The sequence below is a fragment of the Mangifera indica genome, chromosome 10, assembly GCF_011075055.1.
Source record: "Mangifera indica cultivar Alphonso chromosome 10, CATAS_Mindica_2.1, whole genome shotgun sequence".
Classification (NCBI taxonomy): domain Eukaryota; kingdom Viridiplantae; phylum Streptophyta; class Magnoliopsida; order Sapindales; family Anacardiaceae; genus Mangifera; species Mangifera indica.
The window spans coordinates 9,033,687-9,105,775 of NC_058146.1; the positions used below are offsets into that span (position 1 = coordinate 9,033,687).

Sequence of the window (72,089 nt, forward strand, 5' to 3'; positions counted from 1 at the left end):
ATGTCTAAGAATTGATTTTTTTTATGATTATGTAGTTGAGACAATACAAAAGTCTAATGATTCTGTTGAGCAATAAAATTCTTGTTTGGAAAAAGACTATGTGCAAGTACCAAAAACAAGTTCAAGACAATCAAAAAGGGAAGGAATTTCAATTTGGTCAAATCAAAATGTGTCGTTTGAACAACTTCAGAAGTCAGTAATATCATCATTGCCTTCAATTAAAAAGCCTTTGGCACATCTAAGGTATGCTTTTCTAAGTGATAATTCTACTCTTCCTATGATAATTTCTACATAGTTAAATAACGAAGAATAGAAAAATGTTTTGCATGTTTTAAGGAAGCATATTAGAGCTCTAGGATGGTCTATAGTTGATATTACAGGAATTAGTCCTTCCTTATGCATGCATAAAATTTTAATGGAAGATAATTATAAGCCCTCTATTCAACATCAACAAAGATTAAATCCTCACATGAAATAAGTAGTTAGGGCTAAAATAATTTAGTGGTTAGATGTTGGAATCATATATCCTATCTCTGATAGCAATTAGGTTAGTTTGATTCATGTGGTTACTAAGAAAGGTGGAATGATAGTGATTACTAATGAGAAAAATGAATTAATTCCAACAAGTACAGTAATGGGTTGGCATGTGCGTATTGATTATAGAAAATTGAACAATGTCACTTGAAATCACTTTTCATTACCTTTTATTGATCAAATGCTTAACAGACTTGCAAGTTACCCTTTTTATTGCTTTTTAGATGGATATTAAGGCTACAATCAAATTCCCATTTCACCAGAAGACCAAGAAAAAACCACATTTACCTGTCCATATGCTAGTTTTGCATTTAGAAAAATGTCATTTGGTTTGTGCAATGCACCAACAACTTTTCAAAGGTGTATGATGTCTATTTTTATTAACATAGCAGAAAATTTATTAAAGTATTTATGGATGACTTCTCTGTTTTTGGTTCTTCTTTTGATATATGTCTTGCTAATCTTTCTCGAGTTTTGCGGGGATGTGAAGAATCCAACTTAGTGATAAGGAGTTTTTTGGAACATGCTAGTTTTTACCAAAGATTTGTCAAAGACTTCTCTAAAATCACTTAGCCTCTTTGTAATTTTTACCTAAAGATGCACTTTTTGAATTTATTGACGAGTGTTTGTGTGCTTTTAACATATTGAAGAATAACTCATCTTAGTACCTATTTATGGCAATTCCTGATTGGTCTTTACCATTTAAGCTTATGTGCAATGCAAGTGATTATGTTTTTTGAGAGTTTTGGGATAAAAAAGGAGAAAAGGTTGCATGTCATCAATTATGCTAGTAGAATTTTGAATAATGCACAACTTAATTACGCCACTTCTGAGAAATTAACTTTTAGATATTGTTTTTGTCATTGACAAATTTAGATCATATCTTGTTGGTTCTAAGACAATAGTTTATACATGTCATTCAACTATTAAGTAGTTGTTAACTTAAAAAAGGCTAAACCAAGATCAGTTCACTGGATTTTGTTTTGCAGGAATTTGATCTTGAAATTTGTGATAAAAAAGAAGCTGAAAAACCTGTTGCAAACCATCTTTCTCGATTGAAGTGTGATGTAACAAAAGAACCAGACCAACCTATCAATGAATTATTCTCTAATGAACACTGTTTGCACTTCTAACTTCCAATATTCCTTGGTTTGCTGATATTGTGAATTATTTAGCATACAATATTGTTCTTTATGATTTCACATATCAAAAAAAGAAGAAATTCTTTTATGATGTTAAAAATTATTTTTGGGAGGACCTTTGTTTGTATAAATTTTGTTCTGATCAAATCATTAGGAGATGTGTGCCTGAAAATGAAATAGAAAGTGTGTTAGTTCATTGTCATTCTTTAGAATGTGGAGGACATTTGATTCTACTAAAGCAACTGCAAAAGTTCTTCAATGTGGTTTTCATTGGCCACATTATTTAAGGATGTTTATCCATTTGTTGTTTCATGTGACCATTGTCAAAGCTCTAAGAATATTTCACATAGGAAATAATTGCCCTTAAATAATATTTTAGAAGTTGAGTTGTTTGATGTATGGGGAATAGATTTTATGTGACCTTTTCCACCCTCATTTTCTAATCAATATATTCTTTTAGCTGTGGATTATGTGTCTAAATGGGTGGAAACAGTAGCCCTTCCTGATAACAATGCTAAGAGTGTTCGCAATTTTCTTAAAAAGTACATTTTACTCATTTTGGCACTTTTAGAGCAATCATAAGTAATGAAGGTAAGAATTTCTATAATCGAGACCTCGATACATTATCAACTAAATATGGTGTAACTCATCATGTACTGACACGATATTATCCCCAAACTAGTGGACAGGTTGAGGTTTCAAATAGAGTAACAAAACGCACTTTAGAAAAAACAGTGAGTACCACTAGGAAGGATTGGTCAAAAAAACAAGATGATGCATTGTGGGCATATAGAACAACCTTTAAAACACCTATTAGAATGTCTTTGTTTTGTCTAATATATGGGAAGGCTTGTGATTTACCTGTGGAATTAGAACATAAAGCATGTTGGGCAACTAAATATTTCAATTTTGATATGCAGGCTGTGGGAGAAAAGAGATTGCTGCACTTAAATGAGATGGAGGAATTTCGCTTGAATGCATATAAGAATGCACTTATTTACAAAGAAAGAACCAAAAAGTGGCATGACCAACATATTGTTTATCATAATTTTCAGGAGATAAAGTACTTCTATATAATTCTTGCCTTAAATTATTTCCAAGTATGTTGCAATCAAGATGGTTTGGGCCTTTCCTTGTAACGAATGTTGTTCCTTCTGGTGCAGTTGAGTTGCAAGATGGTGATCGAAAATTTAAAGTAAATGAGCAATGATTGAAATTATTTGCTTTCATTGTTATGTGTGTTTGTTAGCTGTGTTGGTCGTGATTCGATTGAAATATTTTAGTTTGAGTCTATTAAGTTTTATTTTAAGCATTTCAGTTTTTCTCTGAAAAAAAAGAAACTTGTTTGTTGTGAGGATGGGTTGAACATTGTCAAATGTGTATAGTTAAGATCTTTATATTAATCAAGGTTTGTTGATGGTTCTATGAAAATTTATTTGCATTTGGTCAATATCTACTTATATATAAATTTTTAGGAGAAACCATTCTTCTTAGTAAGTTTAGTTAAAGTTTTTTTTTGGGACCCTAGTACTTGTTATGAAAATTTATTTGCATTTGGTCAACATCTACTTATATATAAATTTTTAGGAGAAACCATTCTTCTTAGTAAGTTTAGTTAAAGTTTTTTTTTGGGACTTTGAGTATTGCTTGAAACTATTGTAAACAGAGCAAAGAAGGGTCAGCTAGCTTATACGGTTCCCTAGTAAACTTTCAGTTGAGTGAGCCTTTTGGATAATCAATCAGTTAAAATAATAAGTATTAAATATAAAGAGGGACACAATGACGAACTTCGTCGTAAAGTTAAACTTGTTCAAAAAAAAATTTTATGTTATCTTGAATCTACTCCACTATTTTAAGTTGCTAGTAATTGGTGATAGACATGAAAATCTTTATATATTATGTCTTTATAATTGCCTATTTCCATGTAAATTGGTGACTTTAAAACAAGAGTATGCAAAGCACTTTAAATTTATGATGTGTTGAATAACTGGGTGCTGGCATCACAAATGTTTGCATTCGTACCAAAAGGCACATGTGAATTGAGGAAAGAAAAACTAAATAATAATAATAAAAAAATGCATAATAAATATAACCACCCTTCAAGTTACTTTTGTTTGTGGTAACGGACAGAAAACATGTGAACAAGGAAAACATGAAAATCTTTATTTTGTCTATTTGTATATTGACTAGATGTTTGACCTTTCACACACATGCACTCACAGAACCAAAAGTGAAGTGAAATTAATATTTTGATAGAAATTTTGCACAGTTGTCATGTTTCTCAATTTCCCATAAAGAATTTGTATTGCTTGAAGACAAGCCAAACTTTAAGTTTGGGGGTTTTTGATGTAGGCAATTTTTATAAATAATTTTGATATCTTTTTACTTAAATTATTTTGTTTAACTTATATTTATTGTAATTATGTTAGGTGAATCAAAAAAAGCAAAAATGTATAGATAATGTGCAACTTGGGAAATAAATGTATGAAGTGGAGAAAAACAAGGATTGAAGGACAAAGTTTATCTTTATTTAGATAGAAGTCAACTATAACAGTTTGGTGAGAAGGAAAATTAGGATTGAATTGCTACAATTAAGAACTGTATTATGCACTTGAATAGGGGGAATTTCATCATTTCACATAAATGTCATAATTGCCTCCTAATTCAAGTTTAACTCTTGTGAAGTATACATAGATGAATATTGAAGAGAGAGTAAGTGAAGAAAATTTGAACATAAAGTGATTTTTGGAGAAAGGATAAAGGTTGGAGTGAAGATTTATTCAAGAATTTTTTCTTTTCTCTTTTCACTTATGAACTAGTCTATTTGACACTTAATCATTTTTAAATTCAGTATGAACTAAATTTATTTTTCTAGGGTATTTTAATGTAGCTTGTTACTTTAAATATTTGAGATTATTTCAATTGATTTTACAATTAGACCTAGGCATTAAAATCCATAAGAAAACAGTTTGGAAAGGAAGCCATATATTTTAACTTGTGTATATCAAATTCAATAACCATAAAGCATAATGAATTAATCAAAGTTTAATATTGATGTTGGAAAATTAAATAATATATTTTGATTAATATATTTGATATGACTTGGGAAAGAATATTAATGAAATTAGAGATGTTTAACCATAATGTAAATAATTAAAGTGTGATTGTCAATGAAATAATCTAAATAGAATTAGTACAAGTGAAATCAAAATACTCTAGGCTATATTCATATTGGTCTAATTTTTTGCTATAATGTTTTTTTAAATTATTGTTCATTGGATCAAATTTAATTCTCAACTTGTTTAGATTCTATAAAAAAAAATAAAAGTTAGATACTTGTTAGTTTAAATAATAATAGGGGTAAGACAATTTTGATACTTACTAAATAATCCTCGTGGGAATGATTTTTAACTCACTACTATGTTACTTGAGCCATTTCATACACTGCAAATTTTGCCATAACATTACATCTGTTAGGTGCATTTCAGGTAGGTGCACATATGCCCACATCTGTTCAAGATTATAAGTTGGCACCATAAACATTTTTCACAGTAAGGATTATCACATTTTTCTATTGAAAGGATCAAATAAGGAATTAGTTTGGTATGTTTAATAGGAAATAGTTCGATGTCTGCATTTGTTGTTATTTGGATAGAAATTCAATAAAGGACTTACCTATTGTTAAGAAAATAAATAGAATAAAATTGTTTACCAGAGTGTCTATTGAAATAAACATTTCTATTAACTCAAATGGAGCACGAGAGCTTGATTAGTCCTCAAAGCACTTACTAATTACTAATATAAAAGAGAAAATTTTGATGAAGTTTTTTGATTGATGGATGGTTTTACAAGTGAAGTAACATGCCTATTTATACTTTGCATTGGTGGTTTACATACAATTAAGAAATGGGTTTTACTTATGTGTTAGGTTCATTAATTGGCTAAGGTTTTGGCCACTTCTTCTTTTGTCACATGGCTCTACTAACTCGAAGATTAGTGGCCCTACATCTCTCAATTTGCATCATATTGGTCTTTCCTCCTTGAAGAAATTCTGATAACTCTAATCAAATGTCTAAAAAATTCAAACTTGTCTCGCGATAGCACTTTGGTGAAAATGTCTGTCAATTGGTCTTCTATTCTACAGTATTAAAGTGTTATCTCTTTATTGGCTTCAACTTTCTTTAGAAAGTGATACTTGATTGTTATGTGTTTTGTACGATTATGAAAGACATGATTCTTGGCCATTGCGATTGTTGATTTACTATCACATAAAATCTCTATTACTTGTTATTGACCTTCTATCATCTCTTTGAGTATACTTCAGAGCCAAATTGCTTAATTCACTAAATTTGCAGTGGCTACATATTCTACTTCTGCAGATGATTGTGCTACTCTTGTTTGTTTGATGCCTATGAGAATATTTCCATGCCCAGTGTAAATGCATACCCCACCCCAAAAGTACTCTTCATGCCATATACAGATCTTACGTAATCACTATCAGTGTATCTAGTTAGCTTCAAGTTATTCATATGATTGAACCAAATACCATAGTCTTTTGTGCCCTACAAGTATCACAAAATTCTCTTTGTAGCTCCGTAGTGAATTTGATTGGGATTCTATATGAATCTTGATAGCAGACTTATAACAAACATGATATATAGTTAAGTGGCAATCAAGTAGAGTAGGTACCCAATAAGAATTCTGTAATGTGAAACATCTGCTTTCTCATAACCATTTTCTTTTATGAAATTTTCATTAATAACTAGCAGAGCTACTATTGGCTTGCACTTATTCATCTTTAATCTTCTAAGCAGATTCATAATATACTTCTTCTGTGAGATGAATATCTTAGACTTTTTTTAGATAATTTCAATGCTAAGGAAATAATGCATCGAGTTCAAATTTGTCATCTTGAATGGTCGCACCATATTTTCTTTAAACTCTTTCATCATCTTCTTATTATTGCTTGTACAAATAAGATCATCTACATAAAGAGAGATGATGACATTATTGTCATCATGAGACTTGATGTAGAAATTCAATACTCCTCTTAAATAATTGATTAGTGAAGCATTTATCAATCCTGCTATACCAGGCTCTCGGAGCTTGCTTCAAGCCATGTAATGTTTTCTTCAATTTAAGTACTTTATCTTCCTTTCCTAAAACCACAAACCCTTGAGGTTGCTTTACATAGATTTCTTCTTCAAGGTATCTATTGAAAAAAGTTGACTTCACATCAAACTGATAAATCTTCCATTTCTTTAGTGCAGTAAGAGTGATAAAAGTTTGGATGGTGTCTAATCGTGCAATAAGAGCAAATGTCTCATTGTAGTTGACTTTGAATTGTTGCGCATAGACTTTTATAATTAGTCTGGCTTTATGCTTCTCAATTATGCTGTTATAATTGAACTTTGTCTTGTATGCCTATTTCACTCTAATGGTCTTCTTATCTTTAGGACACCAACTTCCACCTATTATTTTTCTTATTCATCTTAATATCTTGTTGTATTGCCTTCAACCATGTTTCCTGCTTTGAGGTTATCTAAAAATTCATCCTAAAAAATCATTAAGGATGAAGATCAAATCGTCAAAAAATGCATGTTAGCAATTGGTAATGCCTACAAAAAAAGAAATCGTCCTTAATAACTACTCATTGTAGACAAAATAGTATTTCATCATAAAAAAATACATATTTTGAGACAAAATATTTTATCCATAAATAAAGTGATTTCATACCAAAAAACTCTATTTCGTCATCACATTTACAGATTAAATTTTTAATCCTTGATAATGTGGTGAATACGGGACAAACTTTTTCGTCTTTAATTGTATAATTAATTAGAGACAAAATTGTTTCATCCTTGATTATATATTGAATTGGGAATAATTTTTTTATCCTTGATTGTGTAATAAATTAGGGACAAAATTTTTCGTTCTTGATTATATAATAAATTGGAGACAAACTTTTTTTCGTTGATTGTGTGGTAAATTGGGGACTTTTTTTTTTGTCCTTGATTGTATGAATTGAAGACAAAATTTTTGTCATTGATTATTTAGTGAATTAAAGAAAACTTTTTATGTCTGATTGTGTTGTAAATGGATTACAAAAAAATTTGTTTTTGATTATGTGATAATTAGGAAAACAAATTTTCGTGCTTGTTTATATGGTAAATTTAAGATGGAAATTTCAATCGTAAATTAAAATTAACGATTATATTAATCTTTGAAATCTAACAATTCATATAAAACATATTTTTATCAAATTTTCTTCTTTTATGGAAATCAATAACACTATTTACTTTCAGCTTGTAAATTAAAGAGAAGGCTAGCTTGAACCTTTTACAAAAATAAATTAAGCTTCACTCAATTTTAGCCTTAAGAATGAATTTGTCCATTCTTGATTGAAAATAAGAAAAGTTGTCGAAATCATTAACAAAACAAGAATAGTGACTCTTTTATTCATGAATTGTAACATCCTAAAGAGCTAATGTTGTATCAATAACTGTTTTAAATTCAGACCTTGCTTGCCATCTAAAATATGATAGATCATCGAAAGTATGATCCACAACACATAACTAGATCATCTAAAATAAGATAGATCCCAATACATAACTAGATCATCCAAAAATCACACATCAATTGTTATTCAAGTTTACAAATAAATCTACCATCTGTATTTGTTGCAAGGTAATAGTAATCAAAATTTCAGGTTCATATCTTGTACCTCTTCATCACCAAGGGTTACCCTGATCCACAGCACATTTACCCTTCGATGTCTTCGGAGAAGCTGCAAAATTATATGTTAGTTATAACAACATAAAGAGAACACCAGATAAAAGAGGGCAAAATTTGTCAGGGGATAAAAATAAGATTTCTTATTGAACTACAGAAAGACATCACAATACTACATCAGGAAACAACAGCAATGACAATAATAATGCCTTCATGTCATAAATACTACATCAGGAAACAACAGTAATAATAGTAATAATGCCCTTCATGTTCATGTCACAGGACAATCAAATGAATAGAAGAAGTAAACAAGTTTATTTAACAAAATTTACTACTTCAAGCAGCATCAACCTTAACTTGTTCCGACCTTCCAGTACTAGATATTCCTTGCAGACTTACAGGTACATGGTGCCAATAGGTTCCTTTCTTAATGGCTACTTGACAGAAGATATGTTCATGGTGCAATCTAAGGGGTTTGAAGATAAAGGCTAGCTAACTATATATTTGTCTATAGTGTTTAAAATAATAAAACCAAAATCAAACATTAAAAAGACACAAATCACTCATGATTTTTACCTTGAAGGAGCGGATGGATGATTTCCAACAGCTAACAGCAATTGTAACATTTTTTTTTGTTGTTCTAAGCAAATTTTTAATTGGTCTTTACTATAATGTAAAGTCAAGCTAGCATTAGATCACCAAGCACTATATCACCAGCTGAACAAAAGAGACTAATATAGTACATTGGAAAATCACTAAAAAATAGAGAATTATGTTTTGAGAAATTAAATAACTGTGAAGTTAACTAAAAAGTAGAAATCTCACACAGCTGCAACTGAAGCAGAATTATTGACTGTTGTAATGCTAAATCAATTATTTAGTGGAAAGAAACTTGAAATATGTTTAAGAAATCCACTAACAATAAAGTCAGCCAAAAATAAATAAGCACCAACATGTGTTGGTAGACCATAAGGTAGTCGAGTACCTTATGGACTTGAAATATGTACTTTAAGGTTGCTACTAATAAGAAATAATCATAATTATAAATTCAACAATAAGTTAAAGTAACTGAGATTCGAAAAATCAATGATATGAATTTCAGTTTCGATTAAAACATGCACATCTCATTCTACATCAACCAATAGTAGAAAAGTAAAAGAAAGAAAGGTATAGCAAACAAAGACCAAGGTTAGCAAGAAGCAAAAACAAGAGACCAAAGCAGCCACTAAGTAGTTACTTTCCCTAGCCATATACCAACATTATCGACCTCTCAATGAATAATTTAATGAGAAACTCCTAAGACTCAACATATAGCACTTAAAAAAACTGTAGCAATTCAATGGTAAAATTAATTGTTGTTCAACTTTTCCAATGTATTTACTAATTTTGAGTGACATCTTCCACATAGAAACCTAACATACTCAAAAACTCATCGATCTTTACAACCTCATAAACTGTTATACTATCTGTAGAGGTTGTCCTAGGCAATCGATAAGTTTTTTAACACACATGACTCCACAAATTCAGTACTCTCAGACTTACTATGATTCATTTCGATTATTATTGTTTTGTTTTTGTAAAAGCTACGAGTGGTTAAACTCTTTATGTAAGCACTAAGAGAGATTCTTCAATCCCTATGAACTTGTAGTGTTTTATTTTATTGTTAATATATTTTCATTGATGTTTGATTTAATGAGCATATTATGTCTTACATTGAGTCAAGGGCCTAAATTCACGTATTTTTGTTGGTTCACATAGACTACTATTGAGAGGTATGCAGAATTTTTTCACTCATTCATTAAAAATGGATACTTTAGAGATAGATTAAGTCCTTGTGGAACAATTGGTTGTCATGAAACTTAAAGGGTTCATATTAATCGAATACCACAAGAGTAGGTGTCTATTTAATACTTACACATTTAATCAACCTCGAGAGAGGAACTAGAGTAAAATAAGATAACCAATACATCACGAACAAAGAGAGCACATATGGTTTAAACTACAAGCTTATGTGGGATTGTCGGTGAAATCTTAACCCTTAGATATTGTTGTTATATAAGTTCAATCAACAGTAAGTAGGTTGCATTAATAGAATAGATTTGTAATAGTTAATTTAGTTGCATTAGTTTGGATTCCCTAGCTAATTTAGTTTACAAAATGAATTAGTAGTTGACTCCTAATCCCTGCAGAATCAATATTTATTATATTATTTGAAGACTCGTGCATTTGCAAGTTTGAAGCAACAATGGGCTAAGAAAATTTTAAGCAGTTATTGAAACAAGAAAATCTTTACATGCATATTGAAGTATTTGATTAATTTTTAATTTTTTTTATATTTTTAATAGTAATATCTAAACGGGTTATTTTCTTTGTCTAGTCAATCAGTCTATAATGCGTACCTAATCTTGCTGATGGATTATGTTGTTGGTTGCTTAATTTTCATATGGAACTCTACTTCAACTTTGCCTCAATCTTGTTGTCTAGAAAACGTCACACCAAATATCATAAATATATGTTTGAAATTTAACAGATGTTATCGCATGAGAAATGGGAAAGACTTTTATTGAATCAACAAATGATTACAACTTATTGTTATTGCAACAACAAAATTGAATGGAATTGATTAAACGACTAACTACGAAAACACTAAACCAATGACTACCTTTGACAATATAGGTATTAGTTACCCCTGGCATAAAGTCCCTAATACCTTGAACTCTCTTTATTTTTCTCTATTTTTTCCTACCTGCGAGCTCTTCTTTTAAACTACTGCTCGACTCCTTATGTTCCCCTTATTTGAAAAAATCAACTTCATCTCCTCGTTTGCTTTTGGCTTTGAATAAATCAACTTGATACTTGTTTGAATAAATTAGCTTAAGCTCCTTATCTGCTTCAGACTTGAATGAATCAACTTGATCCCATTTTATCCCAAGCTTGAAAGCTTCCAAATTATTGTTTGTGACTAATTCTTATGAATGTCTAATGTCATCCCTCCTCCATTGATAAACTCTGATAGAGACCTTATCAATAACCCTCACCCCCATAAGGGCCTTCTCTTTGTCCTCAAGGTGAAAAGTTGGGAAGCATTATCAAATGGTGTCAAAAAGTCCCTTATGGCAAATCTGTTAAATAGCTTGTGGTTACATGTGCAGTTCAACATCCTCTGTTGGATGAGGTGGGAGAGGTTGGCTAATTACCCTAGGACAAATAACCTTTTTTAACTACGATGCATGCATGAAAGATAGGTTGGATACAAGAATAGAAATGAAAAGTGAACCTATGGCAACTCCACTAATTTTCTAGGTAATCTCATACGACCTATAATATTTTGGAGTAAGCTTCTTTAGGACTAATTTAGTAGATTAGTTTATTACGTGTCCTATTTAGAATTATTCAACAAATTTGTTTTTCATTCTATTCCTAGTCTTACGAATTGTCCTTGTCCTTAGGAATAAATAACTGAGATAAGATAACATTTTATTTGTTCCTATTTTCCAATGTCCCAAGTCTATATAAAGGCTAGTCAGTGAATTATCATTATATTTCAATATTCATTTAATAAAGGTGAAATTAGAGTTGCTTTATTTGCAAAAAGATTATCCAGAACTTTCCCTCTTGTCTTACAATATTTTGGTATTAGAGCTAAGTTTGGAAGGCAAAAGAGAAAAAAAAACAAAAACCTATTGCAAAAAGAAGAGACAAGGTAAGCAAACAGAGAAAAAAATGTCGATTGCAAAACAAAAGAGCAAGAGTTTGACAAGTCAGATGGCATTCAATAATAATACTAGTTAGAACATTCCCATTTTTAATGGCACCAATTATCAATTTTGGGCTACAAAGATGCGAACTCTTTTTAAGTCAAGATCTATAGGACTTTATCGAGAATGGATTCGAAGAACCTACAAAGACTAATCAAGCCCTAAGACTATCAGTGGCACAACGAAATAAGTTGAAGGAAGAGCAAAAGAAAGATGCCAAGGCTCTACACATCATTCAACAAGGTGTAACAAATGCTCTGTTTCCAAAAGTCATGGGAGCAAATACTTCAAAAGAGGCATGGGACTTGCTCAAAGAACAATATAAAAAGGTCAAGTAATATGACAATAAGATTGCAGACACTACAAGGAGAATTTGAGACTTTATGGATGCAACCCACTAAGTCAATTCAAGAGTTTTCAATAAAAATAGATTCTCTTGTCAATCAAATCCGATCTTTTGGTGAGGAATTACCAGATCAAAAAATTGTTGAGAAGGTGTTAAGGAGCCTTCCCCTAAAATTTGATCATGTTGTGGCAGCTATCGAAGAATCCAAGGATTTGTCAGAATATACATTAGTTGAACTAATCAGTTCCCTTGAGTCTCATGAATCCCATTTGAATAAATCAATCGGGATGTCTTTGAAGCAAGCTTTTCAAATGAAGATGGATGCAAAGAAATTTGTAGATAGTGTGAGAAGAGTTGGAAATAGTAGCAAACATGGATGTGGGCATGGTTAATCATATCATGGAAGAAGTCGAGGTCAATTAAATGGTCAAGTGAGAAATCAAGCATGTTCTCATTGTGGGAAAACTAATCATACTAAGAAAGATTACTGGTATAAAAACAATGATAAAAATGTTGTCAAATGTTATAATTGCAATAGGTACAATCATATTGCAAGAAAGTGTGAGGCAAAACAATGAGCAAATTTTCATAATGAGGATAAAGAGGAAGATGATTATGTTAACAATCTATTTGTTGCTTGTTTGATTACTAATATTTGTCTGCCTTCTGAAGTTTGGTATTTGGATAGTGGTTGCAGTAACCACATGACTAGTAACAAAAATTATTTTGTGGAGATTGATGATTCATGGAATTCATAGTTCACTTTGGGCAACAATAATCAAGTACAGGTGTGTGGTATAGGCACAATTTCTATCGAATGCAAAATTGTGGGAAAATTATTCATAATGTTATGTATGTGCTTGGCCTAGCTTAGAATCTTTTAAGTTTGGGTCAATTATTGAAGAATGGTTATTATGCCACATTTGACAATGGAGAATACTTGATCTTTGACAAGAGAAGCAATAAGTTGGTGTATTCAGTAAAGATGTCAGAGAACAAAACATTTCCTATCAATTTTTCACGTCTTGATTTTAATGTCTTTAAAGTTTCATGTGATAATGCAGTATTGTGGCATAGAAAATATACACATCTCAGTTTTGATGGCTTGAATACACTACATAACAAGAGTATAGTGTTAGCCTACCATTAATGCAGTTCAACGACAACAAATATAAGTCTTGCATTTTCGGAAAACAACATCGTGATAAGTTTCAAAAAAGAAAGTCTTGGAGAGCTAGCCGATCGTTAATGCTTATTCATGCAAATATTTATGGTCCTATGCAAACACCATCCTTGAATAAAAGTAAGGATTTTCTCATCTTTGTTGATGATTTTTTAAGGATGACTTAGGTGTAATTTTTGAAGGAGAAATTAGAAGCGTTTGATTATTTTAAAGAGTTCAAGGTAGTCGTAAAGAAGGAATCTAGAAGCTCAATCATAAAATTAAGAACTGATCGTGGGGGTGAATTTACTTCCCATGAATTTCAATTATTTTGTAAAAATACTGGCATACAAAAGGGAATTAATGGCTAGCTACACACCTTAACAAAATGGTGTAGCGGAGCGGAAAAATAAAACCATTATTGAAGCAACCAAGAGTATGTTATGAGATAAGAATCTTCCAAACAAATTTTAGGTGGAGGCAGTAGCTACAGTCGTGTATACACTTAACCGATCACCAATACAAGCTCTTGAAGAAAAAACTCCTTATGAAGCCTGGTGTAGTAGGTGACCAGATGTAAGACACTTGAAAATTTTTGGATCCATAGCTTATGCCTTTGTTCCAACAAAATTAAGAAGGAAGCTAGATGAGAAAAGTGTTGAATGCATTTTTATCAACAACTGTAAAGAAACAAAAGGCTACAGGCTTTTCAATCCTATCACTAAAAGATTAATTATTAGTCGAGATGTTATTTTCAATGAAGGTGAAACTTGGGTTTGGAAAGATAACGCTCTATAGACCAACAAAGAAATTCCAAATATTGATCTAGAATCCGTAAATACTTTTTCTGATGTTCCTTTCACTATAGAATCTTCTACATATTCTTCTTCAAGGAGGGTAAAAAACTTATCAGACATTTATGCTTCTGCAGAATGTGCTTCTTTTGCTACAGAACCTATTTGCTTTGAAGATGCAGTCATTAGTAAAGAATGGGTCAAAGCAATAGAAGAAGAGCTAATAGCCATTAAAAAGAATCAGACTTGGACTTTGGTAGATTTGCTAAAAGCAAAAATTACAATTGGCCTCAAATAGATCTATAAGTCAAAGTTTAATCTAGAAGGTACCTTAAAAAGGAATAAAGCTCGATTGGTTGTGAAGGGTTATTTTAAAGTTCCAGGTATAGATTTTTCAGAAACATTTACTCCTATTACACATTTAGATACAGTGAGGTTGATTTTAGCTATAACTGCTCATCATAATTGGCCTATCTTACAATTAGATGTTAAGTAAACCTTTCTTAATGGAGATTTAATTGAAGAAGTATATGTAGAACAACCTAAGGGGTTTGAAGTTAAAGGAGCTGAACATAAAGCACTTTACAGGCTTAAACAAGCACTACGAGCTTGGTATGGCAGAATCAATTCTTATTTTGCTAACAATAATTTTCAGAAAAGTGTTAATGAACCTACTTTATATGTTAAAAGTTAAGGAAATGATTTCTTGATAGTATCCTTATATGTGGAAAAAGTAATTTACACTAGAAATTCCTTTGAGATAATGGAAGCCTTTAAGGATTCAATGATAAAAACTTTTGAAATGTCTGATTTAGGATCACTCCATTATTTTTTGAGCTTAGAAGTTGTGAAAGATGCAAGCGGAATATCTCTTCATAAAAAAAAAATATGTTATGGATCTTTTAAAGAAATTTGGAATGTCAAATTGCAAAGCTACCAATACTCCACTTAATGTGAATGATAAATTGACTTTGAATAATGGAGTTGAAAAAACAAATGAAAAGTATTTTAGAACTATGGTGGGAGGTTTGATGTATCTCACAAATACACCGCTAGATCTAATGTTCGCTGTAAGCCTCATCTCTCATTTTATGCATAGTCTAAGTAGACATCACCTTGGAATAGCTAAAAGAATTTTGAGGTATGTCCAGGGTACAGTCAACTATGGCATCAGGTATGAGCGAAGTACAAGCAATGATCTTTTAGCTTTCACAAATAGTGATTGGCTGGTTGTTTAGACGATAGAAAAAGTACAATAGGGTATATTTTTTGTCTGGGAACTAAAGTAGTTTCATGGATGTCAAAGAAGCAACAAATGACAGCCTTATCTAGCATAGAGGCTGAGTATATAGCTGCTACAACCATAGCTTGTCATGTAGTCTAGATAAGAAGGATATTACAAGATTTGAAACATAAATAAGTCCAACCAACAACAATTTTTTATGACAATAGATTCACTATTGATATCACAAAAAATCTAGTTCACCAAAGAAGAAGCAAACACATTGAAACCCAATATCATTTCATCAAAGAACTAGTTACCAAAGGAAAGATTAATTTGCATCATTGCAAAATTGAAGATCAATCTGCTGACATGTTAACGAAAGCTTTAACTGAAAGTAAAATCCAGAAGTTATGAAACATGATTGGATTAGTTTTCTTGCTTGAATTAAAGGGGGGAATGTTGACTAATTCAGCAGATTAGTTTATTGCGTGTCTTATTTAGAATTATTCAACAAATTTGTTTTTCATTTTGTTCTTAGTCTTATGAGTTGTCCTTATCCTTAGGAATAAATAGTTGAGATAAGATAACATTTTATTTATTCCTATTTTCCAGTGTCACAAGTCTATATAAAGGCTTGTCAGTGAACTATCATTGTGTTCTAGTATTCATTTAATAAAGGTGAAATTAGAGTTGCTTTCTTTGCAAAAAAGTTGTCCAGAACTTTCCCTCTTGTCTTACACTTCTCATTAATTTGTAAAGCTAAGGACCATAATCAATAGGGCTATAACATAAGAAAAACCCAATCCTCAATTTCAATACCACCTCTTGAGGGCGTGTGTTTACTTATTCTTTAAGCCAAATTCATGCTTTAACCAAATGATCTTTTTGCTCATCTAAACTAATGTTTTTATCCTAAATATGAATATTAACTTCTTCAACATTAGATGTCACATCATTAAGTCATAACAATATAAGGGGTCTCATCCATATAAGACTCAAAATAGTTTCTAGTATTGTACCAAAATTCAACCTTTAGTAGCAATGTGACCTACTGTTTTAGTTGATTTCCTAAAATGCATATTAAATAAGTCTTGAGGCTCCTATTGACCACTTCATTTCGTCTATCGATTTGTGGATAGTAACTAAATCTAAAAGTGGTACCTAAAAAAAGAAACAATTTTGACTGAAACATGCTTAAAAAGACCTTATCTTGATCTACTACTATTGTTCAAGGGAACGGATGTAGCTTAAGTACTTCCCATACAAACAAATAACTACCTATTTTGCGATTTATAGATGGTATAGAGGTAAAAAGTAACTATACTTTGTGAAACTATCCACCACGACTACAATAATATGATAATTGTTTGATTTAAGGATCCTTTTGATCAAATCCATTGTAATATCCTCCTAATAGAAAAAGTTTACATTAACTTTACTAGACTAAAAACATTGTATTTATTTTGTTGACATACTTCACAAAAATCTACAAAATTATGGACATCATTCTTTCTAACCATACCACCACAACACCCCCACAGCCCTAATATACTATCCTTGATATCTATTTGTATGTTCAAAAAAAACTTGAGTGACATTCGCTTGGTGAACAATGAAATTCTTGAAGTAATCATGAAACAAACATGGAGGATTTAGGAATGACCAACTATCGTTTGTAATATAAGGTTTCTTCTTTCAATTGATAACTAGGATACAATTCTAAATCCTTAATCAAGTTTTATATTATCCTTTGTAATTTTCCATTAGCCTTAATCTCCTCTAGAAAATATCGGTGTAAGTTTGTTAGGTGAAGGATAAAAATAAGAACTCGTTTTGTTGATAAAACATCTGTAGCCTTATTTTCCAGTCCTAGCCAATATTAAATTTCAAAGTCATATCCGAGCAACATGATTACCTATTTCTAATGCATTTCTCTTAAAATGTTTGTTCCATTAGATACTCTAGACTCTTATGATCCATCATATTAACAAAATGGCATCCAAACAAATAATGTTGCTATTTCTAAACTGTAATTACTATTACCATAAGCTCTTGTTCATTAGCCAATTTCAAATAGTTACAACAAAAGGTCACAACTAATAAATGTTATGAGTCACCCCTTTTGTATCAGTACTGCTTTTGACCAAATCCCTGATGCATTTGTTTTGACTACAAATTCCTTCCCAAAGTCAAGCATTACAAGTGCCAACATCGCAGTCATAGTTTTCCTAAATTCTTCAAATACCCATTAGGCCTCACAGGTCTACTCAAACTTATTATTCTTTAGAAACTAGGTCAATGGTTCAGCTATTCTTCCATACCTTTTAACAAATGGCCAGTAATAACATGTAAGCCCTAAAATTCTCTTAACTCTTTAACATCCTTAGGTTTTGGCCATCATACCATGATCTTAATTTTAGAAGGGTCAGTTGCAACCCTTTCAATTAAGATAATATAACCTAAATACTATACCTTATCACATACAAACGAACATTCCTTCCTTTTTACCATTAATTGATATTCCTTCAAGATTTGTAATGTCATGAGAAGGTTGGATAAATAGGCTGCCATATTCAAACTATAAACCAATATGTCATCAAAGAAGGCCAAAATAAATTTTCTCAAATAAGGTAGAGATATGTCATTCATCAATGCTTGGAAGGTTTTTGGTATATTTGACAATCCAAATGACATTACTAGGATTTTGTAATGACTATTATGGGTTCTAAGTACGATTTTTTTAATATCTTTTTTTTCAAAACATTAATCTTATGGTACTCAGTTTTCAAATCTAACTTTGAAAAATTGTTGCTCCTCATGCCTTTAGAGTTCATCAACTCTTTTTGTATTCAACCCATAGGCTTTTTACCAAGTTGATAGTGACTAGATTCAATCGAACTCTTGACCTAACAACCATTTGAACACAGACCAAGATTGAAGTCTAGCACAACATCAAAGCCCCATAATTAGTAAATATCGGCATATGACTTTTTTTAATATGGTTACTGATACAATTTGATCATTTTGTCATACAATATCTCTTCGAAGTTGAGATATAAACTAAGTGTCTCCCTTAAGACTCCTCGAATTACATAGATTGACTTCTACCAATGAGTAGATGGTATTGAATTGAGCATCAACACAATATAATCCCATTATGGCCATATATTTAATTGGTCATTGATATCCATTAGTAGACCTTAATTGAGATATTAACTCTTGTGCTTGGGAGTGATAAATCCTTTATTGATCTACCATAACCTTCGTATAGATCTTGATATAGTTAATCACTATCTTTCTAGTAATCTTCTGACTGGATTGTTAGGTTTTCAAGGAACCTGTAACCAACAGTGTAATAGAATTAAAAATTTAAAAACATAAAATCCAGAAAAACCTTAACTAGGATACCCGTTTTTGACATATAGTCATGAACATACAAAACACACATAGGGTGTTTTAGTTTATTCCTATGTTGGTGGCTCTTAAAAAAGCATCACATAAACTAAGAACGAATGTTATCTAACTCTTAAGAGGTTGTGTTTTGGTATTCATGCGAAACATGAACACAAAAAAAGCAATCTAGAGATAAGGTTATTAGGTTTTTTTGTTGGAATTTGTGTTCACCAGAAGAGGAAGAGAAAACAAAAAGGAATGACTAGGATTTCTTTTCGGTATGTATTTTGTTATTTTTGTTTAATTCTAACTCACGCTTTTATATATGTAGGTGTCTGAGTGCAATAAAGATTTTATCTAAACCTTGTACTTTTAACACACACATACACGATTGGCATGTAAACATGCTAACTGATATGTTCCTCAACTTGTACAGATGGCATACAAGTGTACCACTTGTCAAGTTCAAGTTATGTATAGATGCCAAGCTTATTTTAATTTGCATGGTGCCAACTCCAATTTTGACTTAATCAAAACATGGTCAACTGGTTCGCTTTTTCCCTAAGCATTAGGATTATCATCAAATAATCTTCGCCTCTGGGTTTAAATCAAATCTTATCTATGTGTGACCCATAAAATCTTTTTCCAACCAACAATGTTTGAATTCATATCAAATTCAGATTCAGACCAAGATTGGCCTCTAGTAAAGCACCATGGCCACTTGGACTACACAGTGTTAGTTGACATCACTTAAACTTTTATAACATCATAATTACATGAAATTCAATCCTTTCATAAACCAATATCTCTCAAGGTTAAGACGTAGAAAAATGTCCATCTTAGTAGTTCTTCGATATGAACTGTGATACATCAATGACTAATATAGATTAGGCTATAATCTTATCTTACAGTGGCCATAGATTCAAGCTGTCATGGATTTCATTCAGTACTCTCATGTGAGATATCTTCTCTTATACTTAAAAGTGGCAAATCCTTTGTCAACCAACCATAGTTTCCATGTATCTCACACTTTGGTCTATTACTATCTTTATAGTTACTCATATTACGACGACACATTGGATAGTGTCAAACCATATTGATCTTTACACGAGATAATCTGATGATGTCAAGTTAAAGGATCACATACACTTGTGGTGTTTAGAGGATTTATTTCATTGACACTAGATCAACCATCCATTTGATATTTTCTAGTCAAGTTAGTCTAGTGAACATATCTACAACATACACATATGTGTTACACCAAGTTGTCTACAATAACTTTAACATGTGAAAATTGTTATCACTTTATATGGGGTTGCTTAGTACTATGATAATTCCATCATTATTACACATGTCTTTATTCATTGTGATGTCAGGATTATGAACGTGTCTAGAATGACCACTAAATGTATGCGTAGGGCTCCTACAATTAGTCATCTAGTCCATTCATCATAATTCTACCGTTCTAGCGACATGTTATTCATACAATTATATAAATAGACAACATATGAATTGAATTAAAATAAATTCATTATTAATTATTAATATAAAATTACATTTACAAATGTCAAATTCAATTGGCTCTAGGGCACCTACCCTAACAATCTATCACTTTCACTATCATCAATTGGTTATATATCTAATACCAAGCTCGACCACATACCTATCATACTTCTACTGCGATAAACGTTTTGTCAGTGAGTTAGCCAAATTGTCATCTATATTAATCCTTGTTATCTGTTTGTCACCTTTTTATACAATCTCTTAAAGTAGGTGGTATCGCTTAAGTATGTACTTGGATATCTAAAGAGACTACGACTTTTTTGTTGAGCAATCACTTCATTATTGTTGTAATAAAACTCAATTAACTCGACTATGTTAGAAACTACTTTATGTTTTTATTATGAACTTTTTTATCCATACAGTCTCTTTTGTCACTTCATGAAGAGTAATATACTAAAATTTTATTATAAAATTAGCCAATATACTATGCTTAGAGTTTTCCAGCTAACTGTACTATCATTCAAACAAAACATAAACTTTGATTGAGATTTGTAATCATCTCGATTAGTTTGAAAACTGATATCACTGTAGCCTCTTACAGTAAGTTTAGATCACCCTCTGTAAACCAAGAATGCATCATTAGTCCTTCTCAGATACTTCAGGATGTTTTTCATAGTCATCTAGTGTTTTTTACTTAGATTAGATTGATATTTACTACAAATTCTTAAGGTGTATGAGACATTAATCTTCATACATAACATGATGTAAATAATTGATCCTATAACTGAAATATATGGGATCTTACTCATCTTATCTCTCTCAGATTATGTACATGGACATATCTTTTTTGAAAGATATACACTATAGGACGTAGGCATAAATCCTTTCTTAGATTCTTCTATAATGAATCTAGTCAATACTTTGTCTATGTACATGTTTTGACTTAGGCCAACAATTTACATTCTTTATCTTAGTAAATTTTAATCCTAAGAATATAAGTTATTTCTTTTAAGTCTTTCATGGATAAACACTTGGATAACCAAGTCTTTACCAATTGTAAGTTCGGTAAGTCATTTCCAATAATTAAGATGTCATCGACATATAATATTAGAAATGCAATCACATTTCTACCGACCTTCTTGTACACACAAGGTTCATCTTTATTTTTGATGAATTTGAACTCACAAACAACTTCATCAAAACAAATATTCTAGTTTTTTACAACTTGCTTAAATCCATAAATGGACCTTTCTAGCTTACATACTTTATTTGCTCGTCCAAAAAAAACAAAACCATCGAATTATGTTATATAAACATCCTCCACAAGGTTACCATTCAGGAAAACAGTCTTGACATCCATTTAAAAAATTTCTTAGTCATAATATGCAACTATAGCAAGGATAATCTTAATAGACTTAAACATAGCAACCTGAAAAAAAGTTTTATCATAGTTAATGCCATTTTTTTTAATGAAACCTTGGTAACTAGTTGCGCTTTATAGGTATGCATGTTACCTTTCATGTCAGTTTTTCTTTTAAAAACCCATTTATACCTTACGAGTTTTACTTCTTAAGGTGTGCCCACTAGAGTTTATACTTGGTTCTAGTATATGAAGTGTATTTTAAATTCATGGCATCTAACAATTTATCAGAATCTGGGCTTGAAACAACTTCATTGTAGGTTTTTGGCTCATCATCATTAATGACTAGTACTTCACCATTTTTAATCAAAAGAAAACCAAATCTCTCTGGCTTGTGTTGTACTTGTGTAAACCTATGTAGCTTTTGTGTGTATTGAGGTGATTATATTTAAAGTAGAGTAACTTCCTTATCATGATGAACCATTTGTAATAGCACATGATTTTGTCTAACATTTGTGGTATGTGGTGGTATAAGAACTTCATTAAGCTCCACCCTCCTCCTACTAGTTCTCTTAAAAAAAAATTCTTTCTTAAGAAACACACTAGTATAAGCAACAAAGATCATTTCCTCCTTTAAGTGTTAGAAACAGTAGCCCTTAATGACTTTTGGTACCCTATAAAGACACATATTTTAGACTTAGTACTCAACTTGTTCAAAGTTAATTTCTTAACATAAGCTTCACAGTCTTAAATCCTCAAGTAAACTAGATTAGGTTTTCATCCAATCCACAACTCGTATAGAGTTTTATCCATAGATTTAGATGGGACATGGTTCAGTGTAAAGGTAACAATATCTAGGGCATAACCCTAGAAAGACATGGTTAAATCAATAAAACTTATCATAGACCTAACCATTTCTATCAAGGTTTTATTCCTCCATTTAAATACACTATTACACTATGGAGTACTAGGAGGAGTGAGTTGAGATATTATCCCATATTCCTTCAAGTATTTTTTGAATTTAGCACTCAAATATTCACTTTCTCGATCACTTTAGAGGATTTTAAGTTGTTTCCTAAGTCGTTTTTCTACTTTGTTCTTGAATTCTTTGAATTTATCAAAACATTCAGATTTGTATTCCATAAAAAGGCATATAGTCATATCTTCTAAAATCATCAATAAATGTAACGAAGTAAGTTTTCCTATATCTACTATGCACTATCATGGGGCCACACATATCACTGTGAATAATCTCTAACAGTTCAATCACCTTTTCACTATGTCCAATGAAGGGTGTTTTGGCTATTTTACCTAATAGGCATGATTTACATTCATCATATTACTAGAAGTCAAATGATTGCAAGACCCCTTGTTCAAGAAGTTTTTATATACGTTTTAGTCTTATGTAGTGTAGCTTATAATGTCGCGGATATATGATATTCAGATCATTCGATTTTAATTTTTGTTATTTTGTGCATTGAGAATTTTGTTATCCAATTTTAAAGTATATAAACTATTATGCAATTCAGTTATTTCATAGAGAATATTATTTAAACTAATAATTATAATATCACTAACAACAAAAAGTAAATATCTTTTTTTGTCTAAAACAGACATAGAAACTAAGTTTCTAGAAACAAAAGGAACATAATAACAATGTTTTAATTCTAAAATTAGCTTACTAAGAAACCTAAGATAATAAACACCTATAGCTAATGTAGCAATACGTGCTATATTTTCAACATGTAGGTAAACTTCTCCTTTGGCGAGTAATCTACTTTGTCGTAGTTCTTGCATATCAAAACAAATATTAGAACCACATCTTATGTTTATAAACATAAGATGTATAAGGAGAATAGTTTATCTCAATGACAAACATACCTAAAGTATAGGCTTCAACTGTCTTTTTCTTTTTGTTCTCTAGAAAGGCCTTGCAATGTCTCCTCTAGTGACTTACTTTACCAAAATAAAAGTAAACAACTTTTCCTTTCCCCACACCACCTGTAAGCTGAGTACTAGGTTGCTTATTTGCTTTGGGTTTCAATTTAGCCTTAACCTTTGACTTTTGATGGTTAGGCTTCAACCACAAGTAAATCAATTGAAGTTATCTTTCGTACCTCTTATTCAACCTATCTGAGCATATACAACAACTCTTCAAGAGCTTTCTTTTTTTTGTTTAAGTTAAAATTCATGATGAAATTAGCCCACAATTTAGGAAGTGATTTTAACACCAAGTTAATGGCAAACTCATTGTCCATGATAAAACCTAAGCTTTCCAAATGCTCGATGTAACCAATTATCTTAAGTACATAAAAGCCAAGTTGTCCTCTCTCAAAGAGTTTGCAATCAAATCACGTACTTGACACCTAATATCGTTTAGCCCTCACACGAGTGGCATATAACTCTCAAAGTGTGCAAGTATAGCTTATGCATTCATTTCCTCATGTTGTTTTTTAAACTCAAGTGATATGGAAATTAGTATGAGGTATTGAACTTCCATAGAGTTATTAACATACTTATTAAAAGTATTCTTTTGCTTTTAGGTGGCATCAGGACCAAGCTCAAAAGGCAACGACCCCTCAAGGATATACAACCTCTTCTCTTGACAAAGAATAATCTGAAGATTTATGCATTAATTATCAAATTTGCTTTTAGTGAATCTATTTATTTTTTGAAAATTGATTAATATGTCAGGTTTAACATGGTGATTATGTGATCCACAATTTATAGATAAAGAATTAGTAATTTTAATCAATTAATTCATTTTAGTTTTAAATTTTATAATTAAAATGTTTCCACTATTTTCCTTAAGCCAATAGCTTTCACTATTATACTTGACAAGTTCCAGTGAACTCCCTAGTGGACAGAGACCTCATTGCATTAATTCACCTCTTTGCTTTGATGAACAAGTTTGAATTAATTGAATAGATAAATTTCAAATTAATCACCAAAAACCCACGATCTTATGCCAGGTTTTACCCCAACAAATCATGTGACCTCAAATGTGAGTCTCAATATTAGTAAGGTGGATACTACATATCTCTTTGTATCCACAAATGCATTCCCTACTTATGCATCTAATATACTTTACCTTCTCTTTGGTGAACAAACAAAGTACATTAGTTAAGTTAGACTTATCATGATCATCACCTAATTTTCCACCTAATAGAAGTGTAACCTTTGCTTTGCTAGATAAAGTTCCAATGAACAAGGGCTTAATTATGGCGTCATGTTGGAAGATGTCAATTTAATCTTAGACTTAATATTTAAGTTAAAGATTTTATTATTTAGTCTCATCAAAATTTAAGTCATATGTTAGGTGATACTTGTAAAATAAAACCTACACATACATTTTACAATGTAAAATAAAAGCATGTTAACACATAGTCATAACTAATGTCAAATATTTTGAGCCAAAAGGGGTTTAACTAATCAACCTAGGTGAATCTTCATCTTCAAGTTTTCGCTCTCTTTCGTCTCTAGTCTTCAATTATTACATGATTTATTTTCTACTTACAAAATTCTAAGAAAATAAAAACAACCTAAGCCAAAAGAAGAATGGGGAAAACACTAGGGTGTGTAAACCATATTTTAGAGAATTACAACCCAAAGAAAAATGAAATAAAAATTAAACATCTATAAAAGTTCTTTAGCTATGTACTAGGCACCATGCATACATACATTCAGACAAATATATATCAATTAAACCTTGAAATGTTAAATTAATTTTTTGGTCCTTGAAGTTTTACAAAATTGCTATTCAACCTTCAAAGTTCAAGAAAATTTTATTTTAGTCTATATTCAACAAAATAAGACAATTGAAAATTTTAATTTTGTCGGGTATGCAAGCATGTTATCCAAAATTTAGCACGGTTGAAGTTATGGCATGGGTAGGATAGAGTAAGACCAAGGTGGTAAACACCTTACACAAAGAGGCACGATTGGAGCAAAATTGGTCTAGCCATGCATCTTATGCACACATGGCAAAATGCCATGATGAGTAACGGCTAGACCAAAATATAATCCAACCATGACACCTAATAGTATCATACACCATAAGACAGGCATGGGTAGACCAACCTTTCTTAGTCAAGCAGTACGCCACTTATGGTGCTTTAATTGGTCCACCTAGCATCTCTATGCACGGTTATGGACTATGTCGTGCATGGATGGTTTTCCACCCTAATTTTCTAGGTTTTCTAATACTAGTCACCGAGGTAAGGAAATACACATAAACTATACTCACACCAGTCGTAACCCTTAATTCATGTAGTCAATAGGATTCAAAGGTGATTTTGTGCAATTACACTAAACATATAACTTTCAACCAAAATTTAACTTACAAATTTCAACAAAACTCAAACAAAAATCAGATACCATCACTTAACAATCTAACATAGTTTATGTTGTAATGATACTCAATAAATCATGCAACAATATGATTGCAAATCATCTTTACCAATTTTAGTCTTGATTAATCCAACTACATGCAATCAACACATAAATTAATCAAAACATTTAGCAACTATATATATTTTCATGAAAATATGTTAAATAGTGACTCTGATACCATTATTGGGTTTTCAGGGCATCAGTAACTAGTAGTACAATAGAATTAAAAATTTTAACACATAGAATCCTGAAAACCCTATCTAGGATAACTATTTTAGACATATAACCATGAATATACAAAACAAACATATGACGTTTTAGTTTTATGTCTGTGTTGATAACTACTTTAAAAACTTCATATGGTTGAGAACCAATGTTATTTAACCTTTAAGAGGTAGTGTCGTCGTGTCCATATAGAGCACAAACATGTAAGAAGCAATATGGGGAGAAGGTCATTAGGGCTTCTTTGCTAGATTTTATATTCATGAAAAAAGGTAGTGAAAACAAAAACAATGGCTAGGGTAGGTTTCTCCTCGGTATGTGTTGTTTTATTTTAGTTTAATTCTAACTCAAAGTTTTTATTTATGTAAGTGTTCAAGTGCATCAAAAAGTTTATCCAAACCCAACACCATTAACATATATGCACAGTTGACATGTAAACACACCAACTGACATATTCCTCAACTTGTACAAATGGCACACAAGTGTGCCACTTATCAAGTTCAAGTCATTTACGAGTGGCACTAAAAGTGTGCCACTTAACATAAGTTTTGGCTTTGCACGATTGGAAAAAATATTGTCCAGTCATGTTAAGCTTATTTTAATTTGCATGGTCAATCGACCATTTCTCCTTCCCTAAACACTAAGATTATCATCAAATAATCTCCACCTCTAGGGTCAAATCAACCCTTATATGCATGTGGACCATAAGCTCTTTATCAAACTAATAGTGTTTGAATTCAAATTCAGTCTAAGATTGGCCTCTAGCAAAGTATCATGGCCACCCAAACAACATAGTGTTGGTAAACATTTCTTAAGCTTTTCCAACATTAAAGTTATGTGTAATTTGATCCTTTCATAAATTAATATCTCTCGAAGCGAAGACATAGAAAAGTGTTTGTCTTAGTAGTTCCTTAGTATAAACTGATACACATCAATGACTAAATGGATTAGGTTACAGCCTTATCCTATTGTGGCTATAGATTCAAGTTGTTATGAATGTCATTCAGTATTCTCATGTGAGATATCTTTTCTTGTACTTAGGAGTGATGAATCCTTTATCAACCAACCATAACCTTCATATATCTCATGATATGGTCGATTACTACCCTTATAGTTTTCCCTATTACGATAGTTTATTAGATAACATCAAACCATATCGATCCTACAGTCTAGTAAACTCAAGTTGAAGGGTCACATACAGTCGTGGTGTTTATAGGATTTATTCCATAAATACTGGAGTAACCATCCATTTGGATATCCTCTGGTTAGGTCAGTCTAATAAACAAGTCTACAATTTACACCATATGTTGCACTAAGCTTTGACACGTGAGAACTGTCACTAGTTTTGATAAGGTCGTTCAATACTATGATAATCTCATTATCGTTACATGTGCCTTTGTTCATTATAATGTTAGGATTATGGAAGTTTCTAGAATGGCTACTGAAAGTGTACATGAGGCTCCTACAATCAATCATCCAAACCTCTTGTCACAGTTCTACTATTCTAAGAGTATGTTATCCATACAATCATATAAATAGATAACATATGAATTGAATAACAATAAATCTTTTATTAATTATTAATATAAAATTACATTTACAAATGTCAAATTTGATTAACTCTAAAACACCTACCCTAACACGAATTATGTTAGACTGGTGTCAAACCATACTTGAGATCAAACTGACCAGATTAGAGGATATCTAAATGGATGGTTGTTATAGTATCTATGGAATAAATCCTCTTAACATCATGGGTGCATTTGATCCTTTAACTTGAGGTCATTAGATTATCTTATGTAAAGATCGATATAGTGTTATCTAATGTGCTACCATAATAGGGGTAACTATAAAAATAGTAATCAATTGATATAGTAAAGACTATGGTTGATTGATAATGGAATTGTCACTCTCAAGCACAGGAAAAGATATCTCACATAAAAATATTGAATGATATCTATGACAATTTGAATCTATGGCCACAGTAGGATAAGGTCATAGCCTAATCCGTGTTAATGATTTATGTGCATTAGTTTATACCGAGGAACTATTAAGGTAGACACTTTTCTATATCCCAGCCTCGAGAGATATTGATTGATAAAAGGATTGAATTACATGTAACGTGATGTTATAAAAGCTTAAGAGATGTGTATTGACATTCTATCGTCTAAATGGTCATAATGTTTTGCTAGAGATCAATCTTAGTCTAAGTCTAAATTCGATATGAATTTAGACATTACTGGTTCAAATGAGAGCTGATAAGTCGTACACATATAAAGGCTCAATTTGAACCTAGAGGTAAGAATTATTTTATGGTAATTTTGGTGTTTAATGTAAAAGAGAATTAGTTGACCAAGTCAAACTTGGTATACATAATGTCAGCTGGCACCATGCAAATTAAAAGAAGCTTGGCACGATTAGACAATATTTTGTCCATCCGTGCAAAGCCAAAGCTTATGCCAAGTGGCATACTTTTGGTGCCACTTGTACATGACTTGAACTTGATAGGTATGGTACAAGTTGAGGAATAAGTTTACTAGCATGTTTACATGCCATCCTTGCATGTGTGTGTTGAAGGTGTTGGGTATAGATAAAATCCTTATTATGCTCAGACACTTGCACATATAAAAGCATGAGTTAGAATTAAACTAAAATAACACAACACATACTGAAGAGAAACCTTAGCCACTTGTTTTTGTTTTCTCTCCCTTTTCTCATGAGCATAAAATCCAACAAAGAAGCCTAACAGCCTTTTCCTTGGATTGCTTCTTACGTGTTCATGCTCTGCTTAGATACTAAGGAGCCGCATCTCAAAGGTTGGATAATGTTTGTTTTTACTCTATGTGAAGTCGTAAAGGAGCCATCAATGCAAGTATAAAACTAAAACACCCTATGTGTGTTTTATATATTCATGGTTATATGTCAAAAACAGGTATCCTGGTTAGGGTTTTCAAGAATCTATGGTTTTAAAATTTTTAATTCTGTTATGTTACCAGTTTTTGACACTCTAAAAAACCAACACCAACATCAGGTGCTGCTCATGCACGGTCATACACACAAGCATTCCTAGCGTGTTTCTTTGTCGAGTTACTGTGAAACAGTATCAAGATAAGGTAAGTTGGCATGCAAACCATACTCATGCTAGTAGTGACCTTTAAAACATACAATAACATGCATTGAAGGCAGTTTCATGCAATAACGTGAAACCCATTTAACCTTTAACCAAAATTCTTATAACCTACATATTAAATTCAAGAATACCTAGCAAAATTGAGAGATAAAAACTAAATATAATTAACCCAATTTATGTTTCAGTGCATCAATTACAAAATTGCTTCAACAATTTTATAGTAGCTATTTACAAATTATAGATATTCAATATCAATAATTTTTATGTAATTGAATAAATTCACAAGTGCAATTTTTTGTGAATTGATCCCTCAAAGGTGGCTTTAATACAACTATAGGGATTTTGCGATCTTCTGTAATGGAATAACAAATTAAAAATTTTAATTTAACAAACAATTCCTAAACCCCTCTTTTGGATTATCTTTATGGTACGATTAATTTACAAACATACAAAAATATACATATGGTGTTTAATTGATACATCTATGTTAAACGACTCTTTTATCTTTCTTCAATATTGAGAGGTTGCGAAGCCAAACTTTTCGAACCAAATGTAGGTCTGCTCTTTGGTATCCACACAAAGAAGAAACTATGAAGGCTTAATGTACTTATGGCTTACTAAAACCAAATGACAACTTTAGGTGAGAAAAGAGGAAAGTATCTCTTTGTTATAGTTGAGGTTGAATGTACTATACAACGTGTTTTTTTTTTTAAAGACACACATATACATATATCACATGTCTGTCACCTGAGACTTAAATATACCCTAAGCGTTTAACCCATACATACCTGATACAAATGAATACATCAGATAGACATAACTTGCATGGGAAGATTCCCACCTGACTTTTATGTATACAACTTATGAAAGTTGTATTCTTGCTTAACATGATAAATATGTATATCTCTTCATTTATATCCCATTGTCTCTTCAACATTTTTGACATTCAACCCAAATCTAGAAGATTACAATCCTATTGAAAATAAGATAAAATCCTATTGTAATCCTAATTTTGTAACACCCTTATTCAACTACATATCTCTACCTGGAATATATACCTGAAATGATGTGTTACTTTTATCTTTTACAAATAATTACAACAAATAATAAAAGCATGCATGGTTCCTATCATAAAATCTACAATCCCAAAGGTGTAATGGTTATTTAATAAATCAAGATCGATAAGTTAAATCGTCAAACAAACATGCATAACAAGATCCTAATACATATGAAAATCCAATCACAAATAATGACAAAAATGATGAATAATGTGCAACATATAAAATAATAAAATGTCGTTGTTTATATAGTTAGACACCCCTATAATGGTTTTCATTATCAGTTGCCTTTATTAGGGCCTTTCTTCCTATTTTCCATCATAATTCTCCCCTTCAAGGGTACAATAGTTATTTTAATATTCAAATATAAAATTCTCATCTTTCAAAGCCTTAAAGTCAATTTTCTCCAAAATTACACAAGGGTGTATCTCTTACACACGAGTGTTCACTCTCTTCACATATGCCAATGCACATGTCACACAGAAGGAGAATTTTTCCTAATTCCATATGGTTATGTGTCACATGACACATAGGCATGTGTCACAAAATTTCCAGAATTTCGTCTTGAGTTCTTTAACATTTCCAGCCAACAATTCACAATTATCTAAGGCTAAAGCCATCATAAACTTGGTTTTGAATACCTCTACAATAATAAGACGATTCAAAATTAATTATTTACATCCAATATTTAAGATTCAAGCAAGGTTTCTGTGTCTACCACATAACAATACCCAATCATGTTATGCCTCAATCAACTTAATCTTAAATCATTCTATAATCATATAATTATCAACCCAATTGACTCTAATATCACAACACTTTTAAGCTGTTACACTTATTGATCAAATAACATTTAGCAAAGCATTATCAAAAATATAACTTACATAACCATGAATGCAAAATAATACTTATTAATCAAATAACATTTAACAAAACATTTTGAAATCCCTGTGAAACTACTGTTTATTCAAAAATTCAAATGCGCTGACTATGTACAGGTGTGTATTGTTCATACACAATCGTGCATGTCTTTCAAACTTAGCCAAATTATGCAGATTGCTTAGGAAAAGACTATTTTGCCCTTTGCCACATCACACATAGGCATGTGGCAACCCTACACGACCGTGAATCATAATTTCTCAATATGTTTAAGTACTTAACCATAATTAATTACACATAAGATCAAAAGACTAAAATACCCTTGGGCATACTTATAGGTGCTACAAATTTAACTTTCAAATTAGATGATATGGATTTGAGTCAATCCAACTAAATCCTATCAAATGTAGCATACGCCCTAATAACTCAGGATTATTACACTAAGGTCACAAAATATATTAAAATATATTTCGTGTAACACCTCTATCAAGATGCATACTCCTAATGGGAATATACCAAAAAATGCGTGGTTTGACATGGATCATCCAAGAAGGTTGTAAAGACCCAAACTGAAATCTACATATCTAATGCCCTAGTGAAAGCTACTATTATGCCTTGTGCACATGTCAAATAACCTATTGGGTTATCTAACTAGGGCACCCTAATCACTTGAAAAACTCTTTGATAGCAACTCATTTTCTTACCACATAAGTTGATTAGAACTATTGACTAACCATCCGAAGATGACCTCTACCTCAAGTACATATATGGTGTATCCCACTGATCACATGAAGAATATCTAAAAGCCAAATCTTTACCATGTATACTTGATTGAATTAGGCAACTATATATCTTGGCTTTGAGTGCATGATATATCTCATGGGTATCTAACCCTATTACTTCCAAAAATACAATCACTTACCCATATAACTAGTGACTATCTAGCTATGTGACGCTAGCCTTAAAGTTGTTGACTTTCTACTCATATTCAATTTGATCCAAGTTTATGTCATTATTCACATAGTCAAACACCTTTCTTGAATTTTTAATCCTCTAATAGCTCATCTTTTGTCTTGGTCTAGGGGTACACGATCATGTGCTTTTCAATCTACACTTATATGCCTTCTAACCCATATATAAGAGCGTATGTTACTCAACACATGATTGTGTATAGAATAGGTGAACATGCGAAGATGTCTTGGACACACTCTCATGCACAATGATCCACATGTGCAAGTTATATACCTTTCAATACACGTTGTCCATTTTTGAAAAACCATACATGAGTGTACGTCTCATACCATACATTGGTGCATATCTCCCTTCAGAATAAGTGCATGATTTTCAAACTTTCAAACATTTTTGGAATGACACATAGGCATGTATAAGGCATACACGACCATGTGTCACAATATGGAAATTGCACCCTAGGGTTTCTATGTTTCTCTTTGCAATTCCGGTGATACTAACACATCTATAGCACCAATTGTTGTCTTTAAGCATCTTAAACATAATATTTTCGTTATCTTTTTAACTATAAAACACATATACATAATCTCATGGAATCAAATCTAAGAACTGTGAACATTCAAGCCAAATCATCACACAATCAAGAACTAGGGATGCATATAACTCATCTTATTCACATTGAAATCCATTTTATCAAATAGATCATCATAATCATGTCTAAATTACTCTAGATCATGTATATAACAAAAAAACTTCACAAATCTCATGACCAAACAAGAGAAGTTGCTTCACTTACTTAGTTATGGTGAAAATGTTTCCCTTGCATGGCTATAGTGATTTTCAGTGATTATTAATGGCTTCATAGGTGAAGAAAATACCCCATCTTTCTTACACACTCTCTACTTTTTATGGTTATGAAAGATAATGATAGAGAGTAAGGTTATCACATTTTTATTTTATCTCTAAGAAGCAATACATGGTGTGTACAGGTTATACATGGTCGTACGTTTAATTGTATAACCAAGGTAACTTCTTATTTCACCACAATCACAATGTAATCCACTAATTTGACTTTCTACTGACCATACATGATCATGTATGCCTTCATACATAGGCATGTACCTTTGAAAATCATTAATAACCAAATTTAAAACTAGAACAAAGACTAAAATGCCCTTGGGCTTATATATAAGTGTTATAATCCTCACTTCCTAATATGAATTTCATCCTTAAATTTTACTCAAACAAATATGGGCACCTCTATTGCTTATCCTACTCAACCTCCTATATAACCTTCTTAACTCAATAATTCCTCTAAAGAACTTTTACCAGAGGAATTTACTTTCATCTAGGCTCTTTAACTTATCAATCTAATATTTGAATTGGATGCTCTTTGTAAACCAACTCATCTTCTAGCTCAACATCCCTAACACTGAGCATATGAGCAAAGTCACTAATATACTTATATAATAGCGATACATGGAACACATTATAAATACGATCCATGAGTACTAGTAGTGCAAACCAGTAGGCAACCTTACCTACACACTCCAATACCTCAAAAGGTCTAACAAATCTCAATGCTAACTTGTCTTTCTTATCGAATCTCATAACATACCTATAAAGGCTACTCTAACAAACACTTTATCACTTTCTTGGAACTCAAGATCACATCTTATTTGATCTACATAACTCTCCTGATGATCCTTGGCTTGCTTTAGCCTTTCTCTTATCATCCTCATATCCTAAATCATCTTCTAAGTCAGCTTTGGTCCAATAATTGAGCTAAGGTATTTTTTGTTCCTATCTTATCCTAATGTAATGGTGATCTACATCTCCTATTATATAAAGTCTTATAAGAAGCCATCTTGATGGTTGCCTAGTAATTATTATTATAAGCAAACTCTATCAATGGCAACACATCTATCCAACTCACTCCTCTATATAGGTAACAAACTTTTAACATGTCTTCGATTACTTGATAAACTCTTTCAGTTTGTCTATCAGTTTATGAATGATATGTTACGCTAAATACCAATCTCGTGCCTATAGATTTCTACATACTCTACCAAAATGGTAAGACAAATCTAATGTCCCAATTTGACACTATTATCTTAGGTACTCCATGAAATCTGATAATCTTATTCACATAGATCTGACCCAACTGATTTATACTCATGATGTCTCTGACTGCTATGAAATGTGTCAACTTAGCCAATCGATTAACTATAACCTATGAGGTAGTATAGCCACCTCTAACCCTCAATAATCTAAAAACGAAGTCCATCGATGTGTGTTTCAACTTCTATTTAAGAATGCTAAGGGGCTATAAAGTCTAGAAGTCCACTAATGTTCAGTTTTAACCTGCTAACACACAAGACGTTTAACCATGAAATAATGTCTTTCTCCATTCTTGGCTACCAAAACATTTTCCTCAGATCCTAATACATTTTTACACTTTCAAGGTAGGTCGTGTAAAGGGAACCATGTATCTCTGCTAGGATCTTATCTCTCAAATTCTGTTTTTGAGGAACACATATCCTCTAATGGAACCTCAAGATGTCTTTTACCATATTGAATTCGGTTTCAATATTCCCAACCATCTTCTATCTAATTTATAGAGATCCCTTCTTTAAAGCCTGAGCTAAATGAATCTCATCCAAAAGGGTTAACTGAATTTAGAGATTTACCAATTACCTATGATTACTTAAACCTACTCTCTTACCAACTTTTACTGTAATTCATGGTAAGGGTTAATTTGTGATAGGAATACTTTCCTACTCAAAGCATCTGTAATTACATTAGCTTTACCTGGGGTGGCATTTAATCTCGTAATCATGTCTTTTACCAACTTCAACCACCGTCTCTATCTTATGTTTAGTTCATTTTGAGTGAAGAAATATCTAATGTTGTTCTAATCCATGTAAATGTTACTTTTTACCCTATATAGGTGGTGTCACCATATCATAAGTGTAAACAACACAAATACCAAGTCAAGATCATAGGTGGGTTATCTGGTTTCATACTCTTTTAATTAATGGGAAGCATAAATTATCAGTTTTCCTTTCTATATCAGTACTGCTCTCAAACCCTAATGTGAGGTATTTGTGTATAAATCATAATTTTTGCCCTCATCTGCCAAGGCAAGAATAGGAGTTGAGGTCAATCTCTTTTTTAATTCTTAGAAACTCTATTCATAGGCCTCTAACTATATGAAAAAAATCTCTTTATATGTCAATTGTGTGAGGGGTCAAGCTAAATTGGTAAAACTCTCAATAAAACGTCTATAGCCAATCCCAAGAAACTTTTGACCTTGTTAGTTGTCTTAGGCCTTCACCATTTAGCACTACCTCAATTTTATTAAAGTCTACTGATATACAATCTACTAAAAGCACATGACCTAAAAATGCCACTTTATCCAACCATAACACAAATTTAGAGAACTTTGAAAACAATTGCCTCTCTCAAAGGTTATGGATCATAAATCTCAAGTACTGCTCATACTCTTCTTGAGATCTAGAGTTGACCAAGATGTTGTCAATGAATACCTCCAACAACTTATCCAGACAATCTTAAAACACCTTGTTCATGAGATCTATAAATACTATTAAGGCATTGGTAAATTCGAAGGGCATGACCACAAACGCATAATGCTCATATCTGATTCTAAAGGTAGACTTAGGTATATCTTGAACTACTACCCTAATTTAGTGATACCTTGGCGTCAAATCTATCTTAGAGATCACTAAAGCACTCTTCAGCTAGTCAAATAAATAATCAATCCTCGGGAATGGATACTTATTCTTCACTATCGCCTTATTCAACTCCATATAATCAATGCGCATGCTCATTGATTTATCTTTCTTCTTTACAAAGAGGATTGGTGTACCCCCATGGTAAATGGTTTGGTTTGATAAATCTATTATTCAATAGTTTTGTTAACTATTTCTTTAGTTTTTGTAATTCTGTTAGGGTCATTTTGTAAGGGGCTTTGAAAATTGGTGTTGTTCCTAGGGCCAACTCAATGCTAAACTCTAACTCTCTTTTTGGTGCTAACCTTTAAAGGTTGTTAGAGAATATATTAGGAAACTTTTGTACCACTGGAGTTTCTTTTATGCTCGAAACTATCTTTACTGATTCTTGAATCACGTGTATCAATACTAATCATCATGTCAAGGATTTAACCTTTTTCAAATATGAACTGCTTACCATCATCTACACTGAATATAACTTTCTTCTTATTATAGTTTATTTCGTTTCTATATCTACTCAGGAAGTCCATGTCTAGTATCACACTGAAGTCTAACATGTCTATGATTATCCGATCTATGATTATTGCATAGCCTCTTAGGAAAACTATCTGCCCTACTAATATTAACTTGTTATGAAACTGGTCCCCATCTAACATAATTATGCTAATATTAGGGATGACTGAAGCATCATAGACATAATATTTTCATAATCGTTTTAACCATAACACATATATACATAATCTCATGGCATCAAATCTAAGAACAATGAATATTCAAGCCAAAACATATGACCTTCACACAATTAAGAAACTAGACATGCATATAACTTATCCTATTCGCATATGAAATTCATTTCATCAAATAAATCGTCACAATCTTTTTTAGATCACTCTAGATCATGTGTATAACAGAAAAACTTCATAAATCTCATGATTAAACAAGAGAAGCCACTTCACTTACTTGGATTCTGGCGAAAACATTTCTTTTGCATGGCTATAGTAATTTTGATGATTGTTGATGGCTCCTTAAGCAACAAAAATACCTCATTTCTCTCACACACTTTCTACTTATTGTGACTATGAAAGATAGAGCTAGAGAGTTAAGGTTATCGCATTTTTAATTTATCTCTAAGATGTGACATACAAGTGTGTATAAGCCATATACAGTCATGCGTCTAGTTGCATAACTATAGTAACTTCTTGTTTCACCATAATTACAATCTAATCTACCAATTTAACTTTCTATTGACCATACACAGATGTGTACCTTTGAAAATCATTAATCATCGAATTTAAAATTAGGAAAAGATTGAATTGCCCTTAGGCTTACTTGTAGGTGCTACATTTTGGGTTCATAGACCTTTCCAAGTCTCTAGATTCTTTATTTAAATCTATGTTAAATCTAACTTAGAAAATCTTTATGCCTCCAAAGTTTATCAACTTCTTCTGTGTTGTGACACATAGGCTCTTTACTAAGTCGGTAGTAACTAGGTTCATGTTAAGCTCTTAACCAAGCATTCGTTCAAATATAAACTAAGATTGTCCTTTAACAAGGCATCATAGCCACCTAATTAGTAGAGATCAATATGTGACTTCTTTTAACTTGCCAGTAATCTAGTTACTCGTACAATTTGATTATTTTGTCTTACGATATCTCTTTGAAGTTGAGGTATAGATTAAGCATCTCTTTCAAGACTCCCCAAATTACATTAGATTGATTTTTGTCAATAATCAAATAGTATTGAATCGAGCATCAACTCAATCCTATTATCGCCACAAATTTAATTGTTTATTTACATCTATCAATAGACCCTAATTGAGATATTAGTACTTATGCTTGTGAGTGATGAAACTTTTATTGATCTATCTTAACTTTGTATAGATCTTGATATAGCTAATCACCACTTTTCTTATAATCCTCTAACTAGACTATATTGGGCTAATGTCAAACCATATTAATCTTTATACAAGACGGTCTATTGAACTCAAGTATATGGATCATATGTACCTCTATTCACTAAAAGAATATTTTCTATAGATGTTGGAGTAACCACCAATATGAAATCCTTTTGATAGGTTAGTTTGGTGGATACATCTATAATATGCACCCATGTGGTATACCAAGTTATTAACAAACAATTTTGACACGTAAGAACTATCATTATTTTTTGTTAAGGTTTTCAACATTATGATAACTTTATCACTATTACTTGTGGCTTTGGTCATGGAAATATTAGAGTTACAGACATTTTAAAAATAGTCACCTAATGTACACATAGGGTTCTTATAATCAAGTGTCAAGTACTGATACCTTCGTCATGGTTCAACTACTTTTAAAACAATTATCTATTTAATATAATATAAAGATAATATAAATGCCATTTTTATTAATTAAATATCAAAATTACATTAAATATTAATTGTAATGATTGGCTTTAAAGGACTATCCTAACAGGGTGGGCATTTTCCTCTATATACAGTTGTGTGCTTGACTATGTACAAACGTACCTATTCGATTGCATGTACACCCATATTTATAGATTCATGGGCATACACTTTATACTCTTCTATGTACGAGCGTCTTTTTTTCGAGTACATGATCGTGTATCAATCATTATCGTTCATTATATTATTCTTGTTTCTATGTAACCTTAAGGTTGCTATCTTAATTCTGTTTAGCCATGCACAAATGTACGGGTGTACGTGATGTTGAAATGTCATGTTTCAGCCATGGATGATCATGCATGCTCACTACACATTCATCCACTAGAAAATCAAACTTTCTGGACCTTAATGTATGGTGGTATATATAGTGGTGTACAGACGTACACCTATTCAAAAGTTAAGGATTCTATATTTATGTATAAGTGTGCCTAATCCTGGCATGGTCATTCATGATGTCTCAGGGATGAAATTCTAAGCTACTCTAACCCAACTTTACCCTTCAAAAAGACTTGGTGTGATCTCATCTTAATTTACTAAATCAAGTCTATAATTTTAGGCTACAACCACATATGCGCAAGTAATACATCAAGTACTGAAAGCACAATGCACATAATATCTAGTTTCTTGTAGCAAAAACCTAACCTATCAATTAACTAAGGGAGTTTTACATTCAAAGGTTGTGTTTTTGTATCAAGATTAAAGGTCTTCTACATCATACAACCTAATATTCATAGTATATTATAAAATCATAGATTTTGGCATGTTTTCAAGAAAACAAACACAACTATATTTCTACTCACACATTTAAAACCCATATAATCCTAAGGCCTATAACACGATACAAACAGATTAAATAGATAAAGTTCAGTCTCATAAAAAATGCTAGAATGGATCAAGGAAGAACTTTCACATATATTGGTCATTAAGAAAGAAGAGACAAATCAGAATCTTTTCTTACTTTCTCAATCACCAAAATCCTCATGCTTACAAAGAATCATTGCTTTACTAACCAGATGTCTCCCCCTTCTAAAAATTCTTTCTTTCTCTTTATGATTATCTGATGGGGTTTTTAAAAGAGAATCAATATCCTTTCAAGTCTCGAAATCATCTTCCTAAATAAGATTCATATACAATTGTGTTGTATAGTCATGCACCCTAAGGATGCACGAGTTTGCATCCACTAAGTTTGTTAATGTGGTAATCCACGTGGTTTGTCTATAAGGTGAGCAAATGTATAGGCATGCACTTTCTATGCATAGTTGAACTTCAAGTCAAAAGCACAATCAGATTCCAATTTTAACCCTGTTCAATCCAAATGCAACTTCAAGGTAAATGAAAGAACCAAAATACCCTTAGAGTGTACTAAAGGGTGTTACAAATTGACTCATGTTAGAGAATGCATGGTCTATTACACAATAGTACATGTACCAACTAGAATCAACTACAATGGATGGATTGACTATTGTGGGGTTAAGTGTGAAGGTGGTGTTGTGTATGTTAACTTGGTGTAATGTTGTAGGGTTGTTGATATTGAATGTGGTGTAGTTAAATTGGTCTATATTATTTTGTGGCTTAACATTAGGTTCGGATATGATAAAGTGTGAAGGAAGATTTACATTGTAAGAATACAATTGTGTTTGTTGTGATCTAGTGTTCTAACTAAAAAGGAACTACATACTATTAAATCTAATAGTATGAGGCTCTTGCCTATTATGATCAAGATATACAAATTTTTGAAAACTATGTCCTTGTGGACTCCCATTGTAAGAGATACCAAATTTGTGGTAGCAATGAAACGTTATATGCCCTGTTTTCCATTAACTTGACATAAAACCTTTGGTTTAGGAAAAAATTTCCCTATGCCTCATCCAATTCCATATTGATCTCTTGAAATTCCTCTAAAACCTGAGTGTCTATTCATCATAGTTTGTTGGGTATCACCAAATTCAGTTTTAACATAAACTAGGATCACCACTACCTCCTTATTATTGTACTGTCGTACTGCATTGCCTTCATTCAATTCAAACATCAATCCTGAACTATGACTTAGTCTTCGCTTATTTTTTTAGAGGAAAAATCTTATGTCTACTAGACTAACTTGTTCACCTACTAAGTTTATTTTAGACATAATATGCACAACCACAAGATTGAATTCTGGTCTTAAACCATCAATGATAAAGCTAATCAGTTCCACTTCTGTAATCATTTGGCCACTATCTATTAACACATCATAAATCTCCTTTATTCTCCTATTATACTAATTTACCCCTAAAGATTCCTTATTTAGTGTTACAATAAGTTGCATGACTAAACATGCCCTCAGATATAGATGCTAGCAGCCAAGACATTATCATTCTATCATAATTTTTGCAAACTAGACACTGTTTTCAATCATATTAGAACCATCATGACTTCTAACATATAAAAATGGAGATGGACAAGGACCTAACCTCATGAGATGATCTTCCAATTCAACAGTAGCTACTGAATGCAACGCCTGAGCTCTTTAGTAACAATAATTGTCCTTTGTCAACTTCAGATTGATTGTTTGAAGACTTCTAAGTAGAAACGAAGTTCCTAACGCTGATATAGTCACCAGACCAAGCCTATCAAATAACACCTTCTCATGTGATTTGACAAAGTTATGAGAACTTGAGAAGTTATCCATTGGACACAAGTCACGACAACTCTAATAAAATGAAAGGATGGAAAAACACTCTAGAACTCACACCACTAAACTGTTTATTTGAAGATTGAATGAAAGAAAAACCCTAGATCTAAAATTTTTGAAAGAGAGAAGAAAAAAATGAAAGATACCTTTGTATTTACTTTTAATCGACTGAATTAAAATTGTTAAAAATGAAACTGTTTTTAGATTATACAAAAACAAAGCTGATTGGTAATCCATGTGATGTTGAATCTGGACCGTCCATTGATAGACAATAAAACATACACAAAAGAAATCTCAGTCGTTGATTAAAACAACACCGTTTCAAATTTAATGATAATAGGCCTTTTTAACTTTCCGCATATCCGACGTTGTGTTACTTGGGCAGGCTTGAGCAATTCTAACACCGTTAACTTACTCTAGGTACCACCTTCATGCGACTTCATTCTCAAAACAAAAATAATGCATACTATTGTTGACCCGTTAAAACTTACTCTTTATAAATTAATGAATACTGAGCCAATTATATTCATGTAGTTTCTTTCACTATTTAAAGTTTATGGTAGCTTCATAAGGGACTTTTGTTATTTCTAAACTTTGAAGATGGTTGTTGCTTAGCTCTTAAAATAGGCACTCACGCCTAAAAAATTTAAATAATTCTGCACAGAATAATAGAAATATTTTATTTGTACTCCTATATAGATTAACCTTTTTCAACTTTTAGCTATCTTCACCGAATATGCCACTTTAACCCCATTAGCCAACTTTCTAAACTTGCTTTTCATCTCTAAAACTCCTAACCACATTAAACATACAAGGATAACGATTAATTTTATGGAGTTATAATGTTGGGGACTAAGACATTTAACTCGTGGAGAGGGAACAAGACTAAAATATGGAAGAAAAAAAAGTTAAAAGAAGATTCAAGATAAAAGGGAGATGGGGTAAAAAAGGCTAATTAAGACATTAAAAATTCTAGAATAACAATTAGGAAGTTGGATTAACTAAGATAATAGAATTATATGTAATCATTCATAACTAAGAAACATGACTCTAAATAAATTTTCTTGTTCTCTCCACACAAATTTCTACTTGAATCAAACCATCTAATCATGTTTTGCCACGCAACTAACATAGGTAGATCCAAAGATACCTAAACCCTAATAGAATGAGTCCAAAACAAATTATTACATAGTTGACATCCCTACACCATTTTTACTTTAAATTTACGATGCCATATTACACGCACACATATGTTAGTTTGTTAGGAATATACAACACAGCTCCACCACCGCAGTTCAGAGATCACATACAAAATTTCGTTCAGTTTGATTTCTTCCGTTGCAGGATTGAGTTGTCTCCATTTGTATGATATAGGGCATTTATAAATAAATTATTTTGTCAAATTCCTCTTACATTTGATCTGGAAAACAAGCCAAATCTATGTCTCCTTTCTTTTCTTTTACATCACAATAATTTCAAGCATCATTTCCTGCGATGTAATACAATTAATGTTACGTAATTCGTCATTATGTTATTAATAATTTATTTATGATTTTTTGCAGGTCTTGATGATTGTCAATTCATCTCCAACTGATTAATGGCAATCGATAGATTATTTGTATTTATTAGGATTTGGCCATGAAACCTCTTTCATTTGTTTTTATTTATTTATTTTAATATTGTGATCAATTAGAAATTTCTGTGAATGATTCGCTTGCTATAGAGATTGTCTTATACATTATGAATTTTCCCTAAAATTATATAACTAGGATGGATATATTAATATGTTATATTAGAAATTAACATTGATATGTCATTTTGCTATGAAAATCTAATTAATATATTATATTAGAAGTTAAAATAGACCAGATGCATTCATACGAAAACATGATTACAGAATTTATAATTTTTAGCTTGAGATTCAAAATATTGTTAAAAACTATCATGAAAGTTAGAATTTTTCAAAAAACTTTATACAACTAGTATCATAATTTGTTAGAACAAAAAGACTTAATTCACCCTAATTTTAGTGCAATAGTTCAAAGTCTTTGCCTTTCTAATACTATGAATACCCTTCTCAATTTGATAATGGTTAAATAAATTCAATTCTAAATATATATATTTTTTTTTATATGAGTGAATGAAGAGTGAATTATCCATTTTGTCTCTACATATAATAAACAAATATCTCTTATATAGTATTATGTCTAGATTAAATGTGACTTTTACGTAAATTTCTCAAGCACAAATTCCATGTCCTTCATCAAAGGAGGGGTCTACTGGACATAAAATGAACAAGGAGAAACAGCCAAAGTACACTCAGATTTTTCGAGATCAAAAGAAAAGTTTGACTGTCTGTATCTAGCAAAGTCAATAAAATTGTCTAAAAAATATTTTAAGTATTTTTGTCCACAGCAGAAAATTAAATTGATGGGCCCTGTCATTTGAGAGTAAAAATCCTTTATGCAAGTTGGGCAGGCAGCTGTTGGACGACATTCGCTTCTCGTGCTAAAAGATCGTGCTTTCATCTACTTGTTGTTTGTACCTTGATTTTTCCTCTTTCATTTTCAGTCAATATCACTCATGTCCCCCGTAATTAATTGCTTATTCATATATGAGTGGATTAAATTCAGCATCTTAAAGATAACAAGGCTTCTCACGTCCACTTATAAAAATCCAATATAAAAATGATAGAAATTAAATTTATATGAGGTTAATCGATTAGGAAATTACTAAGAGAAACAATCAGAGGTAGATTCTTTTTGTAGAATTTTTTTTTTTAATTTCATTATATAGCAATACACTAAAAATTAAAAATAAAATAATCATTCCTAATGTGAGATGATTGACTGAAATTTTTTCTATTGTATTTCTATCATTTTAATAAATGTTCAAATTTAAAGAAAAAAATAAAGACAATCACATTTTTTTAATTCCTAATATGGGTAATAAATATTACTTTAATTAGTTCAAGAAAATAAAATCGGCTATAAATATGACTGATAAAATTAATACCTGAACATCATAACTAGATAATAATTAATAGATATAATAAATCCTAACATTTCTTATTGTATTGTATTAGTCAAAAAAGTTGAATACCTAACTGAAAAAATAAAAAGGAGAAATAAGCGGGGTAAGATTTTTACAGCCATTTGCATATTTATAATTTTTTATTTAAAAAAAGAAAAAAATAACTGATGTAATGTATGAGAATGATTTTGTACATTAGTGATCGGCCGACACCATGGAAGACAAGATGGATGAGGATGAATGGGGTAGTCATTATCGAACAAATTAGCGTTTTGGGAAATTTGAAAATATTATTTAGGGAAGGTGCCACATGCTTGCTTTTGCAATTTGCCGCTTTCGTAGCTAATCACGGGTTCAGCAGTCACTACAGGTTAAAAAATTACTGAATCAAACTCCGTATTGTCTCTTTTTGATTTGTTTGTTTGTGAAACCCATTCGCCTACTTGCATTATATTCAACAGTGTACTAATGAATTGCCCCTAAATCTTTTAAATTATTTTTATTTGTGGCTCTCAAGTCAATGATCTCCAAATGAATCTTGACAAAGTACATTAATAATAGCAATTCTGCCAATATTTTGTGTGAAATGACTAGTTGACTGGTTGGATTTTCTGGATCCGAACAAAAAAATTTACGAACAGAATTTACAATTTTGAAAAGAATAGAATTAGGTTCTGACTCTCCTTTGCCATGAGAGTCAATGAATCCCAGGAAAATATATTAATATGTACTAATAATATCATGTAATATTTGCCTCCTAGCTAGTTCAACTTGTTTGATCATCTGGATTCCAGTAAGAAATATTTTTACAGGAATTATAAATTTGAAAAAGAATTAAAATTTTAAAGTGTTTCTGGATGATACACTCCTTATAAATAGGCCATCTCATGGTATACTTTATACGGCCATTGCATGGTGTAATGTAATCTTGCATTCTTTTAAAAGCTAAATCATGGGGAATTTAGGGTTTGGTTTTTTTCTTATTTTGTTGGTGAACTTGAACAGTTTTCTAATTTCTTTGGCTTGTCCTGAGTGCCCAAAGCCATCTCCTCCTCCTAAATGTCCTCCTCCTTCTCCACCGTTTGTTAAGCCTCCATTACATCCAAAACCACCGCACGTCAAGCCTCCCTACCACCCCAAACCACCCCATGTTAAGCCACCCTTCCACCCAAAACCACCGCACATCAAGCCTCCCTACCACCCTAAACCACCCCATGTCAAGCCCCCCTTCCGCCCCAAACCACCACCATATATTCCCAAGCCACCCGTTGTGACACCACCACCCTATGTTCCCAAACCACCTGTTGTGACACCGCCACCGTACGTCCCCAAGCCGCCTGTCGTGACACCGCCGCCTTACGTCCCCAAACCACCTGTCGTGACACCACCGCCTTACGTTCCCAAGCCGCCGGTTGTGACACCACCCCCATACGTTCCCAAGCCACCTGTTGTGACACCGCCACCGTACGTCCCCAAGCCGCCGGTTGTGACACCGCCGCCTTATGTCCCCAAACCACCCGTCGTGACACCACCGCCTTACGTTCCCAAGCCACCAGTTGTAACACCACCGCCTTACGTTCCCAAGCCACCTGTCGTGACACCACCACCCTTTGTTCCCAAGCCTCCACCAGGCGAAACCCCATGTCCGCCGCCACCTCCACCGAAGCAAGAGACTTGTCCTATTGATACTCTAAAGCTTGGCGCATGTGTGGACGTGCTAGGTGGTCTGGTGCACATTGGCATCGGCAGTAGTGCTAAGGACTCCTGCTGCCCGGTGCTGCAGGGGCTGCTGGACTTGGACGCTGCCGTGTGTCTTTGCACCACCATCAAGGCCAAACTTCTTAATATCAATATCATTTTGCCCATCGCTCTTGAAGTTCTTGTGGACTGTGGCAAGAACCCACCTTCTGGCTTTCAATGTCCTGCTTAAGAATTTATCGACGATATATATAAGCGTCATTCAAGTATTACAGATGAAGACACAGATTATTTCTTTCTGAAAGCAACTTTTCATGGAAGAGATCATCAAATAACAAGAGAGAGAGGTTGAAGAAGAGATTAATGTGTTAGTTAAGATGTGTTTTGTTTCTGATTTCGTAATTAATCTGAATGCATATCAGGAATGTTAAGTTTATTATATGCTTGCGAAATAAATAATTGTTGAATCTGATCATCCAATTAACTTGTACTTTGTCTACGAGTTCGAAGTTTTCATATCCCCCTCTCTCTCTTTCTTTTTTTTTTTTTTTTAACTTCAGATAATCAATAGTAACAAAATTTTGATAAATTTCGAGAAATACCATAAAATTTCATCCTTTAACAATAATTAATGCCGATCTATAAATCTCAAAGAGATTAGATGTGCATTTGAGACGGAAATCGATTGATTGATTATGCCCAGGAATAAAGGGGATTGATTAATCAACTTTTTACCAAAATTTTATTATATTTTATATTTTATGGGAAATTACAGTTTGTACTATATAATTCTAAATATCTACATTAGAAAATTATTTTGGAAACACTATTACCTCAACTAAAAGGTACAAGAAAAAAATTACAAGCTTTATCAATTCGATTGATACAAATCAGTATGCAAATCCAAAATAGTTTTGAGTGCAGAATAGGTAAATGGGACTAGACGTTACACAAAATTGCGACAAGCCATATATGGAAACACTTTTTTTTGTCTGTTTTTGGGTAAGTGATACATGGAAACACTATCTCATCAGACCTATAAACTTTACAGTGTTTATTCTAAGTCATGTCATTTTCTTCTGATATTCAAGGCTTCATTTGTTAGATTCCCTTGGAAAAAGAAAATTAAAAAAGAGCTTGTTCAACATATGTGATGACAGATAATGGTACTTAAGAAATTTTTCTTTGAAGTCATTAGGATCTATCTGTATAACATTCTCAATTTAAAATGACCATTATGAGTAAATTGTTTTTAATGATACATTAGAGGAAGGAAATAATTGTTCAAAGTCTCTCTGTAAGGTGATTGAGCAAACTGACTGGGCCAAAATTTAATCAACATATTATTCAAATAATAAGATAAAATTAGGGTTTTCTTGAGCTACGAGGTTTAATTAAATAACAAAATTTGTTTGAGAGTTCAGAATAACAAAAATCTTTACTTAATTCTCCCATTTGTTGTTTATTTTAACACCTAAAAATTAACAGTAAAGAAATTATATTATTAGATAAAAATTTACTTTATTTTTAATTTAAAGTCATTCAATTATATAATAATAAATTACTAATTATATATAAAATTATTATGTTTTAATTAAAAAAGTATAAATGCTGACTTAATATTATTGAGGAAAAATTGGTGAGAGGGGGAGTTTTGGTCTCCAACCATATAATGTACTATTTCGCTTATTGGAAAATTCAAATTTTGGATGGATCAAGATCCATATGCTTGTCTCGAAAAACACAGAACTGAAACAGTTTTCTTATCTCTGTCTATAATGAGAGCGATTCTCCACAAGCTGCTCCACTTGTAAGATCTAACGGTCAGTGTTATTTTTTCTATTTTTAAATCAAAGGCAGAAACATATTTGTTAGTCTATTCTTGTTGTATAAGAACAGGTGTATGATTTTTCAATATTAATGAAACAGTAATTTTCAGAGGTTCTTCAATTTTTCTTGGCTTTCTTTTGTTCAAACTTGATCTTGTTCATGGTATCAGAACCAAGAAGATTAGCGCTAATTTTTCTGTTGTTTCGCTCTCTCCTCCCAATCTAAAACCCTAGAAGAAAATTTTTTGTGTTTTCCAAATCAACACCCTTTTTCTACTATATTGTCCTCAACCTGGCAAGCTATTTTACCAAAAATCAGTTATACTAACTATCAGTTCCAGAAATCATAGATTCTCTTTGTAGTGGGAGCTCATAATCTTGACGATCATCTAGTCGGCATGTCTGCATGTCCAACTCTTTTTATTAGTGTGAATGTATATGAGTCGGATTCAAGCTCTGGTAAAATAAAAAGCTTAATCCTGACTAATTTGATTTAGAAAACAATAGATAAGATACTTTTTAGTTGATTACTTGCTTCAATCTCTGAGGGCATGTATATATTAAGACAATGCCCTAGAGCCAATCCAATTTATGTATTTGTAATTCAATATTATTATTTATAAAGGTTTCTATCATTTATTCATATTTGTATGTAAATAATAAGTTTGTAAATATAATATGTCTTTACAATGGTAAAACCATCATGGGAGAATTAGATAAAGTTGATAATTTTCAATATAACCGTTAACCCAACACAATATGATACGACACGAAAAAAATTGAGTTAGAGTTAAGTTTTTCTTACACAAAATTTATTTTGGGTCAATCCGATACAACTCAAAATTAAATCAAATAGTATTAGGGTTAACACAAAAATAACTCGATACAACCCAAATTGATTCAAATGTTTTAGAGAAATATTACTTTAATAGAATTTATTAAGAATAAATTATAGAAATGTTGTAAGACAATATCAATAACAGTTAAAATCTTTATAAATTACATATAGTTATCTCTTTATATAATTGTAATTACTCATATTATTTTTATTTTAATTTAAATGTTTTATATTATTATTAAATAGTAATAATGTGATTTGATTAGTCAGATTATTGATGTGTTTTAAAGGTCTTAGTATGTAACTTTTAGAATATTTGTAAACATGACAAAATATTATATTATGTGTTTTATTAATAGTAGGTTGGAATAATTTGGTGAAGAAATTAAAACGATAAAAACACTTTGAAGAGTAAAAATAATAGATAATTTCAAGTCAGGTCAACTTAAATATTTAAGGATTGGGTTAAAGTTAAAAAATTTTGATACTATTCTAATTTAGGCGGGGTAGAGTTAAAGGTTTATAACTTGAAACTCAAACTGACACGATATAAATATAACTTGATAACACAAACTACTAAATCTAGGATCAAACGACTGATCGTGTGAACCTTACGAGTATATTAGGTAGTTATTTTAGAAACGTCTATATTCCTTACATTACTTTGACCAAGAACACAAGTAATAAAAATGAGATTATCATAGGGTTAAATAACTTCACTAAAAGGTGGTAACAATTTTCATGTGTCGAGGTTGTTAACGAATAACTTAGTGTAATACATAGGTGCATATTATAGACATGTTCACCAAACCGATCCAACTTAAGGATTTTCATATAGATGATTACTCCAATATCTATAAAATAAATCTTTTAACTCATGAGTGCATGTGACCTTTGACTTGTGGTCAATAGACCATCTCATGAAAGGATTGATATGGTTTGCTATCACCCAATATGCCACTTAAAAGAGGTAACTATAAAAGTGGTGATTTGTCATACTGAGATCTGTATAAAGCTTATTGTGAATCAATAAAAGATTTGTCACTCTTGAGCACTGGTGGAGATAACGCTGATGAGAATACTAAAAGACATTGATGATCACTCGAATTGTGGCTACAGTAGGATCAGATTGAAGCCCAATCAGAATCATTCAATTATTGATGGATGTTGGTTTATATTAAAAGTCATTGGTTTAGACACTTATCTATGTCTTCACCTTGAGAGATATCAATTGACAAATGGATTATATTTTGCATAGTTATGAAGTTGACAAGGTGTAAGAGTTATCCATTGACACTTTATTGACTGGGTGGTCATAATACCTTACTAAAAGTCAACTTGGTCAGTGTCTACATTTGATTTAAATCTAAGTACTATTAACCAATAGAAAGCTTATATGTCACATACATAATTGTTTAGACTCTAGAGACATAGGAGTATCCGATATGGATCCAATCTGAATTAAGGGTTTCGAGTATTGGGAGGTCTTTGGATCGAAAATATGTTTTTTAACACCTAGAGACCGAAGTGCAATAATCTTGGAGTCTTTAGATTTAGGCAAAATTGGAAATAGATGGGTTTGTCCAGTAAGATTGAGTAAGCCTAATTTGACTTTTTCCTTAGTCATGAACGATTGTTCATGCTTCATGAATTCTCGTTCATGATGAGTCAAATATGAATAACCTTATCCATAACTTTATCCATATCTATATCCAAAAAATTTGAAGGATTGTACGAGATAAGGATAAAGTACAAACGACTATTCATTCATAATAAATAGTCGTTCATGGCTTCTTATAAATAAAGATGCAATTTGATAATTTCACATCTTTACAAACACAAAAAAGGCAAACGTTTATCCCTCAATACACTTTCCTCATTCGTCACATCCTAAAAGACCTTTATGCACTTTTTTAGCCTCCTTCCATTTATGTTACATGTGGATATCAAGGTGCCTCCTTTTTGTTGGTTAGAGAGCAAACCTATTGCCACAAAAAGATCAAAGAAGCCTTTAATCATAGGTATTGTGTTCTCCAAACACCTTATGGTGGTCTTTACCATGTTTATGGAAATATTTGCTTAAAACATTATCCAAAAGAGGTGTTTCGAGATGTTTGAAATTTTTGTATATTTCTTCCACTGCCTTTGTTGGCTTTTGGCAACCCTAAATGTCATTATAGTGGCATCAGAGCCAACGTTTAAGGATAATTTCATGAAATTACCAGTTTTATTTCAATTGATTGATTGCATGTTTTTGTATGTATATTTGATATCAGTTGTATTTAATTTTGTAGTTTGATTTGCATCATGTTATAGCGTGTTTGTTGAAAATCATAGCAACATATATTGTTTGTCAAGTTGTTCAATTTTGTTGTTTCAATTTTGCTTATGGAATTGTTGATATTATATGCTTAAAATTTGGTATATTGTCAAACGATTTCATGTTATTGCACAAAATTCCTTTTAATTCATATTGTTGCATGTTTTGAGGTTGCTATTGGTGTGAGATAGGCCTTCATGTCATATTGTATCATCCCAACAAATGACATGCTGAATTTGGGAAGGTTTTTCAACGAATGCTTAACAACAAAATTTGGAAAATGCATGGGCATTTACATGATAGTGGATAACCATTTGTCAAGGCATTCCATAGTTCTGATGGTCGTGGAATCTCCCCATCCATTTCCCTTTTTGTAGATACACGGTTGTTCATTTTTCATAAACATTTGTTCCAAAGTGAAAAAGGCTATCGTGCATCAAGTTGTTCGTCTCATCATTCATAGATCTAGAATTTTATCGAATTTCAGATATGTTGCAACAAACGACCATTCATGCACCTTACATGCTTGTTCGAGATGAAAATTTCAATTTTAACTCGATTGCTCTAACAAGGACCGAACTATAAATTTCTAGACCTTTGGGCTTGAATCACAATCATGCAAAAATTAGAGTAAAATGTAATTTGACACCTGGTAAATAATTGAAATTTATTTATTTAATTTTGATTATGAATGTATGTGTGGATGTATATGCATAGTACCCAGTATACAACAAAAGATCTATGGATATGTTATATTTGGGAGTATATGTTGTAAAATTATTTAAAACATGACTTGTGTGTTTTGTTTTCTCTATCATTTTGATGTACTTCTTTCTAACCTAACTCCTCTCAAATATAACTCAAGGTTTTTGAATTTTACAAATGTAAATTTAGATTAAGTTTTTTTTATTTATTTAATTAGAAGAATTGTAACTAAGAAACAAAACATTGTACATTTGAAGATTGAAGATGAAGGAGATTTTGGAAGACTGAAAGAGCAGGACCTAGGTTGACTAGTCAACAACTTATGGCTTGAATGGATTGACAATAGATTAAGTTGTAATTCGACATTTACTTTTCATTGGAACCTTATTCGTCAAAGTGAAGGGTACATTTATACCAGATGGAAAGTTGAATGTTGGTTATATTAGGTGGGTTTGACTTAACAATGTACTTTGCTTGTTCACTAAAGCAAAGTAAAGTATATTAGAGGCAGAGTAAGGATTATAGTTGTTGATGCAAGGTGATATTTAGTATCCACCCTACTAATATCGAGAGTCAAAATTGGGGTAACTCCTCACTTGAGATCATGAGCTTTTGTGATTAATTTGATGATTTACGTAATTGGATCGATTTTGTCTTGATTGCTAATGCAATGGTTAAATCTGTTTAATAGGATCTCGATCCACTGGAATCCTAATTTATATGAATTAATAATATGATTAATTATTAATCTTGCAATTTTGTAACATGTAGACAAAATCACCATGACACCAATAACATTCTGATCAATACTTGAAAATGACAATAGGCTTGAAGGTTGCAACTTTTTTTATTGGTATTGAAGTCTTCATATTTTACTACATCACAAAAAAAAGGTTTACATTCTTGAAGGGGTCTCACTCTATAAGTTTGGTCCTAATGCTACTTAAAAGGAAAATGATATTTTCAACAAGTATCTTGATGACTTTGTAGAGGTTTAATGTGTTATGCTACCCTTGATAACACCAAAGTTGTGGAAACAACATGAAAAAATGGATGTGTCATACATTCTCTTTCACTTATGTGCGATGTATGATATTCATGTGAGTGTCAAATGTTATGAGGTGTCAAGTACATGGCTTGGGAGCAAACTTGCTAAAGGAGGCCAAGTTGGCCTCATATGGTCAAGATGATTGTCTACATTGAGCTTTTAGTGGGGTTAGGCTTTTATATGAACAACGAGCTTGTCGTTGATCTGATAGTAAAATCTCTTCTTCCATCATGAATTTCAACCTAAGCAAGAAAGAGAAATCCTTAAGTGAGCTCCTATATGTGCTTAAGTGAGCTTTTTATGGTTGAAACCAAAGCACCTAAAGCCAAGGGCAAGGCTCAGGCAAAGGTCAAACCCAAGTCTAAGGCACAAAACCAACGTGCCATTGCTACACAGCCTATCAATAATATGGGGGAAGGAAAGGTTGTCTACTTCTTTTATGGCAAATTTGGTCATTGGAAAAGACATTGAGATACATTTGTAATTGAGATATATTATTCTCCTTATACATCCTAGGTTGTAGACACAATGTGTGATTCTCATATTTGTTTAGTTATGCAAGAACTTCGACAAAGTAGATTGCTTGCCAAAAGTGATGTTGACCTATGTGTTGGAAATGAAGATGCATAACTGCTTTAGCTATAATAACTTATTTTGCCCACAAAGCTTGTTTTAGAATTGCATAATAATTGTTATGTTTCAATTATTTCTAGATTTTTAATTTCTATGTCTATTTTGGACAAAGATGGATATTGTTTTTTTATTACTGGTGATACTATAATATTCTTTGTGGAACTGTTGAATTAAGTAATGGATTATATTGGTGGAAGCTATTTGAGATAAGTTGTCCAAGGATGACTGGTGTAGACAAAGGGTTTAGAGAGTACAAGATGGTCTTGAGATAAATTTTCAAGTAATGAATAATGGGCAAGTTATATGTTCATAAGATAATCAAGTTGCATGAGGTGCCCAAAACCATAGTATTAGACTAGGACACACGGTTTATGCTAGCCTTTTAAAGGAGCTTGCAATGGTTGTTGGGTACAAACTTGGCTTTGAATACAAGCTATCACCCTCAAAAAGATGGTCAAACTAAAAGGACCAATTAGGTGTTAAAGGACATGTTGAGAGTTTGTTGTATAGATCATAGGGCAAATTGAGTATAGATGTATTCTTTGGTAGAGTTGACATATAATAACAGTTATCATTATCAGGTGCCAATTCAGTTGGTGCCCTATAAGGCACTGAATAGTAAGAGGTGTCGATCTCCTCTATATTGTGATGAGTTAGGTGAGAGAGATTCTTTGTACAATTTTTCAAATTGAAGTTAACTAAAAGAATGATTAAGGATGTCTCATTGATCACGCTGAGGATGAGACAACCTTAGGATTAACATAAATGTTATGTCGATACAACACATCGAAACTTAGAGTTCAATATGGGTGACCGAGCATTTATTAGAGTAGCCCCTTATAAACATATCATAAGGTTCAAGAGAAAGGGAAAGTTGATACTAAGTACATTGACCCAATGGACTTGTTACAATCAATGGTATCTACTCCTTCCATATTTAAGTATCTAAAACTGAATTTCACCTAGTTTTCCTTACTGTGAAGTTATGATCATGCATTACTTGTAACAATGTGAGAAGCAAATTCGTAAAATTTCTTGAACAAACTTTATTTATGAGATTTTAACTATTATTATTTTAAAATTTTCTTGGGCAATTTACCTTCTATCAACTCTTTTCTTTTTATCCTCATATAAAAAGTTTAAAAAAATCAATATCAAGCTTGAAATTTCGAGAGCTACTACAATACTAACAGTCAACCCAATCTACTTCTAATGTGTCATAGCAATAGTTGGTGTGAAATCTAAGTAGGGAAAATTAGTTATATATGTACTAGAAAGCATATAAAGGATATTTATCATTATCTCATCTTAAAGGAAGATTCAGAGGAATCACATACATAGTGTACCTAGAATGACACTAAAAGTTGAAATTAATGACCCATAACTTTCCTTGTAAGGTATGCAACACATCACTCTACGAATCCTAAATAGTCAAATTTCAAAATCTTCGTTGCTACTTTTTCACTTCCATCTACTTCTTTGATATATCAGAATCTTTTAACTAAAAAGTTTCCGACAGAATTAATTATGAGGGTGCATAGATGAAATTGTAATAGTAGAACCTATGCATTCAAGGACAAATGGGTCAAGATTCTTTAACGAGTTTACTTGAATATAGATAACAACTTTCATTTATTCACTACCACACTTGACTGCAAAACTTGAATCTGCGTAGCAAATATACACTAGGCTATCAGTTTGGTGCAGTTATCCCAACTGGAGCTGAATGAACAAGCAATTTTACAAAGCCATATCAGCGATGCAGAGCTATCTTATTGCGGAAAGAAAATAACTAGTTATCTTTGTTAAATTTTTAGTACATTAAGTTTTAGAAAATAATTATACAACAGAAAGAAACAAGTTTACAATGCAGAGCTATCTTATTGCAGTGGAAGTTCTCTACAGATGGTTCAATCCAAAGAGAATACTAGCAAACATAGAAAACATAACGAGTTACCTTTGTTAAAGCGCAGCATATTCCATTCTCATCTTGTATGAAAAGAATTATCATCTTTTCCTGTTAGTCTATTCATGAAGCATTTGGCACTAATACCTATTCTACATTGGAGACTAATTCGATATGATTTAATCGGCATGATTCTTAAGATGACTGACACTAAAGACTTACATGTTTTGAAGATATACAGCCCTGACAGACTTTAGTTTCCAAGAAATCTGGCCATAGAAACAACAAAATAATAATAATAATAATAATAATGTCTATATATTCATGAGCATTTATTTGAAAACATCACATCATGGGAGGCAAGGCAATATTTACTGGTCAAGGCTAAATTGTAATTGTAAACACAAGATTCAGTATCAAACTACGGTTATGCATTACTAAGTGCACCATTTGGCTGAATTACCCTGACACCTACAGTACTTTTTTTATTTTAAGGTGAGTAGAAAATTAAGGAAATATTTTTAATTAAAAATCCCAACAATCTTTAAAATTGCACAATCTAAAAACCAAATGATTTGTACCTGAAAAACATGAAGACAGTCGATCCAACATCAATGCGTAATACATAGAAGAAGTAATTGAATAATTCCTCCTGTCATTCGGTTGAATTTATATGACCGAAAACCCACACATTTGATTCGAGCTTCCCCTGCATACATATAAAACAAAGAATAGGTTCAAAATTTGAAATTCATATCGAATGATAGAGTAATCAAATTGTTACCTAAAGTTCTTACTTGAACCAAATAAATATAATTATTTCACGAATATTTGCCGTGTAACTGATGACGAAGAAGAGTTTCGATTGGTCATACCTAATTTTCGATTGACTTGAAAATCTGTCCATCAAGTTCAATCTTGGAGATATGAGCAATCTTGGACCGATCTTCACCTGCTTGTGGTTTTTTTTTTGGGTCAATTTAGGACATCAATAGATCGTGAGTTCTCTCAAACTGATGAGATAGATGATTGATATCCTTGGGGAGAGATGAAAATTCAGGACAAATCCAAACATTAAGAACTCGAAGTTTTTGCATTGACTCTGGCAGTGCCTTCAACTTGGAAAAACTCACAATAGTTAAGGTTTGCGAAGTGTTTGAACAACACTGAAGAAGCCATTGCGGCAATTCCACCAATTGTGATGAGCCCATAATAATAAACACTCGAAGAGGAGGCACTATGTTATTGAGTTCATCCTGATTGTCTTGGTTATCTGATCCTATGCTGAAATTAATATTAAGCCTTTCACAACTTCTTAAATAAAGAACTTCTAATGAACTTAGGCTTCTTACACTACGTGGTAATGAGCTAAGACTTGGACAATTAGTAATACCAAGCTTTTGAAGGGCTCTCAAGCCGCCAATATCTTCACACAAATATTCTAAATTACTGCAGTTGTCAATCAGCAAATGTCAAAGAGAATTCAAGCAGCCAATTCCATAGTTTGGTAGATGCTTTTGTTTTCTGATTAAGACTAACATTCTGAGACTAATAAAGTACTTAACATCTTGTGTTAACCCTTCCAGGTCCTCGCAATCTTCTAGCGATAGATATTGCAAATTTTGTAGCTTGTGTATGGAACCTGAGTATTTTTTAATTCTAGGGTTATCTGCTAAATTTAAAAGTCTCAAATGCTTCAAATTACCAATTTTTTAGGCACTATTTGAATATTTACACCTGTTAAATCTAGCAATCTCAAAAATTGAAATTTTTAGACAATTAATTCTAAAAATGATTGGCTAACACGGATAATTTGTCCAGTAAACATGACACTTCTCAGATTATCCAAGTTTAGTAAAAAGATTGGAGCAGCTACTTCACATTTTTTATCATAATATGTCGATAAGTTTTGGAGCCAATTTGGTTACTCTCTTTCCCTATTAAGCCTTCATTTTGGAGCAATGATGTGGCAACATCATGCTAAAAATCTTGTATTTTAAATAAATACATATCATTATTTAACACTTTAATAGCTTGAAAGAAAGATCTCCATGTTAATTCCTTTTAAATATTGCTTGTCAATATTTTCCAATTCTTCAATTTCATTGTGAACTTGGAGAAGCCCATGAGCCATCCAAAAATAATCCATATACTAATTAGAAAATTGGTAGTCTTTTAGATACATAGAACAATAAACAAAATATTACTTCAAAGAATGTGACAAATGGTTATAACTTATTTTTAGAGCATGTAAAATGTTATTTTCCTTTTGATCCTACATATCTCATTATCCCTCACATTTTTCCAATCTTGTTTAGAAGTTAAGGAATAGAGAAGACTTGCTTCATTAATAATTTTCCGTTATGGTAATAATTTCATTAATAATTTCAAGACTTGCTTCCAATCTTGATTCACAGTTATGGTAATAATTTCATTAATAAGCTGATTTTTCCTCAGGTGGAATCCTAGTAAAACTTGCTTCATAGCTTCACCTTATTACCATAAATCATTATCTCTTGGACACTTTACCTTTTATGTTGTTGTTATCTCTTTTTTCCTCATGTATCAAGTCTGCAATTTCGAGAGCTACTATAATACAAACAATCAACCTAGCGGGGTTCTTCTAATTTGCAATACCAATAGTTGGTGTGAAATTTGAATAGAAAAATTTAGTTATATATATATATATATATATATATATATATATATATATATATATATATATCGAAAAGCATATAAAAAGAACTCATCTTAAAGCAAGATTGAAAAGAATAAATAAGTGTACCTAGAATGACACTAAAAGCTAAAATTAATGACTCAAAAATACCTCTATTAGGTACGCAACACATCACTTTACCAACCTAAAATAAGTGAATTTCAAAATCTTCATAATTGTTTTTCTCCTTCCACTTGCTTCATTTGATATGTCAAAATCTTTTAACTAATAAGTTCCCAACAAGATCTATTATAAGAGTTACATAAATGAAATTATAATAGTAAAACTTGTGTATTCAAGGATAGGAACCAAGATTCATAGAGTAAGATTGAGCATGAAAAACATCTCAAAATGGTTCTACAAACTTTACAAAATAAACAATCATATGATAAGTCTAGTAAATGCCAATTTCAACTAGACAAAGTTACATTTTTTGGACACATCATTTCAACAGATGGTATATATTTTGACCCACATAAATTGGAAGTAGTTTTAAAGTAGAAGAAACCTATCAACATTGTATTATTAGAAGTGTTCTTAGTCTTATTAGGTATTATGAAAGATTTGTTTAAGGATTCCCTAAAATAGCAACACTATTAACTAGGCTAACTCCGAATGATGTAAAATTTGAATGAGATGATAAATGTGAGCAAAGTCTTAAAGAGGTTAAGACAAGGTTGACTTTAACTCCTCTACTAGTATTACCCATAGGCATAGAAGGGTTTGTGATATACAGTGATACAATATGGGAAGGTGATAGCTTACATCTCTAGACAACTCATGAAGCACAAGATGAATTACTTAACTAATGATTTAGAACTTGCAACAGTGGTTTAGGCACTAGAAATCTAAAGATATTATCTCTATGAGGTAACTTATCAGATCTATATAAATCATAAGAGCTTGAAATATTTATTTACACAAAAGAAGTTGAATCTTAGGCAAGGAAGATAGATTGAGCTCATTAAAGATGATGACTGCATAATTGATTACAATCCAAGCAAGGCTACCGTTAGAGTAGATGCAGTTAGTACTAATTCTCTAGATGTTGTAGCACATATAAAGTTGAAGTCTTATTCATTGTTGATTGAATTAAAGACCTTAGGGACTAAGCTAGTTATGAGTGATTCAAGAGTGTTATTAGCTAGCTTTCAAGTTTTACCGCATCTTAATTGTTCGAATATGAGAAATGCAACATTTAAACCTCCATCTAATAAAATCGAAGAATGAAGTAAATAGTGGATTATGAGTTGATTTCATAGTAAAGGGAGATAGGATGCTATTTATGGGAAGCATAATTTGTTTGCTAGATGATAAGGAATTAAGGAAGGAATTTTAGAAGAGGTGCATCCTCAACCTATGCTTTACATCCAAGTAGTAATAAGATGTATTAAATCTTAAATGTACATTATTGGTGGCAAAAAATGAAAAAAGAGATTGCAAAATTTGTTTAAAGATATTTATTATGCCAACAAGTTAAGGTTGAGCATAAAAAAATAACAAGACTCTAACAACCACTCCCTATTCCTTAATGGAAATGGGAACATGTTAACATGGACTTTGTGTTAGGCCTCTCTCTACCAAGAATGTTCATGATAGTATTTGGGTCATTATGGATTGTTTAACAAAGTTAGTTATTTTCTACTTATTAAAGTCACTGCTCACTTGATAAATTACCAAATATATATGTTAGAGAGATTGCACGCCTCTGTGGTAATTCAATATCTAAAGTATTAGAAAAGGATCCTAGATTTTTTTTTCTTAATTTTTGTCAAGTTTGCAAAATGCCTTGGGCAAAAAATTGAAATTTAGAATAACTTTTCACCCCCAAATAGGTGGACATTCAAAAACAACCATCCAAACATTAACAAATTTGATGAAGACTTGCGTGAAAAAGTTTGAAGGAAGATGGGTGTAACACCCATAAGTATGTCTCAAGGGCATTATGGTTTTTTTTCTTTTTTTGGTTATGTTTATGTATAGCATGAAATTAGAGTAAAAATATCCTTAATGTTGAATGTTAAAAGGGATGTATGATTGTACATAAAGGATGTACACTTGTACATCATGTATCATGTAAGCCAGGTGGAAAATGTACCACATTAAATATTTTTAAGTGGTGCACGACCGTGCATAATATTACAAGAAAGTTTTTTGAAAATGTACATTTGCACTAATTTTGGAATATTCATTATGCATATATCTTGTGAGAGAAAGGATTTGATAGTTGATATTTTGGTGATTGTGACAACAACTCTAGCAAGACCTTCTAGTGAGAGTATTATAGTGGTAAGGAAAGAGAGAAGGAAAAGAGTTTATCAGCCCCAAATCTTCAAGCTTTGGACAAATTGGTAAGTAGGGACTGATATGTTCTATTCCAGTTGCAATCTTTCATTTTGAATTGTTGACGATGATATAGAGTTCTTGATAATGTCTTAACAAGTATAATGTTGGTTTATTGTTATGATCATGCTTAGATTATTAATGGATAATGCATAATTACATATTGTAATGTTGCTAAATTTTGGAGACTAAAACTTATTGATATGGAGAGTGTGAGATCAGAGTGTTTTGATGATAATACAATGTCTTAATATGTGTTTGTGTATTATGTGAACTAAGTTAACCACATGTTTTTAGCAATTTATTGAATAGACAACATAATGATATGAGTTGTATGCTTGAAGCCTTTTTTTGTGCATCATAGGGGACTAGAAACATGTCATTTGTATGGCAACTTTGATAGAGTTCGATTAGAGATCAATCAAGTATGAAAATAAGTCTACAATTTACTTTCCAAATGTCATGTATGATCATAACAAGGATAGTCATGACCATGACATACCTAAAATAGTTTTATTTTAGGTCATATATGACTGTGCATAAGGGAATGCTCGCTTGTACATGATGAACCCAGATTTTCATAGAAGATTTTTTGTCAATCATGTAAAGGTCATGCACTACCAACCAATGACTCAAAAGCTAGGATGCAGGGTATGTTTATATGTCTAGTGTGTACGACCATACTTACGGTAGAACAACGATAATACTCCTAAAAGGTACGCATGTCAAAAAGGGTAAGTGCTAGTAAATTAAAAGAGGTTATACACTCATGCACCAGATCATGCACGCTCGTACATTCTTACAAGAGGAGTTACAATGAGGAATGAATGAGGAGTCAAGTTGTGCATAGATGAAGGTAGAACGTTTGCCTATGCATGTGACCATGTATGTATGTATATAGAGTTATTAAGCATGTATGCCCATGAGGGACTAGTTGTACATAGAGATGTGAATATATGCATGTACATCCAAGAGTATCCCCTTATACATGACATATAATGAATAGTAAAGTTAAAGGAACATGCTAAGTGTTTATACTTTCAAGGTATAGAGTAGTGCCTAATGTGCCTAAGAAAGTATATTTAAGGCATAAGGTTGTGAGTAGGGTGAAAGCTCATATGAGCTTGAGTTGACTCATCAGCTCGAGATGTATACATGCTAGGCATGTTCTTAGGGTTGTTATGAGAGGGCACCGTCAGTTCATACTCCTTACACTTCTCACGGTAGGGTATGTTCATAGTAGGACACTATACCTGTAGTAGGTTGAATAAGGAAGAGATGATGTAATCTCCCCAATTTAGAATCTAGAGTGATTCTTTTATGACTAAACGAGATCCAAATAGTTCCAAGAGATATGTGGTAGAATGTGGAGGTTCTTAAGTGATCAGATAAGCATAGTAATATGCACGTTATAACAGTAGGAGTTTAGGGACAAACCATAATGATCAAGTTACAGTCGATCATTCCAAAGGCATTTCAGAGATTTAGTAAACTTATTAGAGTCTTCTACTTACTCAGTAACTTATCACTTATTTCCTTTCTTTCAATAGATTATAGGTATAAATGATCGTTATAACTATGATGCCAGTGGTGATCAGTAGGCTTGAGGTTGCATAGGGGCCTTTACGTGATTATTTGTTTTTTTTATTTTTGTATGTTAATTGATAAACATGTACTTTATCTTTGTATTAACTACACACTATGTTTCTTATGGATGAAATATTTTATATTTTCTGGCATCCTTTGTTATGCTTTTGAGTGATTTTAATAATAAAGGTATTTTATTAATTTTTCATGTTTGAATGTAAATGTGTGATGGTGTATGAAAGATTTAAGTGAATGCATACTTTTATTGTCTAAGTAAGTAGCACTTTTCTCCAAAGGAGAATACTTTTAGAAAAAGGTGTTACACTAGAAAATATATTTTCCTTTAGCAAATTTTTTTACAATAATAGTTATCAATCCAGTATTGAAATGATCAGTATAAAGCCTCGTACGATAAAAATTGCATAACTCTGGTGTGTTGGAATAAGGTAGATGAGAAACTATTATTAGGCCCTAAGATTATGTGAGACACCAATGAAAAGATTAACCTTATTTGAGAGAGTCTAAGAGTAGCTCAAGATAGACAGAAAATTATGTTGATAAACTTAGGAGAGAATAAGAGTTCCAAGAAAGTTAAAATGTGTTTCTATGATTTTCACCTTAGAAGAGTATACTGATAAGATTTGAGGAGCAAGGTGATTTAAGCCCAAGATAGATTGGTTGCTTAAAAAATTAGGTGTTGTCACCAATAGATTGGTCGTACCACCTAAATTATCTAAGATTCATATTCTTGTTTCCATGTTTGTATGCTTCACTAGCATATGCTTGATTCCTCTCATGTTCTTCAAAAAGAAAAAACCGATTCAATTTAGAAAGGATTAGACTTGCAAAGAAAGGTTGGTAAAGATTATTGATGAGAAATAACAAGTGCTTCATAGTAGAACCACTCCTTGGGTTAAGGTATAGTGGAAAAATCACACAATTGGGGAAGCAACTTAGGAATGTGAAAAGGACATGTAAACTTAGTATTCGGGTCTATTCCAATTACATATATAATTTCAAGGATAATTTTTTTAAGGGGGACAGTTAAGATACCCTGAATTCTTGTTAAAGAGATGAAATGTCTATTCGTAGAAAAGTCAAAACGATTTTATAATATGGTAGTGAAAACTTATAGGATAAAGTGAAAATGCGCAAAAGTATGGGGTCACAAGGGTAAATTGACAAAAAAATTCACTTAAACTCAAAACTTAGGCCATTTTTATAATTCCTTTTCATTTTGGGACTAGACCAGGCGAATAGATAAAGAGAGGGAGAGAAAAAAGTGAGAAGAAAAAGGGAAGAAAGAGAGAAAGGAAGAAAAAAAAAGAGAGAGATGGAATTGATAGGGAAAAAAAAGGAGATAAATATCTCAATTTCCTTCCACATTTAGCATCTAGGGTTTAATTTTCATTGTTCAAATTAGGGGTTGGAATTTCTAACTTGGTTTGCTTTGAATTTGGTCGAATAGGTGAAAAAAGAGGAAAACTCTTAGAAGATTCAAGTGTCAACTTGGGGTCTATTGTAATCTGTGAATGGAAACAAAATTTTAATTTACAAATTCATTCTATTTGGCTTATATTGTTTAAATTTTATTTTTTTCGACAAAACGGTGTTAGTGATCTTATGCAAATTATTTTATTGAGGCAATTAAAATTTTATGCATGTTGTTTGATTGAGTGTTGTGGGTGGCTATAGAGTTTATTGTTGCTTGATTCAGTGTTATGTATGATTGTATTACTAAACATTAGTTAATTTAGTGTTGTGGGTGGCTGTAAAATTGAATGTTTGTTAATTCAGTGTTGTGCATGATTGTTTTGTTGAATGCTACTTAATTTACTGTTCTGGGTGGCTATAGAATTGAATGTTCCTTAATTCAGTGTTGCGTATGGATATATCTTTGAATGTTGGTTAATTTAGTGTTATGTGCGTGGTTACACAATGTTGATTGAGTGCACGAGTGTAAGTGTAGTGTTGGATAATGATTCCTTTAGAGTTCAGGTGATGTGTTGTTGTGTTAAGAGTATGCTATTAATGAATGAGGTAGATAATTTTGGAATGTTTTGCAAGGAAGTGGGAGAGCTCCGTTAGAAAAAAATCTATTTCTTCAAGGACAGAATCATCTTATCAGTGTTCTACCTAAGTGATAATTCATTTTAGGTATAACAAATTCAAGTGTTTTGCTTGAGCGATGTTAGAGTTTGTCGAGTATGACAATTCTCCATCACTTTGCCTGTGTGTAGAACGTCCATAAAGCATGACAAAATTTTCCCTAAAGAACTAGTGGTGTTGAACTATTTAGATTATTGTTTCTAATGAGATGTTGAAAAATTATTTGTTTTGTTAAAAGTCAGGTCTTTTGTTTTAGACATAATATTTTCATAATTTGATAATATCGTATAATATGTGTGACATTTTTGTTATGTTCAAGTCATTGATTTCATATATAAGAATTTTACAATTTCGGTGTAGTTAATATATTATGAAATATTATATATTATTCTATGTTTTCAAATATTTAAAAGGTGATTTATCCACTCGTTGAGTCTTTTAGCTAAACTTTATAAAATTTTCCCCTCCAAGACATCTTCATGACCGCATACTTCAAGTAGTGATTCTCCTCAACATTGTGTTATACGTCATAGTTGTTTTCAGTATATTATCTAATTTTTAATGTGAGTTTGTAAACCCTTTTGAGAAGTTTTATATGAATACTGTAAGGTAGGATGCCTAACATTACCACCCTTATGATATTCAGAATGAAGTGTTTATTCTTGTAAGGTAGAGTTGGAGAAGTTTTTTTTTTTTTTTGTTCTATTTTGTTTCGTTGCATTAAGGGTGTAAATTAAGTGTTTATACTTTTTTTTTCATAAAATTCCATGAAGAAAATATTGAGTCTGGGGACCTAGACAAGTTGTTTATGAAATAGTGTTGTTCTGAAAATTTGAAGGAATTGTTTTTGTATACAAATTTACAGGATATGTTTCGGTCTCTAAGGCTGAGTTTTAGCTTACCCCTTCAGGCAATGTTAAATTGCAAGTCTGCTCACCCGAGTCCCTGAGTAAGAAGTTGGTGAAGTTTTGAGAGATCCAACCTGCTTCGGAGTCCTCTTGAGTTGTTCTTGTATGCTTCATTATAGGTTAACTTTCAGAGAAGTCTGGACTATCCTCACATTACTCTTATCCTTTTACTGGGAAATGAACAGTCAGAACTATGTATTTGATAATTAGAATGATTGATACCGTGATATATTGATTTCCTTCCCATTGGACTTTTGCTTTTGTTTATAAACTGAAATGACATAATTATCGACACTGATAATTATTGAAAATAACATCATGTTGTTGATAATAATTAAGTGGAAACACTATCTTGTGATTGAGATTCAATCAGAGAGAGCTATTTTAAAATTCAAATGGCGGAAGTGACACAGATATTGATGAAGAAGCAAACAAAAAGTGGCCATAAATATGATTAATTCAAGTAAAAGAGAGCATATTGTTTTCAACTGTAGCTTCCCAAACCCTACATTTTAATATTGCAAGCGTAGATCCAGAAGCAGAAGCAGCCAATTAATTATATAAGAATTTCTCACATCTTCAATTCATTTCAAAAGTGCCAACAATGTTGCCATGTGCACTCTCTTTTTTTTTTTTTTAAATCTAAGAAAATCATTTCTTTTTAAAAGTAATAATATTGATTTTAATTAGCTCAGGAATATTTTGATTGATCCATTCATTCTTAATCTAATGTTACATTTGAATGGATCCTCTTTAATATTTGGGTGGTCCTTTTGTGGGGGGGTGTGATGGGTTTGATTGTTGCTAAATGTGAGTTGAAACTGATGGGTGAGAAGAAAAAATAATAAAATTAAAAAGTAACTGTGTTTTGTACAAGTGGTTTTCCATGGTTTCACTTTCACAGTCCCACAATTGTTACTCACTCACACTTAGACGACATGCTGCTGTGACCACATTCGCATGTTCAACCCCCAATTATTGCTGTGACCCAACTGAAACAACGGCCAAGGGATATTTCCATGACTTCAATAAAAGAGCTATTATTCATATAATAATATAAATGCATATATTTCAGCTTTTCATGGATATATTAATGTAATATCGAAATGACTTGACCTGAAAATCAATCTTGGTTAGTGTCAACTCGAACCTGAGAAACATTTTACCATTTTAGGGATCAAACAGAAACCTTAAACTTAAATCTTAACCTCCCCACACTCATCCTCCAATGTCTCCTCAACTCTTACTTCTGTTTCTCCTCCTCCTCCACATTGCCATTCTTCCATCTCTGCAACTCAGCCACGTTGATCTCGCAGCACTCGCTGATATCAAGGCCTCTCTCACTGACATTCCCGGCTCCGACTTTTTTTCATCCTGGGACATCACCGCACCTGATCCTTGCTCCTCCTTCTCCGGCGTCACATGTTCGCTCTCTCGAGTCTCTACTCTCACTCTCGGAACCGGCCTTTCCGGTTCACCTGGACTTGCTGGCTCCCTCTCACCCTCCATCGCCAACTTAACCTCCTTAACCCAGCTCATTCTATTCCCCGGCCTCGTCACTGGCCCTATTCCTCCCCAAATAGGTCAACTCACCGGCCTTCGAGTAATTTCCTTGACGAACAATCGATTAACCGGAACAATACCCTCTTCGTTTAGCTCTCTCAACAACTTGCATACGCTCGACCTGAGTTTCAACCAGCTCAACGGGGAAATTCCACCGGGTTTGACGAGACTGCAGGAGCTGAAAGTTCTCATTTTGGCGGCGAATTCGTTGTCAGGTGAGTTGCTGGGCGTGTGGACTCAGTTGCTGCACTTGGATTTGAGGAAGAATAAACTCACTGGACCGTTAAGATCCCTGCCGTTAACCTTACGTTACGTGGCACTATCCGACAATCTCTTGACGGGCCCACTCAACAGCCTACAATCACTTTCGGAATTAGTGTACCTCGACTTAAGCATGAACAAATTCAATGGCACCATCCCAGCCGAACTGTTTAGCCCTTCTTCGTCTTCAATGTTCTTACAGCGGAACAATTTATCTGGTGGGCTCCCATCAAAGTTGGTGGGCTCCACATCATACGGCGAGGGATCGATCCTCGATCTTAGTCACAATTTTTTGACAGGGGAATTATCACCCGTCTTAGCAGGGGTAGAGAGCTTGTTCTTGAACAACAACCATCTGACGGGAGTCGTACCGGAGGAGTATATTCAGAGTGTATCTGATGGAACCACCAAAACATTATTTTTACAACATAATTACTTGTCAAAATTTCCATCAAAGCCAGGGTTGGTGTTACCCGATGCGGTGTCGTTATGCTTAAAGTATAATTGTATGGCGGCCACGGTTATGGAGGGGCTGATGTCGTGCCCAGCAAGTGCCGGCGAACAAATGTCAAGACCAGCGTCACAATGTTCAGGGTTTAATGATCACAACTCAATAGATTAACTCGTTTACATTTCTAATACGTAATAGGAACATTCTTATGTTATTATTATTTTTTTTTTTTGGGGCTTTTATATATTTAATACTGGAAGTGATTGGTGTTCTTCTTAAAGGGTGTGAGAGAAATATAGTCGAGTTTTTGTTACAAATTTGAAAGTTTAGTCATTATAATTGTTTGGTGAGTTGGTGTACTAAGTAATCTCAAGTTTTCTCTTTTTAAATAAATATTATTGCGGTTTGCCCTGATTTTGATAAAAAAAAAAAGTTATGTGTTTTTTAATTCTTAAGATTTATGTTGATATGGGAACAATGTTAAGATTATTATATAAAATCTTAATAGTGATAAGATAAATAATAAAATATTATTATAAACTGAATTAAGAAATGATGTGTTAATTTAGAGGTTACATGGTATTCCGATAATCAGTTGATGAATTCCCTGAAATAAGGTAGAGCAAACAAAGTTTGTAATTGACCAAAAAACTTACTCTCAAGTTTAGTTTATTGAAAAACTTTTGCTGCTAACTTTGAAAAATATAAATATTTATTTATCATTTAATTTTGTGAGTATTTTCTGTTAATTTATTATAGTAATAACAAAAATACCTTCATAAATTAATATAATTTATGTTAATAATTTTTATTGTTTGAATGTGTAATTGATTTGTTTCTTCTCATCCATGCCGTTAACATCTTCCATCTCATCCCGCCCAAGGTCATGAAAAAACAAAGCTTGGCCACCCAAATTATCAACCTCAACCCATTCCAAGGTTGAAAAATCTAGGCCAAATAATGACTTCAAACTCACATTTATCAACTTTCAAAAACTTAAAAATCCACCCATCATCTAGTTTCTATTAAAATATTCCTTCAGAGTGAAGGAAAAAATTATCATTTTATTTTAAATATTAAAAAATTATTATTTTATTTTATTCCTCCCTTCTCTCCAGATTTTGAAAACTAACAGTTTTACTCCTGTCTAAATATTTTCAGTTTTAAAAAATGACTATTTTTCCTTATACCAAGGTTTTGTTTTTCTCCTCTCTCTGGCCACCACTTCATCTCCAATCGATGACTTCCTTTTCCCACCCTCTTCATTTGAATAGTTCAACTTGTCATCATGGGAGGTTGTGCCATAGAGATGATGAAGGACTTCATCTTTTTGTTTGTCGAACAAAGAGACGAAGTCTCTTCGTTGGATCTCTTTGTCAAGGAAGAGCTTTGTCTCTTCATCGACATAGAGGGACAAGGACGAATTATACATCCTCATCTCTCTCCATCAACGATTCTTCCTCAATAGAGAGGTCTAATGAAGAGACGATGTCTCTTCATCGTCTCTTCTTGTCTCTGTTGCATGGCCTCTCAAGATACTCCATCAAAATATTCCAACGATGAGGGTGGAAGAGGAAGTTGTCAGCCAAAGAAGAGAGAAATTAAAAAGCTAGCTGTGGGGGGAAATAGTCACTTTTTAAAACTAAAAATGTTTAGATAAGGGTGAAGTGTTAGTTTTCAAAATCTGAGGGGATGAGATAAATTTTAATTTTTTTAATATTATTAATAAAATAACAATTTTACCTTTAATTCTAACTAAAAATTCTAACATAAATTAAGTGATGGATAGGTGTTTGTTTTCTTTTTAAGTTAGTAAGTTTGAGTTTGAGATTTTACTATACCTTGGGTTGGAATATCTTTTGGCCAAAAATCTATTATATAAACTTTGACTGAGCATAAGGTAATAAAATCTAGGCCAAAGGGCTTATTCCCATCCAAAGTTTACTCCCAGGCTTCGTCTATTATCATTTAAAAACTCAAGTATCCACCATTTTGTGAAAATTCACTGTTATGATTAAAGGACGAAATATTATTTAGCAAAAATATTTAAAAAAATTAAAAATTTATTACATTTTTTTCTTAAGTTTAAAAATCTACCAATTTCTCTTGCCCAAAGTTTGGAAAAAGACCATTTACCTTAGGATTTTTTTCCAGTCACCACTGCTAGCAGTCAGAGATGGTGACAACCACATTCTCTCTCCCTCTCTGCTTCTCTTTTCATAATGGTCCATTCTTGGCCATCACTAACTGTCTTTATCTCAAATGAAGAAGGTGATGGCTAGGGATGGAGAGAGAATGTGGTTGTCATCGTCTTTGATTGTCGACAATACTGACTAAAAAAACTCTGGGGGTAAATAGTCATTTTTTAAACTTTAGGTAAGGTGCAATTGTTAGATTTTAGGTGAGGAAGTGTCAGGAAGGAGAGGCCGCCGATAATGACATCAGAGATAATACTCGAGTTTGAAAACTATACCCTAAGGGAGAAATGTCATATTTTAAAATTTGACCTAAAGGAAAATAGTTAGTTTTAAAGGTTTAAGAGAGAAAAAGAAATAAATTTTAACTTTATTTTTAATATTACATATGAAATGGTGATTTTGTCCTTAAAACTAACAAAATTAACTGTCCATGGGTCAATAAATAAAATTTTTAAAATTAAGGGGTGGGAAAATTTGGGAAAAGAGAATACTTTTGGTAGGTAGGAATAAGTCCTTTGGCCTATTATAATTCAATAATTGTGCAAAAGTTGATGTTAGTGGTCCATAAATAATTGATCTCGATGTACATTTCAAGTGTTTCATTCGAATTTTAAATTTTTATGCATGAAAAAGAGACTACTGGGGTAAAAAACTTTAGTCCAAACACAAAACATTAAAAAGGTAAACTCTATCTTTAAATTTATTTAGTCGGTTATAATCAAAACATTAATTTTCTTTTTATTTATCTAAGCTTTAAGGTTTTTGGAATTAGATTGGAGTATGAGCTGTTTTAAAGTCTGATTTTGATCAAACAAATTAGACTGTTTTGACCAGTCAGTCTAACCGGATCTTAAACTATTGCCTAATTAGCATGGAAGTGGCACTGAGCTATCAAAAACAGTTAGGTGACTGATACTTAAACTATTGCTAGTAGGGTTGGATTCGAGCTCAGTTTGGTTTACATATAGTTGTGTCAGAGCTCGAGCTCCAGCTCATCGAGTTCGTGAAAGCCAAGTTTAAACTCGACTCAAATTCTATTCAACTCTATCAAAAAATCTATTGGTCAAAACGACGTCGTGTATTTAGTAGCTCAAGCTCAATATCAAAGTCGAACGGAAAATACAAGCAATATCAAGTTAGCAATTAGACAACAGCTTGCATATCTTGACATTAAAAAATTTCCTTGTGCCCAAGGAGCCAAACTATAGTTTAAGATGGATCATCTTTGGTGATTGAAATTTCTTATTTCTTTTAAATCACGATATATGCACTCTGCAACTCGCAAATTTAAAGTTATCCTATTTTTGTTTTTCCTTTTAAACAGATACAAAGTTCTCTGTTAAAAATAGTCAAGTAAACATATATTCAACTTCAACATTACCAATCCAGAAGTCGTCACTGATATCAACAAAAGTTGTCGCCGTTATAGTCGGAATTCATCACCATTGTCACCGGAAGTCGTCAATGTTTGCAATAATGAAGTTGTCAACACTTTGACAGGAAGAGCCGAATGTTTTCGTCGGCTGGATGCAAGATTTTTTGTCAGCAGTTTACAGGTCACAGTTGAATCCCATGCAAGAATCTTGTGTCTGCTGGATGCATTTTGTTTGAGGCTGAATTTGTTAAAAATTGCGAATGGGTTTAGTTTTAGGGTTGCCAGGCTGTGTGAAGGAGAAAATTTCCAGAAATTTTGCACTTTTCTTTTCTTGTTTCCACTAAACTGGACCATGGTTAAGCTGGCCAAAATTTGAACTGGAGACAAACCACCAGTCCATCCGCGGTTCAATCCAATTTTTAGACAAAAACGGTTTTTGTAAGCACAATAGCCGCTAAAATCACCTGTTCACGGTTTGGCCGGTCCAACCCAGTTCTTCAAACCTTGCTAAGCATCACAATGCTTAAGTCAGAACTGAAATATGGAATTATTCTCTTGCACAACTAAACATGCTTAGTTAATATTCTATTTTTATTATTTTAACCATAAATACTATTTATAAAAAATAATGGTACCAAATTAGAGATGACAGTGGCTCTAACGTGACCCACCATACCTAGAGATTAGATCAGACTTAATGGGTTGGCTCAACCCTATACAATTGAAAGAGTCATAGCTAGAGTTGGACTCAAACTGAGCTGACTCAGATTTGAAAACTGACTTGAATCAATTCAGTTCAATTTGAAATCATTTATTTCAAATATAAACTGAGTTCAAGTTAAGAGGTTCGGTTTATTTTAAAACCGAATCGAACTCAAGTCATAAAGAGTTCGATTTGGTTTGGCTTGAGAGCTAGATCGAGGCTTGATTATATTCAAACTTAACTTATGACTCGATTTGAATTATATTAAATAATTGTTAAACAATGTCATTTTATTAATAAGTCATGAATTTAAACTATATTTTTAAGTTATGAATTTGAACCATAAATTTGAGTCAAAATTAAACTGAACTATTTTCATTCAAACTCGAACTTGAACCA

General features: G+C 32.1%; 2 protein-coding genes and 1 long non-coding RNA gene across 3 annotated transcripts; 2 read left to right on the top strand and 1 right to left on the bottom strand.

Annotated features, from left to right (window-relative positions):
* Positions 1-8,105: 8,105 nt before the first annotated feature.
* Positions 8,106-41,625, bottom strand: LOC123228256. The gene is made up of 2 exons (XR_006504654.1): positions 41,246-41,625; positions 8,106-8,463 (listed from the first exon to the last, which is right to left on the bottom strand). It is a non-coding gene; the product is annotated as an uncharacterized LOC123228256 (long non-coding RNA).
* A 3,760-nt stretch (positions 41,626-45,385) lies between these two features.
* LOC123228222 (36.4 kDa proline-rich protein-like) lies at positions 45,386-46,677 on the top strand. Its single transcript, XM_044653536.1, has 2 exons — positions 45,386-46,529; positions 46,601-46,677. The coding sequence occupies exon 1, from the start codon at positions 45,452-45,454 to the stop codon at positions 46,427-46,429; it is 978 nt and encodes a 325-aa protein (XP_044509471.1). The 5' UTR covers positions 45,386-45,451; the 3' UTR covers positions 46,430-46,529; positions 46,601-46,677.
* A 19,577-nt stretch (positions 46,678-66,254) lies between these two features.
* LOC123228306 (leucine-rich repeat receptor-like serine/threonine-protein kinase BAM2) lies at positions 66,255-67,775 on the top strand. Its single transcript, XM_044653660.1, has one exon. It carries the CDS (start codon positions 66,368-66,370, stop codon positions 67,583-67,585), a length of 1,218 nt encoding a protein of 405 aa, XP_044509595.1. The 5' UTR covers positions 66,255-66,367; the 3' UTR covers positions 67,586-67,775.
* Positions 67,776-72,089: the final 4,314 nt, after the last annotated feature.

Bases quoted from the DNA above. Each gene is read 5' to 3' on its own strand.
- LOC123228222 (XM_044653536.1), top strand. From the start codon at position 45,452: ATGGGGAATTTAGGGTTTGGTTTTTTTCTTATTTTGTTGGTGAACTTG.
- LOC123228306 (XM_044653660.1), top strand. From the start codon at position 66,368: ATGTCTCCTCAACTCTTACTTCTGTTTCTCCTCCTCCTCCACATTGCC.